Raw genomic sequence first — 72,089 nt, forward strand, 5'->3', positions numbered from 1 at the left:
TACCTCGAAGGTTGGTGTTCCTTTTCTTATTGATGAAAACATGTTTCAATGGGGGAGACGGGAATATGCCAGAGTTTGTGTAAGGCTTAATTTAGAAGGCCAACTTCCTTTAGGAGTATGGGTTGAAGGTGCATTGGGAAAATTTTATCAAAAAGTTTGTTATGAGAAGATGCCATCAATTTGTTTCAAATGTGGAAGGATAGGTCATTTGGATAAATTCTGTCAAGTGAGCAAGGTGGAACCTGTACAGATTGTAAAAGATTTCAGAGAAATGCCAGTTAGAGATCCTACAAATGTTATGAGGAAGGAAACTGTAGAAGAAACTGTGGTGAAAGAGGCCAAGGCCAACGAAGCTGATTATGGGGGTGAATATGGTCCATGGGTTCACGTGGATTATGGGAAGAAATGGGGAAAGAATTTCAATATCCAGAAAAAGTGGCCAAGACAAGAATTTTTTGTCAAGAAAAGTCTAATGTGGGAGAAGGACACAAATCAAAGATTCAGAATGTTGGTGCCCCGAAGGATGTTGAAAGCAATAGGATGAAGAAGTTTTCAGAGGATGATGTGCTGCATCCCAGCAAGAGTAATGAAGATCCTGGAGTCATTACAACTGGCAGTAAAAGTTTCAATAGCCAAAAAAATGAAGTTTGCAATATTAACAAGTTTGATGTTTTACTCAAGTTAAGAGAAGAAGGGGAAATAGTTGAATTTGAAGATGAGAATCATGTAGTAAATTCACTAAAGATTCAATTCCTGTTATTAATGTAAATAAAGATGTGCTAATTGTCAGCAATTAGGAGGATCATTCCAGCAAGGTAGAGGAAGGTTCAAGCAAGTCAAGGAAAAAAGGGACTAAGCAATTAAAGAGCTTAGGTCCCATCAGGATGAATCCGAGGATCAGGAATGGGGACAGTGAAGTCAAATCAAGGGTGGGGAACCTATTCCCCTTGGATAATTAATGTCTTCAATCGGTTTTTGGAATTGTAGAGGAGCTAAGAAGTCTAAAGCTTCTCTATATGCAAAGGATTTCATTAAAGAGTTTGGGTTATTCTTCCTTGGTTTAGTTGAAACTAAACTTATGGTGGTGGATAAAAAAGTTGTAAGTTCCATTGTAAGGGATGGTTGGGACTTTTGTCATGTTCCTTCCGAAGGCCTCTCCGTAGGTATTTTAGTCATATGGAGGAAAGATTTGGCCACTTTTAAATTAATGGAAGCTTCAGCACAAATGCTTATTTGAGATTTGGAAGTGATTAATAAGGGCATATGGAGAATTGCTACAATTTATGGGAACAAAGATGTGTACAAGAGAAGGACTTTATGGGAGAGATTGGAGCATCTTTTGATTGATGATTTCCCTATGGTTATAGGGGGAGATTTTTATTGTCTTCTGTCCAATGACGAAAAAAAAGGGGGAAGAGATTTTGTATTTAGCTTGGGTCCAAAAGAAATGAAGTATTTTATCATGAGCAATGATTTGCATAAAGTGGAGACTTCTCAACAGACTTTATTGGTAATTCGGTCTATAAGATAGTGGCTAAAATGCTTCTCAACAGACTTTTGTTGGTAATTCCTAAAATCATATCGGTGGAACAAGTGGCTTTTATGAAGGGAAGATCTCTCTCAGATCATGTTCTAGTGGCTCAAGAAATTTATCACAAATTTAGGCATTCCAAATCTTCCAAAGGAGCAAGCCTATGATTCTATGGGTTGGCAATCATTGGTTAAATTTTTTGATTATTTTAATTTTCCTATCAATTATGCTAATCTGATTGTTAAATGTGTCACGGATCCTAAGTTTTATATTTTTATTAATGGTTCATATTCTAAAAAGATTGAAGCTAAAAGTGGATTCCGTCAAGGTTGCCCTCTTTCTCCTTTTTTATTTGTTATGTGTGCTCAACATCTCTCCAATGCATTCTATCAAAATGGGAGATCCATTGGGATTGGTGTTTCTCCTAATGGGCCTAAGGTTTCCCATCTTTTGTACGCTGATGACATTATTGTCTTTTCTAATGCCAAATTGAAATTGGTTAAAATTGTTAAGAAGAATGTTATGGATTTCTGTGGTTGGACGGGTCAAAGGATGAATTTGCAAAAATCTTGCATTCTTTTTGGGTTATCTGTGAAGACTAGAATGAAGAACAAAATTTGTAAAGCTATGAAATTTAGAGAAGTGAAAGAGTTCAGTTATTTGGGAATCAAGGTGGTGCTGAGGAGAATTTCTATATCTGATTATCAATTTCTTAGTGACAAAATGATGAGTATGCTTGGTGTTTGGGGAGGTAAGCTCATCTCTCTTGCTAGAAGGATTTCTTTGGTAAAATCGGTGCTATTATCTTACCCTAGTTTTCATTCTACCAATTCTTTGGTTCCCAAACAAGTGCTGTATGAAATTGATAAACTTTGCAGAGGATTTATATGGAATAAATGTGATGGTAATGTTGGTCTTCACTATTTTAGTTGGGATCTTTTGTGCAAACCGAGAAGATGGGGAGGATTGGGCATTAGTTCTTGCTCCATTAAAGATGGGCCTTTGAGGGCTAAGCATGCTTGGAGATATATTCAAGGGAAAGAGTCCCTTCTGCATGAGGTTTTATTTCCTAAGTATGGGAGTAATCTGGAAATGGAATCTGGAAGGAAAAATGGCTCGGTTTCATGAAAATTGATTTGCAATGGGTACAAATATTTGAAGCCAATTGTCAGATGGACAGTTGGAGATGGAAAAGCAATTAATGTTTATGAAAATATTTGGGTTTTGGATAAAAGTTTTTAGTATTGGCCTACTTTGTCAAACCAATGGAAAGCAATGGTTTACTTGTGGAGAATTTCTTAAAAAATGGAGTTTGGGATACTCTAAAATTAAAAGAGTTATTTGTAGAAGAATTAATTAAACTGATTTCATCTACTATTTTACGGGAAGGTGAAGACCATTTAGAGCTTATTTATAAGCTTTTAGGGAAAACTTTATCAGCGCTTGCAGCTGAGGCTTTGGTAAATGAAAAAATAGAGAGTTCTCCTTGGACCCGGTTTGATAAAATGAAGCTTAATCCGAGAGTAAAGTTATTCTGGTGGAGGCTAATCAACAATGCAATTCCAACTTATCATTTTCTCTGTTTTAGGAGATTGCAATGATATGATAAATGTCCTAGAGGATGTGATGAAGTGGAGAACATTGATCACATCATTTTCGATTGTATGAAGATTAAAGAGGAGATGACTGTTTTAAACAAATGGGGATTTGGTATTCCAGATTTTACTTCTTTGGAAGCTTGTTTCTTATGGCTGGATTTGCAAAATTCCTGGATGAAAAATCTTTTTTGTAATTCAATATTCCATTCTTGAAGGACAAGGAATATTTATGTTCATGAAGGGAGAAAAATCAGTGCGGTAATGACTGCTTCTCTAGCAGTTTGTAACTCTACAGTTTTAAACAATCTAAGCTGTGCTAATTCAGGTTTAGAGAGTGCTAATTAACCACTTTGGTTGCTGAATTCTTGGCATTCTTCTCCACCTGATTGGATTAAAGTCAACATAGATGCTTCTCTTCACAACTCATACAAGGATGGAATAGGAGGGGTCTTTAGAGATCATTATGGGAGGTTTTTGTTGGCTTTCGGAAATCCTCTTATTCATTGGGATGCAGCGGCTGTAGAGCTTCAAGCTATCCTTGCTCCTAAAGTAGTTGTCAAAGATTGGATGCTAAACTATAAAGGACTCATCATTGAAGGAGACAACATGAATATCATCAATTTCATCAAGGTTTTGGTGAATAAAGGAGGTAATGAATCATTTGACATTTCTTTTATTAAAAGATATGATTATGTTATTTTTAACTATGTTGATAGGGGAAGCAATATGTTAGCGGATCTTTGTGCTAACTTTGCTTGCATTAGCTCTTTTATGTGGAATGATGTGAGTTTAAGTGGCATCCCTACTTCCTTCATCAATTTGTTGGAAAAGGAGTCGGATTCTTGTAGAGTGTAGTTTGTTTGTTTCTTCTTTTCAATAAAAGCTTTCTTGCTTTGCCTTAAAAAAAATTCGCTTCTTTAGAGTGCCATGATTTAAACTTGATGATTGATTATGTAGGGGTCAGGAACATATGAATTAAACTTGCAATTTAATGAAATCTTTCCATTAGATATAAAAGCCAAATCCAAATGATCATCTGGGGTCAAACAATAATTGATTTCATGGAATATTACTTGAGGATCAAACCAAACAATCTTTGTTATAGAAAAATTACGCGGTATGAGGAAGAAGAAATATGGGCCCTCTATTTATATTAAATTAAATAGGAAAATCTTATATACTAAAATCTAAAACCTTAGGCTAGATGATTATGAATCATTCCCACTATCCTGACGACTCATCACTAATTAAGTAACCAACCAGGGATAGATAATTGTTAAAGTCCAGTATAGTTAGCATGACTAACTATTTAAATTCTAAATCTTGTATATATAATTAAGTAAATATATTATAATTTAAATAATTTATAAGTCCTCTAATACTTGTCTAAATTAGGCATTATTAAGTTCTATAGATTTGTTTGAAGGAGTGGGAAAAATCCTTATAATTTTTAAGTTAGATTTTAAATGATTAAATCATAATTGTATAATACTCATTGAGATATTTTTTTTTTAAATTATGCATTAAATTAAATAAATCTTTAGCTCAAATTTAAGTAATTTGATCTTGAACATGTTTATGACATGTCCTAAATTGCACAAGTCTATATGATGTCTTTAAGGGCTTCAATTTGATAATTCAAAAATATTGGTCAGGATTTGACCTACTATTTTAATTTGTCATACCTATAAATCAATAAATCATTTAGGTTTGAACTTTTATGCCACTGATTTTACTTTAATCTAAAGTTTATTTAGCCTAAACTTTAATTTCCAAAGTATAAGTTCATTTACTCTAAAAATTAATTAGAAAACCTTGGAAGACATTGATGAACCCTAATTACTAGGGTTTGAACCTAAAATCTTAGTTGACTTAGGTTTTAAATCTCAAAAGATTTGGAGCTCCATTTTTCTATCAAGTATTGAACCCTAATTCACTTTACATTGAATTCGTACTGGCAATGCAACGTCTCTCTGCTTTGGCGATTTCAAGGTGATTTAGGGTTTTGCTCTCTCGTTTCCTCTCTTAGTTCCTTGCATCATTTATTTGGTTTTTTTTGTGGTGATTTCTTCCCTTTTGGTTTGATCGGTGTGTCTTGTGCTTTGTTTTGTGGTTTTTTTTTCCTTTACTCATTTTGGGAGATGAAATCCCCGGTGTCATCTAACAAAGCTCCTTCATTTCCAAATGGGAAATCGTGGTCTTTTAAGGATGTCTTGGCGGGTGTATCGTTGACTTCTTCTAAATTTAATTTTATGCAAACTTCTTTTAAAGGTTTTCTAGTTTTATGTTCAATAACTCCATTGTCTCACAGGTAGCTGTGCCTTTTGCTCTTACTTTGGTTGGCAAGTTCATTCTTTGTCGCCATAATTTGCATGTTATTCAAAAGTTTTTTGTTAACCTCTAGCATACCGACTCTTTTCACATTATCTTGTTAGACCACATCATATTGCAATTCAACATAGTAACGATCTCAATTATAGTTACATTTTTTCAAGGAGATCTTACTATATACAAGCTTATCAAATGAGATTACTAAATTGGACTCCAGATTTTGATGTGCGGCAGGAATCTCCTATAGCCCCTATGTGAATATAATTTCAAACATGTGTCTACATTTTTTTAATTCTTATATACTATTTGTTTTGGCTTCAATCTTTGGTAGGGTGTTGCAGACCAACCAAGCTACGACATCTATCACTATGCCGTCTGTGGCTTGCATTATATTTCAGTTGGATATTTCGAAGAAACATCCTAATGAAATTTGGATTGGTTCAAAATTGAATGGGTATTTCCAAAAAGAGGAAATTGAAAACTTAGCCATTTTTCTCTCAGTGTAAGATGTATGTTCATGGGTTAAATGAATAATTTAGGTTGCATCCCTAACTCTTAAAGGAGAAATAACAACCAAACCATCGCATGGGAATGTTGCCTCTTCGATTTATCTTGATATTTTGAAACCTAATTCGATTGTGGTTGAGGGTATTGTTTCTCATTTGCAAGTTATTATTTAGGAACCTATTTGTGACGTGGTTGAGTTGAATGTTACTAATGTGAAGGATGCTATAGATGACCCAATTCATAATGAACCACATTCCATCCATAATGATGATCCGAGTTGTGACCAGGGAGAAAATCCTCACTCTATCTCTTCTTTTAATAATGACAGTCAACATGCGAATGAGAAAATATTGGCTATTACTACTAATCAAAATATTGCTTCATCCTCATTTATTACTAATTATGATATTAACAAAAATTTGCCTTATATGGATTTTATGATGTTAAATAATAATTACTCTAATATGGTGCCTACTCAAACTATTGTTCTTGCTCAGGAGGAAGGCCAAATCTGTATGGGGGAAGGAAATGTTGGTAGTGACTTAAGAAGCAAAACTAATATGGAGGATGGTTGTATTTTTGAGGAGGGTGAAGTGCAGCTAGAGGTTAGACAAGAAGGTTTGACAGAAGATAGTAAGCTTCCCTTAAACTCTCATTATCATAGTGATACTTTTAGTGATATAGAAAATATGGATATTATGGTAAAAGCTTTTCTAAAGATGATAATGGCACTAGTCATATCAAGTTTCATAGTAGGAGAGGTAGGAAGAACAAGAACATCATTTTGCAATCGATTAGAACCACCCTTTCGCATACTTCTCATTAATTCTATTTTTATGTTTAATTCTATTTTTTGGAATGTTAGGGGCATTTGGTGTCCCTCTTCTAGGTTAAGAGTTAAGAACTTATGGCATATTTACAATGTTTCTATTATTATTTTGCTTCAACCTTTTATTTCTTCTGCTAAGTTAGTTAGTACTTCTTAGTTTTTGGGATTTAAGTATGCTATTTTAAATGTGACTAATAAGATTTGTGTTTTATGGAAGGATCCTATTAAGATTGATGCTATTGGTGATTTCACTCAAGTGATGCATTGCAATGTGGAAGTTGTAAATTTTCATTATTGTGCCTCCTTTCTTTATGCTACTTCTTCTCGGTATACTAAGAAATTATTATGGGATCAACTTTGTAACTTTCATAGTATTTGTAATTTACCTTGGCTTGTTAGTGGTGATTTAACACTATTGCTAATCCTTCTATGCGTATAGGGGGCCCTTCTTCCTCCTATCGATCTATGGAGGATTTTAGTAACATGATTATGGACTATAATTTAATTGATATTCATTTCTCTGGTAATAAATTCACTTGGAACCAGGGTCACTAATGGCAATGGTTGGATAGAGTGTTATTTCATGATTTTTGGCTTTACTCTTTTAATGCTATATCTATCGAGCGTCTTAGCAAGACTCTCCCTGACCATTCACCCTTGTTAATTAGTCTTAAGACAAGGAAAATTAACTCTTCCCCTCAATTCTGATTTCAAAACATGTGGTTGCTTCACTAGTCTTTTTTGGGATTGGTTCAGGTTAATTGGCAAGCTCCGTTATATCCCGATAACTCTATCTTTAGTATGAGGAGATTTTGGTTTAAGCTGAAAAGGCTTAAGTAAGTTTTAAATTGGTGGAATCATAATATTTTTACATATCTTTTTACTAATATTTTGGAAGCCGAGCAACAAGTGAATAATTTTGAGACTACTTATCAAGTTAATCCTTATGATGCTAACTTCAGCTTACTAAGGGATGCTAACTTCAGCTTACTAAGGGATGCTAAAGATTGACTTTTTAAATTATAAGTGCAGGAGGAGGCTTTCTAGAAATAAAAAAATATTGCTAAACATCTTGTTGAAGGAGATAATAATACCAAATATTTTCATACCTTGGTTAGGAGAAAATGGGCCCAAAATTTTATTAAGAAAATTCATCAGGAGGATGGGTCTGTTACTGAGGATAGCTTGGAGATTGCTAATTTAACAATTCAACATTTTAAACAACTTTTCAATAAGGATTTTAATCATGGTCTCATTGATAATCCTACTATTATTCCTAACCTTATATCTCAAGAGGATAATGAGTTCCTTTATAAACCTCCTTCTTTAGAGGAAGTTAAAGAGATTGTTCATGGCATGAATGGTGATTTGGTGGCTGGGCAGGATGGCTTCACCAATTAGTTCTTTAGAAGTATTTGCATATTATTAGTAAAGATCTTTATTCTGCTATTATTGATTTTTTTTTCTAGTAATTTGATTCCTAAGTTTTTTTTACTTCTACTTCTATTATGATTATTCTTATGAACAACTGTTAATAATTGGAATGATTTAGACCTATTAGTATGTGTATCTTTTTTTAAGAAATTTCATTCTAAAATTCTTATGAGTCATTTAGCTTATATTTTTCCTATAATTATATCTTCATTTCAAATCAGTTTTGTGAAAGGGCGAGCCATTACTGATAATATTTTGTTGGTCGAAGAATTCTTTCAAGATCCGGATGTTAGGGTGAGAGGTGGTAACTTGATTTTGAAACTTAATATTTCTAAGGCCTATGATAACCTTGATTGGAACATTCTTTATAAATTTTTGCATCTTTTTGGTTTTGATTTGGTTTTCATTAAGTTTGTTGAAAATTGCATTAAAGGCTCTTATTTTTCTATTATTGTTAATGGTAATAGCAATGTCTTCTTTTTTTTTTTTAAATCCTCTCACGGTTTATGATAGGGCTATCTGATTTCTCGTGCCCTCTTAATTATTGCAGTTGATTACTTTTTTAGAGGCCTTACCAACCTCTTTGAGAATTATCCTTTCCTTTATTTTAGAACTTTGGTGATCTACCTATTTCTCACTTATGTTTTGTTGATGACTTTATTATATTTACTAATTCTTTTGTTAATTGGATTAATAAACTTATGGATTTCTTTCATCAATTTGATATGGTTAGTGGTCTTTCTCTGAATAAAAAGAATTGTTGATTTAGTGCCCCTAAGAGAGTATCTAACTGCCATATTATGGATATTAAAGACTTAACTAGTTTTGAGCAAGGTCATTTACTTATTAAGTATCTTGGTGTTGCTCTTTTTAAAGGAAGAAAGACAATTTTCTTTTTTTGATTTAATTACTTCTGTGTAGAATAAGTTTAAATATTGGTATTCTAATATTCTGAGTTTTGGGGGTAGATTAATTCTTATCAAAAGTGTTCTATGTTCTTTGTCTTTTTATAATACTATCTCTAATCCTTCTAAATATATAAGGGGCTCTTATCAGATCTATCAATCTATGGTTGATTTTAATAACATGATTATGGAATGTAATTTAATTGATATTGGCTTTTCTGGTAATAAATTCACTTGGAACCATGAGTATTTATGGCAAAGGTTGGATCGGGTGTTGTTTAATGATTGCTGGCTTAACTCTTTTAATTTTATTTACATTAAGAATCATAGCATGACACTTTCTAATCATTCTCCTTTATTTTTCTTAAGATTAGGCATATTAACTCTCCTTCTCAATTTAGATTTCAAAACAAGTGGTTGCTTCATGACTCTTTTTTGGACTTCCTTTAGGAAAATTAGCATGCCCCTTTACATCTGGAGAACTCTATATTTGGCATGAGGAGACTTTGTTTTGAACTGAAAAGGCTTAAGCAAGTCTTAAACTGGTGGAATCATAATGTGTTTAAAAATCTTTTCTCTAATATCTTGATTGTTGCAGAGAATATGAACACTATTGAGACTCAATGTCAATTGACTCTTGATGAAAACTTCAGTTTACTGAGGGATGCTAAAGAGTGTCTTTATAAATTACAAGCTCAGGAGGAAGCTTTTTGAAAACAAAAAGAAGTTGCAAAACATTTTACTGAAGATGAAAATAATACCAATTATTTCCATGCTTTGGTTAAGAGAAAATGTGCCAAAAATTTTATTAATAAAATTAATCATGATGATGACTCTGTTACTGAGGATGGCTTGGAAATTGCTAATCTAACAGTTCATAATTTTTAAAAGCATCTTAATAAAGATTTTAGTCGTGCCCATATTGATAACCCTGATATTATGCCTAACCATATTACTCAAGAGGATAATGAATTTCTTTCTAAACCTCCTACTTTTGAGGAAGTTAAAGAGATTATTCATGGAATGAATGGTAATTTGGTGGCGGGGCCGAATGGCTTCACCACTAATTTTTTTCAAAAAACCTAGCATATTATTAGTAATGATCTTTATTTTTCTATTAATGAATTTTTTACTTGAAATTCTATTCCAAAGTGTTTTACTTTTACTTCTATTATGCTTATTCCCAAAAACAACTATGTTAGTAATTGGAATGACTTTAGACCTATTAGTAATTGCACTTTTTTTTAATAAATTGCTCACTAAAAACCTTAAGAGTCATTTAACTTCTCTCTTTCCCAAAATTATCTCGCCTTATCAAATGCGGTTTGTTAAAGGGCGGGGTATTGCTGATAATATTCTTTTGGCTCAAGAATTTTGCCAAGATCAGGATGTTAGGGTGAGAGGTGGCAACATGATTTTAAAACTTGATGTTGCTAAGGCTTATGATGACATTGATTGGAACTTTCTTTACAATATTATGCATTTATATGGTTTTGATTTAAATTTTATTAGTCTTATTAAAAATTGCAATGACGGTTCTCACTTTTCTATCATTGTTAATGGTAAAAGCAATGTTTTTTTTAAATATTCTCATGGACTTAGACAGGGTAATTCAATATCTCCTATCCTTTTCATTATTGATGCTGATTATTTATCTAGAGGCCATGCTAACCGCTTTGAAAATTCTACTAACCTCTATTTTCCTATTTCTTATTTATGTTTTATGAATGATTTTATTGTTTCTATGAATGCTTATGTTAATAAGATTAATAAACTTATGGACTTTTCGTCAATTTGAAATGGTTAGTGGTCTTGCTCTAACAAACATAAGTGTTAATTTATTCCTTCTAAGAAAGTGCCTAATTATATATTTTGGCTATTAAAATTTTATTTGGTTTTGTGCATGAACATTTGTCTATTAAATACCTTGGGGTGCCTCTTTTAAAAGGTAAAAAGAAGGCTTTTCTTTTTGATGATTTAATTACTAATGTGTAGGACAAACTTCTATGTTAGGATTATAATTTTTTGAGTTTTGGGGGTAGATTAATTCTCATTCATAGTGTTATGTGTTCTCTGCCAGTTTATATTTTTCAAACTCTTTTTTCTTCTCAGGTAGTTTACAATAGGATTGATAGGTTTTTTAATAAATTTTACTAAAAAGGGGCTAGTAGCAATTCTAAAATTATTTGGTTCTTTTAGAACAAGTGTTGTGGTGTCATGGAAGGAGCCTTGAGGTGTAAGAGTATGAATGATTTGGCTTATGCTTTTTCTTTTAAGTTATGGTACAATTTTCATGCTAAAGTGAGATTTTGGGCTAATTTTATGTTTACTAAGTATTATGTGGGTAAAAATCTAACTAATTATTTTAACCAAAGTGATTCTAATGTGTGATAGAGACTGTACAAAATTAAATGGGTTGTTGAGCCCTTTATCTATTGGGAGCTTGGTTGTGGTGACATTTTCTTTTGGTAAGATTGTTGGTTGGGTGGCCAATCTATTGACTCCCTAACTAGCACCTCTTCCATTGTGGCAGTTAAGGTGAATTATTTCTTTTCTAATAATTATTGGGATTATGACAAGCTTGCTAATGTTATTCCTGATTCTATTATTCAACAAATTTTGAACCTCCCCATCAATACTAACTCTGATGATTTTCTTTTATGTGGTTGTCCAAATATGGTGGCTTTATATTAAAGTATTCTTGGCATGCCTTTATATCTAAGAATGAGGTTACTAATATTTTTTATTTTCTTTGGCATAAAAGTACTCCTTTCATGGTAGCTATTTTTGTTTGAAGAATCTTTCATAAGTTCATTCCTGTGAATTATAACTTAATTAAAAGAGGTTTTACTTTACCGTCAAAATGCCAATGTTATTATCATGTCAAAAATATGCATCATGTTTTTGTTTCGAGTACTTTAGCTGTCAATACTTGGATTTATTTTGATGACCTTTTTCATTTGAATTTCTTTAATTCTAAAATTTCTATTAATTCTTAATTGTTAGTTTATCAAGTTCAAAGGCCATATAAAAAATGTTATTCCTTCTCTCATTTTATGGAATTTATAGTTGGATAGGGGTAATTGTATCTTTAGTGGTATGGTATGAACCACCATAGGATTATCCAAAATATGAAAGATAAGGTTGTTTATCTTTACTCTGTTAAGTTACTCTTTGTTAAGAATTTTAAGAATTATTATTTTGCTGCTTCTGATTTAGGGATTAAGCTAGAGGCTGGTCATCTTCCTAAAGACCATAGGCTTATTTATTGGACCAAACCCCTTTTAATTCCTATAAGCTGAATGTGGATGGTGCTAATCTTGGATCCTCTTCGGGTTATGGTGGGGTTATCAGGGACTATCATGGTAGCTTCATTATGGTTTTTGCTGGTCTTTAATAGAATTGTGATGTTAACAAAACTATCCTTTTGGCTATGTTCTATGGTTGAAGGCTTTGTATATCTCTCGATTTAACTAACATTAGTATTAAAGTTGATTCTAACTATTATTTTCAATTTTTAAAATCAGTTGAGGAGTCAGTTTGTAATTCTTCTTTTATTTTATCTAGTAAGGGATATTAAGAATTTATTGATCTTTATGAACTATTTTTTCTCTCTTGTTCATAAGGATGGTAATGCGTGTGCTAATTAGCTTGCCAATTAGGGGAATGACCTACAGTGTATGTCTGAATTTATTACTACTAACCTCCCTGCTCCATTGTGGGGTCTTTTAAGATTAGATAAAATTGGTATGCCTTTTGTAAGAAACTTATTTATGATGTTGGCTGGAGTTTTTTATCTTATCTTCTTTTCTTCTAGGGACATGCTCTCAGGTTTTCTCCTGGGTCCTATTCGTGTGCTTTCTTCTTTTACTGCTGCTCTATTCTTGTTTAGGTTGTAGCTTTGCTGCTTGGCCTGGTGTTGCGACTTCCAATTTTCTGGACCCTTGTTGCCTTGTGTTGTTTGGGTTTCTTGCTGCTTGGGAGGCGTTATCTTGCTACTCTATTTCTAGTCATTTGGTCCTATTTATAGTTGCTTTATTGTATTAGAGGTCTGTTATGAGTGTTTAGTATGGGTTTTGTGTTGCTTCTTGGTTCCAGGTTTAGCTATTTTTTGGGTAATTTTTGTGTATGGATGGTAGGAATTTCCTGTAGCAATTTGGTTGGTTCATTTACCTTCTGCTTGGTTTCCTGAAGTTTATCTCTGAGGCCTTCTTTCCTTTTTCTTTTATGTTTCTTTTTGGGTGCCAGAGTTATCTATAGTTTCTATTCTTTTATTGATAGTTTTCTTTGTTGGTGTCTGCATTTATTGGTGATTTCGGGGCTTATTTACTAGGTGATTCCTTATGTCTTTGGGTCATTGCTGATGCTAGGCATTGTGGCTCTTTTATCTGTAGCCTTTTCCTTAATGTTTTTAGGGTTCTAATTATTGTCATGAGGTTAAGCATGGATGGTTAGCTAGGTATTCTCGTTATGTTGAGATGGTTTTAGTTCATGTTTTCATTGTGTTCCATTTGGGTGGCTTGTAATCTGGGTTGCCAATCATTTTTCCTTCTCTCTTTCTTCTATTTCTCTACTTATTTTAGGTGTTTGGGCCTTTTTCCTAGTACTTACTGTCCCTATTTTGCATGGAATTCTAGCTGTTATTTTGGGAATAATGGAGCGAGGTTCTCTTTATTAATTGATGGTTTGGCTAATTTATATTATCTTATAGTTAAACAAGTGTGGTAAACCTGGTAGCATTTCTATTGTCCATACTATTTTGAATCATGGGGTTGATGGTTGCATGGGTTACTCGGCAAATAAGGTTTGGATTCTTGTTATTGTTTCATATTGGCCCTTTTTTATCTATAGTATGCATACCTATTGGAACTATCAACTTGTTAGAGGTTTCTTCTATTTGGGTTTTTTCTTTGGTGGCCTTCACCTTTTTTGCAAGATTGTCTTAGTGGAGGAGTTCGTTGTGGTGCCATTTTAGATTAAAAACTAGAGCTCATTGGTGTTTTTATTATCTTCATTCTTTTTGGGTGTGTTACTTGTGCACCATAGAATGTATCTAGGTTTTATTATACTTTTGCCTAGTAGGAAACTCAAGCTCAGGATTTTTTTGCTTTCTTTTTATTGCTCTTATGAGCATTAGTGAGCTTGAGGTCCATTTAAGGACTTTGTAATTTTTTCTTATATTAATGCGTAGGCCCCTATATGGGTTTCCCCTAAAAAAAAACACCTTGTAAAATGGGTCTCTGTGTTCGAGAAATTATTTGGTAATTCTAGGGTTTCTCTCAATGGCCTTTTTCTCCTCGTTGTGGATCATTCTTGTTTCTAATTTTACTTGGTTTTTTTCTTAATTTTTATTTTTTACATTTTGTTCTCATGGTTTTTGTTTTGATTTCTACTTCTTTCATTGGGATTCTAGGCGATGCAATGTCATCATCATCAAACCCTTGGCTCACTTTAAGTGAGGAAGGTATGTCTTGGTCTTTTAAGGAGGTTATAGTGGGTGGTTTCTCATCTCTTTGTTCTAAGCTTGATTTCTTTCATACTCCGTTAGAAGGTATATAAGCCTTGATGATTAATGATTAATTTAACTTTTATCTTGCCATTACTCTCATGGGTAAGTTCATTTTATGACGGCCAAATCTAGATGTCATTCAAAAGTTTTTTATGATCCTCAAACTTTCTGGTACATTCTCTATTGGATTGATAGACCAACTACAAGTTGTTATACAACTTTTGAACGACATAGAATATAGTCACATTTTTTCAAGAAGAGTGTATTATATTCAAGGTTGTCAAATGTTATTACTTAAATGGACTCCTAATTTTGATGTTAGAGAGGAATCACCCATAGCCTCTATTTGGAATTATTTTCCAAATTTGAGACTGTATTTCTTTAATCCCCAAATCCTTTTTTTGCTTTATCTTCTATCTTTGGTAGACCATTATAGACATGCCAAGCTATCAGGTCTATATCCAAGCTGTCATTTTCTTAGGTTATTATTGAAAAGGATATTTCCCTGAAACATCTGAGGAAATATGGATTGGTTTAAAGCTCAATCAGTATCAACAAAAAGCCAAATTTAAAAAATTGCCTAGATTTTGTAGTTATTATAAAATACATGGTCATTATAATTCTGAATGCTTTAAATTTTATCCTCATTTATGCAAGCATAAGGAAACATTTAAATATTTATAAATGGACAATATTTTCAAGAATCATTCATACATTCATATTACAAACCCTGTGTAAAAAATGCTTAAGGAGCATATCTCTCAATGGGAAACCCCCCTAACGTCCCTGAGGTTGGAGAGATTAGTGATCATGAACCTGTGACCTCATTAGTTGATAATGTTGGTGATAAAAGTATTATTGAGGTGGTCAATCCCTCAAGTCAAACCCTTGGAGGGATTGTGGATCCTCCTTTTATTATTGGCACTAATAATCTAGTCTCTAAAATATTGGTAATGTAGATGAGCAAAGGGTGGCTATCAATATTGATGAACAATTGGATTTTATGGTTGCCAAGCATAAAAATATGTTAACTTGTTTGCAATTACCTTGTTTAACTAACAAGAGTTTACTTGAACTTGGTTCTGATATAAACATTAAATTGTCCAATCATTATGCTAATTTTAATTCACCTCTATTTCTCATGATCAAGAAATTAGAGAGCATATTTTGGAAGATGGAGAACTTGCACAAGAGGATAATGTGGATGGTACTAACAATCTTGGTTCTAATGTGAAAAAGGGTTGTAAGGAATCTCAAACTCTACCTCAAAATTTTACTTCTATTAATGATCATGAACATCCAGAAGATATCAATAAATATGTTGGTATTGAGGATAGTGATTTTAATTTAGTTCAATTTAGAATGAATAAGAAAAAACAAAAATTTCATGGTTCAATCCCCTAGAACCACCCAATCATAATCTTCTCATTTAGACTCTTATGTTTAAGTCTATTATTTGGAATGTCAAGGGCATTGTTGTCCTTCTACTAGGGGTTGAGTTAAGAACTTATGTTAAATTGTTAATATTTCCATGATTATTTTGATTGAGCCTTTTATTTCTAATGTTAAATTGGATAGTACTACTATGTTTTTGGGTTTTAATCATATCGTGGCTAATATTTCTAATATGATTTGGGTTATGTGGAAGGATCCTATGGCTATTGATATTGTTGGTGATATTTCTCAGGTGCTTCATTGTAATAATTTTTTTATGTATTGTAATTGTTTTTCTTCATTTATTTTTGAGGTTTTCCCTCATTTCATTAGAAACACTTTGTGGGACCAATCATTCACTTTCATAATGGTATTAATCTCCCTCATTGGTTGGTGGTGACTTTAATAGTATTTCCTCCCTAGTTGAAAGGCTTGTGGGCTCTAATCCTATTTATTAATCTATGAAAGGTTTTAATAACATGATATTAGATTGCAACCTTATTGATATTGGTTATACTGGCAGCAATTTTACTTTAAACCATGACAATCTTTCACAAAGGTTGGATCATGTGGTTTTTAATGATAGTTGGATTAATTGTTTTACTTATACGCATGTAGAGCATCTTAGTAGAACTCTTTATGATCATTCCCCTATGCTTATTACAATTAGGTTAACGAATGACATCTCCATCATTAACTTTGGATTTTAGAACATGTGGCTTCTTAATCAGTCTTTCATGAATATGGTGCAAGAGAATTGGCAAGCTTCCCTTCATCATGATAACTCTATTTTTGGTATGAATAGATAGTGGCTTAAGCTAAAAAGATTAAAGAAAAAAAAAAATATATATATATATATATATATATATATTGGAATTGAAATGAAGTTAAAAATGTTTTCTCTAACATTATTTCTATTAAAGAAAGTGTTACCTTATTTGAGCAGATATTGCAAAACCATCCCTCTAACGCTAATTTTAATGCTCTTTAACATTCTAAAAGTTATCTGTGTAATATACATGATCAGCTATTAGAAGAAGAAAGAATCCTCTAAGCATCTTATTGATGGGAATAACAACACAAAGTATTTTCATGCTTTAGTTAAGAGGAATAGAGCTAAAAATTGGATTAATAAAATAGCTTGTATTGATGGTTCTTTTATTGAAGATGTTGGGGAAATTTCTAGCTCTTGTGTGGATTTCTTTAAAAGTATTTTTAATTATAAAATTAATCTCATTACAATTTACAATCCTAGAATTATTCTGCATATCATAAACTAGGATGATAATTTGGCTCTTAAGATTTCCCTTACTTTGAAGGATTTTAAGAAGATAACTTTTTAATTGAATTCTAATTCTGTTGTTAAACCTTATGGTTACACGAGTAAGTTTTTTGAAAAAGCCTGGGTCATTGTGATCTTTAATCTTTTTAAGGGTATTTTAGAATTCTTTGCTGGCAACTCTTTGTGTATGTTCTTCTCTTCCACCTCTATTGTTCTTATTTCTAAAATAACGGGGCTTCTAGTTGGAATGACTTTAGGCCTATTTATTTTTATATTACTTTTTATAAAGTTATTTATAAAATGCTTATGAACCACCTTTATCTTTTGCTACAGAGAATCATTGCTCCAAATTAAATTGGCTTTATAAAAGGAAGATCTATTTCAGATAACATTTTATTGGCTCAAGAAAATTTTCTTTATTTCAATGTTAAGGTGATTGTGGGTAACATTATTTTTAAATAGGAAATTGCCAAAGCATACGATAATATTAACTGGGATTTTCCTTACCACATATTGCATTTGTTTGGTTTTAATTCTATTTTTTTTAACTTTTTTAAACAATCTATTAACATTTCTTTTTTCACTCTTATTATTAATGGAAAAAAGTCTTGGTTTTTTTATGTCCTCTCATCGGTTAAGACAAGGTGATTCTATCTCTCCTTCCCTCTTTATTATTTCCATGGAGTATTTTTCTAGAGACATTATTAATCTTTATGAAAATTATCCAAACAATTTCCATAGAAATTTGGGTGGTTTTCTTGTTTCACTTTTATGTTTGGCTGATGATGTTTTTATTTTTTCTAATGCTTCACTTAATTGGGTCAATAAACTCATGAGGTTATTTATTATGTTTGAGAAGTGTAGTGATCTTTTTATCAATAAAAACAAGAGCTTCTTTATTGTGTCCAATAAGGTTTCTCATATCACATTCTTCCAATTAAAAATAGTACTTATTTTGCTCAAGGGTCATTACCTATTAAGTATTTAGGGGTTCCTCTTTACGGGGGTAGAAACAAAACTTTTCTTTTTTATTTTCTTATTTCTTCTATGCAAAACATGCTTATCTCTTAGGATTCTAACTTCCTTAGTTGTGGGGGTGGATTAATTCTTATCAAACGTATTTTATGTTCGTTACCTATTTAAACCATTCAGACCTTGCAACCTATGCTTGTTGTTTGTAATAGGATTGAGAAATTAATCAATAAGTTCTTTTAGTGTGGGTCCAATCTGAACTCTAAATTTATTTGATCCTCTTAAACCAACTATTGTGGGGTCCTTAATGAAGGGGTGTTTGGTTGTAAAAACATGTTTGATTTATCTTATGCATTTTCTATTAAATTGTTGTTCAATTTCCACTCTATACTTTCTATTTGGTCCAAGTTTATGACTAATAATTATTGTGTTGGTAAGAGCCATTCTATATGTTGTGATAATAATGGTGATTTCAGGGCATGGTATCAAGTGGAGTGTTGAACCACATATTAAATGGGGACTTGGTAGAGCTAACATCCTGTTTTGGCAAGACCAATGGCTTCGTGGGAAGTCAAATTATTTTATTCTTAATTCTTTCTCCACTGCCGCTATTAACAGGGATTCCTTTATCCATGAATACACTTGGGACTATAATAAACTTGTTGACATTCTTCATGCAGATGTTATTTTCAAAATCCTTAAGCTACCCATTAATATGTATTGTGATAATTTGTTATTATGTGATTTGTCTCATAATGGTATGTTTAATTTAAAGGATGCTTGGCATGAGTTTAGAGGTAAAAACTGTGTTAAGGAAGTTTTCTGTTTGATTTGGCATAAAAGTATTCCTATAACAATTTCTATTCTTATTTGGAGAATCATGCAAAATTATATCCATACTCACTAGAATATGAGGAAAAGAGGTTTTATTTTAATTTCTAAGTGTCAATGCCGCTTTCATGTGGAAAATTTGCATCCTATGTTTATTTTTGGCCCAATTGCCATTACAATATTGTCTTACTTTGATGAGATTTTCAATTTAAATCTATTTAGTGCTAACATGTTTATACCCACTTTTCTTGACTCTTGGTTTGAAAGTACACTAATAGCACTTGAAAGTTCATTAGGGATGTTAAGCCCTTATAAACTCGTCGCAAGGCTAACCAAGAGGGGGGTGAATTGGTATTTTAAAAGATCTTTCGATTAAAACACGATCTTAAAACAAAAACTAAGATTTACCATAGAAATTAAAGTGAAAAAAATAGATGCAGAAGTAGTAATAAAATAGAAATTTATAGTGATTCAGTCAACATGACCTACGTCCACTCCCCGGAGACGCCCTACGAGTATTGCACTAAACTCAGTGTCTCGCCTTTTGCCCCCATAGCAAGGCGGAGAAGCCTATATAAACCTCCTTTCCTCCAACCCAGGTGAGGCAGAAAAACCAACTCATTTTGCTTCCTCCAAAAGCAGGCAGAGAATCCAACTCCTTTTGGTCTCTCCTGAAGCAGGCAAAGAGCCCAACTCCTTTTTCTTCCTCTTGAAGTAGGCAGAGAAGCCAACTCCTTTTACTTCCTCCTGAAGTAGGTAGAGAACCTTGATCAGATGTTGAATCTTACCTCTCTAGAACCCCTAAGGAAGTAAGGATGATGATTGGAGAAGACGATGATGGATCCTTACTTGGAGCAACCTTTGTGAACTCCCTCACAAACTCCCCTCATAAGATCCTCTCTCTCTCTCTCTCTCTCTCTCTCTCTCTCTCTCTCTCTCTCTCTCTTCCTTACTCTCCCTCTCCTCTTAGCTCTCTTAGGTCAAAGCAGCAGCAAAAGATGAACTCTTGGGTAGAATAAGAGCTCTTAAATAGAAGAGTTTTATAAAGCTCTTATTTTATACAAACCGACTTTATCATCAAGGATGATATGAATATCATCCTAGCCGGTCAGCATAAATTTCGCTAAATCAACCCAATTGATTTGAGATGATTAGAAGATTTTTAATCATATCATCCAGGCTGATATAATATCATCCTAGACGATCAGTACAAATCCTTGAATATCATCCAGATAATCGCTCTGAACGGATATTTAAATGATGAAAAAATAGCTTGATCGTCCAGGCCGATCTTATGATCATCTTGGATGATTAGTTCAAATCTGTGAAAATCAACCTGAATATCACCCTGAATAGAAACTGATTGATGTCAATCATCCAAGTGATCGTCTCAGATGATCCTTCCATCATCGTAGATGATGTGATCGAGCAATCAAACCTTAATTATCATATTAATTTAGGCATATTTGTGCTGCATTGTCAAGTACTATGTCCAAAAATAAAGAATACCTAAATAGATCTGGCGATTGATTCTTTCTAATTTTAGCCTATTGTCCCGGCCGATACAATGATCGTCCAAGATGATGTGCTTAATGACGATTGCCTTAACTAGGATGCCCTAATTAGGGTTTCTATTTTTAGCTGATCATTTAGGACAATTTTAGGATTATCCTGGATGATGTGATCAAAATAGAGAACTCTAATCAACAGACTAAAATTTTCTCCCATATGTGTGTGTGTGCAAGGTTACTAAGCATCAAGAGCCACTCCATTTATAATAGACTCAAGAAAGGAAACATTACAAACTGACTCAAACCTAATCTATCCAATCTTGAGCTGGCTTAAGTTACACTCAATCTTGTGGATTTAAAAAGTTAGTAGGCAACGAAGTCGTAGAAAATCATGAATATTTGCTATCATCAAAATTCTAATCCATAAAATTAGATTTTCAACAATCTCCCCCTTTTTGATGATGACAAACTAAAAAATTATCTAAATAGTTTAAGAACAATTTGAAAAGAAACAGTGATAATAAATAAAATATAGTTTTAACTATTCAATAGTAGAATCAAACTACAAAACAAACAATAAACAAAAACATACTACTTCCCCTTTTGACATCACAAAAAGGAGGAGAAAAGTAAAATAGAAACAAGCTATAATAAAAAATAACATAAAATTAAAAGAACGATGGCCCCTGATCATCTGAAGGAGGTGGTGGTGGAGGTGGAGGGTGAAAGTAATGGTAAAGGGTTGAGAATTGCTCTCCAAACCAGGCCATATCGTGGTCATGCTGGTGTTGCAGGCAAAAAATGTCCTCATTATATTGCTGCTCCTGTGCAGCAATATATCCCTTAAAGTGAAGCTCCCACTGGTCAAATTGCTCCACTAGCTGATCTAGCTGAGAGTGCTGGCGGAGCAGAGTAAGTGCAGGAATAGGTGCAGGAGCAGGTGCAGTAGCCTCCTCCTCCTCCTGAGCTTCCTCATCTCCTGAGTGGAGTTGATTACTGTAAAGAGCATGAAAGGAATTGTTGGAGTAGAAAGTAGGTTGGAAGTTTGGTGGTGCAGGATATTGGAGGTTATATTTTATTTCTAAGACATAAGCAATGCTTTGTCCTAGGGCTAGATTTGGCTTCCTCCTATGTCCTAGATCACGAATGGTAGTAAGATGCTCGATTTAGTGAAAAATTAAATCAGTGACATTGAATTTTTGATGGGCCAAAATGTAAAAGATGGTGATCAAAAGAAGTGGGGGGATATGAACGCGGTCACCAGCTTTTGGAATAATAGAAGTGCGAAGGACATGTTGGACAGTCCTAGCATCTTTGAGCAAGTTTAAAGTATCTTTAATATAAAAATGAGCACTAGAATTTCAAAGAAAATGGTTGGCCGGAGCCCAACATAATCAGGATTAGAATATAGGGTATGGAGTTTATCCCCTATGGTGGAAAGTTATAAAAGTTTCACACAATCCTGATATATGATTTCGACTGGGCATTGATTCACATTGGATCCAAGAGAAGTAAAGGTATAATTTATGCGAGACTCGCAAAGAACTCAAAGAGAAGTTCTAAATTGAAAGGGATTGCATGAGTAAGAATTAAACACAAAGAAGTATGAGAAAACAAGTTAAGTACCAGATAAGATAGATGGTTTGGGTAGATGGACTAGGAGATAGTGATTTTGGTTGTCTTGTATCGTTGGTAGGCTGCTTAATCATATGCCTCCACGAATCAAGGGTCCAGAGTTTCCCTCGAGGAACTTCCAAAAAGATGACGGGATTGCTTTCCTCCTGCCATGATCAATAATAGCAAAGCAATAGGAAGAAAACGGCTGGTAGAAGAAGAGGATGTAAGAAAAAATGGCTGGAACCCTCAAAATTTAAAGAATCGGCCCGATCGTCCAGGCCAATCGTAGAATCATCCAGGCTTATTGGGTACATTAATGACGTCCAGGCCGATTGGTCAAAAAAGTGGTTGTATTATCCAGGACAATCAGATATCATCCATGATGATAAGACACAAGCGATCTTCCTGAGGAGTCAAGTTGGACAACTGTTGAAAAAGAAGATTGTCCTAGCCAATTAGGTGGATTGTCTAGGACGATGCCCAATAATTGATCATACCGGACAAATTTAAAAATGTTTAAAATATTTCCACATGTATCATCCAGGATGAACATGTGAATCATATAGGTCGATCATCAATAATTAATAATATCTCCTGAATTTTAAAGTGTTAAAATTTTATTGCCACATATATCATCTAGGATGAACAAGTGGATCGTCTGGACTGATTTTCTATAAATTGAGAAAAGAGTGAATAACATCTTCCAGGATAAAAGAGAATTATCCAGGATGGTCACAGATTATTGAAATAGAAGATGATCAGATCGTCCAGGCTGATAATGCATCGGCCAGGATGATAATAAGAAGGAGGTTTAGAACAACCAGCAGAAGGAAATTTTTGAAAGTGAATTGAACCGATCGTCCAGGACGATATGAATATCATCCGAGACAATGTTACAAAAAGTTTAAATCAGAGGATGGATGGAGATGATCAGAGAAGGCCCAAAAATATAACAACACGAGAAAGTTAAAAATGAAAAAAAAAGACAAAAAAAGAAGAGAAAACAAAACAAAAAATAAAAAGTGAATTTTATTTTTATTTTTATTTTTATTTTTGTTCTTGTGTTTTAAAAAACAAGGTATGAACATAATAAACTCTCCAAGTGATTGAATTTAGAGACTTGTAAGACCAATATGCCAATATCGATGAAATTAAAAAAAATAGTAGAATATCCGATCTTGCTAACCCTAGCTCAGACTTCTCTTAGGGCAAAATTGTCTTTTGAAAATAAGAGGCCTAACTTAGAACAAACCAATTGGATAAGAAAAAAGATCTGTTCAAAACTTGGTTCAAAAAAAAAAAATCTAATAGAATAATATACTAAAGTTATTTATTACAATCATGAAATTTGAAATCAGGCCTTTGAAAATATCAAGTGACACATGAATTCTTCTAAGATTTAAAGGTTATGAATCTTTTGATTATATATATATATATATATATATATATATTGGCGATCATTGCACATCTTTTATTTTGGAGTCATTGGCCTTTTTTTTGTTATTTTTCTAAGCTATATCCCTTTTCAAAACTCTTAAATATTTTTAGTTGTGAGTATATCTTATTATTATTAGAGAAGAAAATCTCACTCTCTAATAAAGAGAAGAATAAACCACAAAAAAGAATCAAATTCATATGATAAATGCAATGACAAGATTTCAAAGAACTTGAAAGTAATACAAATACTTTTGAACATTATATATATAAGATAGATTACTGTAGCATGATAGAAAAGATCTCAATTGTCAAGTCCAGTACTTAATTTGAGATAGACTTTTCTTTAGAAAAGAAAATTACACTACTAAAAGAGGTTAGCGGGAGGGAAACAATCAATGGTGTTTCTCACTTTAACTGATTTAGGGATGTTTAGACATTGACTATACAAATCTAAAAAACCAAAAACTAAGACAAAATATCATTTCAAAGGAAAACAAAAAACATTAGAGATGAAATAACTAAAAAATCAACAAATATAAAAAAATAATCAACAGAGTAATAAAATAGCAATCCAAAATTTATTAAGCAGCAAGTTTAAGAAATTATGAGCCGCGAGCCTCTGTTGTCCAAATATCTTATGCTCTGTTGAGGTCTTTGGTGAGAGCACACTTACAAAAATCATCAACATCCAAATTTAGGAACCCAAATAGGTTTGGATCCCTTTTTATGAATAGAAGAATGCAATGCATTTGTGTTATGCTCTAAATCACACAATTTTGGTCTTCATACCCAATGTGTACTATGGTGAATGGTGCAAGTGTGTGCAATGTGTCCTATCATGCTACATGAAAAATATCTAACTCTAGGAAAAGGATTTACTAATCTATTTGGGTTATAATGCCTCTTCTTAAGCTTTCGCTTTAGATCATATGTTGATGTATTCTAATTTCTCTCTAGTGTATTCAATTTAGCTTTAAATCTCAAGTTAGCACTTTTTAAATCTGCATTATCAATTCTCAAATTGTGCTCCCTATGCTCAGATTTATTAATGTATGTCTTAAAATCAGATTCAAGTGAGAAGTACGAAGCTTTCAATGAATCATGCACAATAACCAACTCAGAGTGCTTTTTATTCAATTCATCAAACTCATCAAGTAAAGACATATGATTGCTATCAATTTGGAGATGATCTTTAATCAAAACTTCATTCTCTTTTTATAAATTCAAAAACTCCAATTTAAAACTAGCATGCATTTTCTTAAGTTTTATATATGATGCATGAATTTTCTCATAAATTTCAACTAATTGATCATAGGTTGGTTCACATACCTCTTCTTAATCAAATTGTTGATTATCAGCCATTAAACATAAGTTTGTGGTTTCCTACTCTACTTTAGTCTCAGAGGAGTCAAATATAGAATCCGCCCATAAAGCTTTTTGATACTGCTTCTTGTCCTTCATATATTTGGGTTTCTCCTCGCCCTTCTCCTTGCTTGGGTGCTTCTTAAGTGTAGGACAATCATCTTTAACATGTCCAACCTTTTTGCATTCAAAGCAAACAACATCAGAAGAACTTTTATAATTTTTGCTATCCTTACCTCTTTTCCACTTCTAATGGTCTTTATGCTTCTTCCTTAGAAAGCTTTTGAATTGCCTTGTGATGAAGGCAACATCATCATTTTTAGATCCGGATAAATCAGTGTCCGTGTTTTTGGCCTTTAGTGCCACAATTTTCTCCATCTTTTTCTCACATGCATTAAGATTTCTTTGATTTACCCCTTGCTCATAAGCAATGAGTGATCCAAGTAAGTTATTAATTGAATAAGTATTCAAATCTTTTGATTCAGTAGTTATAATGATCTTAGCATCAAAAGAAGAAGGAAAGCATCTCAAAATTTTATTGAACCTTTCATAATTAGTTAGTTCTCTTCCTAAAGCATGCAATGATGTCACAATTTGAGTAAATCTTGTATAAATTTCAAAAATTGATTCAGAAGGTTTCATACAAAAAAGTTCATAATCATGTAGTAAAATATTTAATCAAGATTGTTTAACTTCAGTGGTTCCTTCATAAGTTATACATAATCTATCCCAAATTTCTTTACCAGTTGCACAAGTTGAAACACACATATAATCTTTAGATTTCAAAGCATAGAAAAAATAGTTTAAGCATTTAAATCTCTTTCATCAAAATTCCATTCTGTAAAAGGAATTTCAATTTTAACGCCATTAAGTTCACGAGAAGGGTGGTGTATAACTTTCTGTAACAAGCATCTGCATACGATAATCAAGCGATTGTAAAAACATAAACATGCCAGTTTTCAAAAAAACAAAAAGAATATTAGCAAATAAAGGTGGACGTGTAATAGAATATCCTTTTATTGTGTTACAATTACTAAAGTTAGCCATGAATCAAAATTTTAAAAGTTTTCAAACTTAATTTTATGAATCCCGCTCTGATATCACTTGAAAGTGCACTGATAGCATTTGAACGTTCATTAGGTATGTTAAGCCCTTATGAACTAGTCCCAAGGCTAACCAAGAGAGGGGGTGAATTGGTATTTTAAAAAATCTTTCGATCAAAACATGATCTTAAAACAAAAACTAAGATTCACCACATAAATCAAAGTACGGAAAATAAATACGGAAGAAGTAATAAAGAATATAAAAATTTATAGTGGTTCGGTCAATACGACCTATGTCCACTCTCCTGAGGTGACCTCTGAGTATTGCACTAAACGCAGTGTCTCTCCTTTTGGCCCTACAATAAGGTGGAGAAGCCTATACAAACCTCCTTTCCACCAACCCAGGTGAGGCAAAGAACCCAACTCCATTTACTTCCTCCAAAAGCAAGCAGAGAACCCAACACCTTTTGCTTCCTCCTGAAGTAGGCAGAGAACCCAACTCTTTTTGCTTCCTCCTAAAGTAGGCAGAGAACCCAACTCCTTTTGCTTCCTCCTGAAACAGGCAGAGAACCTTGATCAGATGCTAAAGCTTACCTCTCTAGAATCCTCAAGGAACTAAGGACGATGAATGGAGAAGATGAAAACGAATCCTTGCTTAGAGCAACCTTTGTGAACTCCCTTATAAAATCCTCCTCACAAGATCCTCTCTTTCTCTCTATTGCTCTCCCTCTTCTCTTGGCTCTCTCAGGTCAAAGAAGTAGCAAAAGATGAGCTCTTTGGTAGAAAAAGAGCTCTTAAATAGAGGAGTTTTAAAAGCTCTTATTTTATACAAACTAACTTTATCATCTAGGATGATATGGATAATGTCCTAGACGATCAGCATAAATTTTGCTCAATCAGCTCAATCAGTTTGGGACGATCAGAAGATTTTTAGTCATATCATCCAAGCCTTTATAATATCATCCTAGATGATCAGTATAAATCCTTAAATATCATCCAAACAATCACTTTGAATGGATGTCTGGATGATGGAAAAATAGCTTGATCATCCATGCTGATCTCACGATCATCCTAGACTATTTGTTCAAATTCGTGAAAATCATCCTGAACATTACCCTGAATAGAAGCTGGCCGATGTCAATCACCAAGTGAACATCTCAGAAAATTCTGCGATCGTCTCGGATGATGTGATCGAGTAATCAAACCTTAATTGCTTTCCATAATTACCATATTAATTTAAGTATAATTATACTGCATCGTCCAAGATGATGTCAAAAAATAAAAAACACCGAAATAGATCTGGCAACTGATTCTTTTAAATTGAACCTATCGTCCCGGCTGATACAATAATCATCCAAGACAATGTGCTTAATGACGACTACCTTAACTATGATGCCCTAATTAGGGTTTTTATTTTTAGTTGATCGTCTAGGATAATTTTAGGATAGTCCTGGATGATGTGATCAAAATAGAGAACTCTAATCAACTTATAGAAATTTTTTCCCATGTGTGTGTGTGTGTAAGGTTACTTAGCATCAGAAACCACTATATTTATAATAAACTCAAGAAAGGAAAAATTACAAACTGACTCAGACCTAATCTACCCAATTTTGAGCTGGCTTGAGTTGCACTTGATCATGTGGACCTAAAAAGTTAGTAGGCAAGACAGTCATAAAAAATCATGAATGTTTGCTATCATCAAAATTCTAATCCATGAAATCAAATTTACAACATGGTTCATTAATTCTAAATGGCATGTCAGGAATGTTATGCCTTACTTGATTATGTGGTATTTTTGGATTGCTAGAAATAATTCTCTGTCAATAATATTTGCTTGGATTTTCCTCATATTATTAAGAATATTTAGGATAAAGTGCTTAAACTTTTCCTGGCTAATCTCTTGACCTAAAAAAATTTATGAATTATTCTTTTATTTCTCAAAATTTTGGTATATATCTGCAGACTAGCTATTTTTTAGAGGATCCAAATTTGGTGTAATGGATCAAACCTCCCCTTAATACTTTTAAACTTAATATTGTTGGGTTTGTTAAAAAATCTGCTTTGGGTGTGGTGGTATTATCCAGGATGATAATGGGAATTTGATCATGGCTTTTACTGTCCCTTTTGATAAATGCTCTATAGTAACGGCTGAGCTTTCTACTATTCTAAATCATTTGAAATTATGTCTTTTGCTTGGTATTTCTAATATTTGGATTGAGGTGGATGCCACTTCTAGTATTCATTTCCTTATAAATATGACGAATAGAATTTGCAATCTTGATCTTTTTTATCTTATTAGGGAAATCAATTAGCTTTTATTTTTTTAAACTTTTTTTTTTTCTCATGTTTATAGGTAAGGAAATGCTTGTGCTCATTAGTTAGCCAATCTGGGTTGTAAGTTGGATGGCCTCACTGATTTCACTTGTATAAATTTATCTAATTTACTTAAAGGCATTATTAGGCTGGACAAAATGGGGTTACTGTATATCAGAATTTATTTTTTTAATAACCTTGGATCTTTTAGCTCTGTTTTGGGTTGGATATGGCTAGTTTGTTGCTTTTGCTAGTGTGGTTATTTCTACTATTTTGCTATCTATTGTTGAGTGGTATTATGTTATGGCTATTCCTTTTACCTTTCATTGTGGTTTTATCGGTGGTTAGCAATACTTATTTTAATTATATATTTCATTTCTACATTGTCATGTGTGTTGTTGAGATGGGCTTCAGCTGTGATTGGACTATTTGGAATCATGATTTAATCCCTAATTGTTGCTGTTCAATTCCCAAGGGGTTTTCTTTTGTTGGATGTGTCATGGTGTTGTGCGGTGTGGGTTATGACCTATCTTGGTCATTTAGCAATATCTTCTAGTCTATTTGGGTGGTCTGTTGGGAGCTTTTGGTGCTCTTATTGGCTATTATTTCTTAGATTTATCCTTTTTCATCCTTTTACTGGCTTGGTGTTTGTTCCAGGAAGTCTTCAACAAGTGTCATTATGGTTGTTTGGCCCTACTCCCTATATAACTTTTCTACTACTCATGTGCTTTACAATTTCATTTTTATGTGCCTAAGAGCGTTTGGGTGTAGAATTGAGCATCATTGGAGTTATCATCATGATCCTTGCTATGGTTGTTTCTTCTTGAGCTCAACTTTCCTTTTCTCTTTTCTAGATTACTTGCTTAAGGTTTTGGCCCGTTTTAACTACGAACTGCTTTTCTACTATGGGATTAATGGTTTGTATCCTTAGATTGCTTGTTAACTGAACTTATGTTGGTCTGTGCACCTGTTGCAACATGTTGGCTTGATTTTGTATCTTTTGACCTCCTATTTGGTGTTCTATTTGGCTGGATGTTAGAGCTACTTTTAGTCAAGTTATCCTCTTCTTGTTGTTCTTGCTGGTTGTTTTGTATCTTCAGTTTAACAGTTCTCTTGGTTTGTCTTTAGCGAATGGAAGTTGATATGGTATGTTCATCTGATGCTTTCTGTTGTTGTTGGCCTCAGCTTATGGTTATGGAGGGGCTAGTTACTTAGGTTTCTCGGTACCTTAATGTTGATTGCATGTTGTTGGTTTTTTGGGGGTGGCTGCTCTCTGGGCACTTCATGTTTTGTTGGTTTCTCTGTTGGGGTGGCTACTGATATTTGGGATTGGTGGGTTTGTTTATGTAAATTTCTTTTTACTGTTTACTTGCACCTTAATAAAGTTTATTTTGATGATATCTTATTAAGCTATGTTGGCTGGAATACCATTTCTTTAAGTATATACAACTCCCATCTGTATGGTTATGGTAATTGGTATAAAAAGTATTTTATATTTTGCTATTTTGCTAACCTGTCCTTAATCTATTATATAATATCCTTTTATGCTTTGCCTTTTTTGTTTCCTTCTTTTTTTTTTCAGGTTTATTCCTAACTCAGATCTTCTAGCTCCTGTTGTTTTGTGTGGAAGGATAATGCTCAAAGTTCATTAGCTGATCATTTCTATGTTTTGGGTGATAACCTCTTGCTGCCCTATATTATACTTAGTTTTTGTGTATTTTATCATAGTAGGGTCTTTGAGCTCGTAGGTTTTACTTTGACTTATTTTTGTAGCTCGTTTGAGAAGAATTGAGCTCGAGGACTCTTTAAGGACCTTACAATTTTATTTTGATCAACGCATAGGCCCTTATGTGGATTTCCTCTTTAAAAAAATAAAAAAAAGCAAAAAAAAAAAGAAAAAAAGAAAAAAAAAAGATTTTAAATAAACCATTCAAAAATAAAATAAAATCCTTAAAATATATAGTAAAGCTAAATAAATTTTAAATTCATAAACTAGTAAATCAAAAATAAAAGCCTCACTAGAAAACTAAAAAAATAATATTAAAAGAAATTGAATAAATAAATAAATAAAAGAAATAAAAATAAAAACAAATTTCTAAATGGCTTCAAGCTCTTGAAATCATCATCATACGTCATTTAGGACCTTTGTTGATGATTTAAAGTTGATTGCAATAGATTTGGTTTAAAATCAAAGTTAGCCTAATAACCTGAACTAATGAATTCATTTAAATAAGCTAGATTCAGTCATTCAGAGCTAGAGAGAGACTAGGAGAGAAACTCTATGATTTTGAATTCATTTTTTCAAAATCTCCTATGCCTGCCATTTGCCAGATTTTTTGCAGGATGGAGGAACGCCCGCCGGCCAACTCCGACGGCCGCATTTCAATGGCTACTCCGTCATCTAACACAATCGTCAATCCTGTTTCAGCAGCTTCATCATTTCGCATTGAATCAACTAGGTATGGTCGGTTCAATGCTCTGCTTATTTTCAGAGATCCGATGGGAGGCAATGTTGTTTCTCCTCCACCGGTGTCCGGTAAGGAGAAGGAGAAACAGGTGATTGAAGATAAAGTTTTAACTCCACTAAAAAGTGGAATTTTTAAATCAAGGGAATTTGGTTCTTCTTCTTCAAATTTGAAAATTTTGGTGAATAGGTTTGGTAATATAAACAAATCTGATTTCATTTTGGAGGAGTTTCCTTTAATCCAAAATAAGAATCTTAATCCTTTTGTTGTATGTGATGCTCCAGCAAGAAGTAATGTGGCTGAAATTCCAGGGAAAGTCTGCACATTTCTGGCTAACCAATGGGAGAAACGTCCTTACAATAAGGTGGATATGTCTAAGGAAGAAAATTTTCTTTTAAAGGATGGTTTGGCTATTAAATTGCATGAACTGAATGTGAATATCAACTCAAATAAACTTCAATTTTTTATGGAGGTGAAGGTGTTTGGTAAACTTAATCCAATTCATGTGATATCAAATGAATTGCGATGCCAAGATGCCAAGGGATGTTGTTTGGCAAGTTTCATTTGACTGTGCTTGGTTCTGGATGGGTGCTTTGTGCCTTCTTCTCACAAGAAGCTATGGAGCATGTTTTATCTATGGACCTTGGTTCGTGAATGGCCACATTGTAGGCCTTGACAAATGGAGTTCGAACTTCTCTCCAGATTCATTGAAAGGCTTGTCATCTCCGGTTTGGGTAAGAATGCCAACCTTCCACTCTATTGTTGGGATGAAATCAATGTTTCGAGAATTGCTTCGTTGATAGGAATCCCTATCCTTATAGATGGTGATATGTTTCAATGGGGGAGGAGGGAATTTGCAAGAGTATGCATTTGGGTAGAGCTTGACAAACATCTTCATATAGGTGTTTGGGTGGAAGGGATTAATGGGCGTTTCTTTCAAAAAGATGAGTATGAGAAGATTTCTCTTTTTTGTTTTAATTGTGGAAAGGTTGGTCATTTATGTTATGGGCCGGTGTAGCTTGAAGGTTTGGTTTGGAGAGGAGGATAAGGGTAAAGAAATTATACCTGAGAAGGTTCTTATTGAAAAACAGTCAATTGATAATTCTAATAAGGCTTCTTATGGGCCTTGGATGTTGGTTAACCATAAAAGGAACAATAGAAGACAAATGGAACAAGGAATGCAGTGAGAGCCAATTCTGATTCCAAATTTAATGTGCCGGTAGTGTCTCTTCCTAATAATGAAGAAAGGAAAGTTAAATATGTTGAAGAACCTATTATGAAGGTAACAAAAATGTCTAAGGGCGTTAATGACTGTAATAGTTTTCATATACTGCTGTTCAGGTTGAGTTGGATTTCAAACCTACAGGAAAAGGAGGTTCAGTTATGATAAATCCTGAAGGTGAGGTTGAGATTCAGGATGCAATTGGTCAAGATTCTAGAAGTATAAAGCTTGTGGAAAATACTCCTTTATCCTAGAATGAAAAGGCTACTAGTAGTGAAGACTCAATTGAAGATGGAAAGTTCCTTTTGCCATATAAATCGGTGCTTGATAAGAAGAAGTTGAATAAAGACTTGAATCTGTTTGGTCCTATCAAAGACAGTATTAGAGGAAGAAAGTTTGGTATTCTTGGTGAAAAGATTGGAGTCACTTCACCATTTATCCCATAATAATATTTTGATATTTGAAGACGATTTGTATGGCTAGTTTGTGGTTTGTGTGAATATGGTGGAGTTTGTGAAAAACTGTAGTTATGGAGCTGTGCAGATCCGAGTTAATTACTTGGCTGTAGAGTTTTATTTTTATTTCACTTCATTTTCATTGTTTAGTAAATCTGGCTTTTCTAGTTTTTTTTTAAGCATAATTTGATATTTGGAAAAAGGAACTATAGTAATGGGAATTAAGCTTCTTTCTATCTCTTATTTTTTACTCAATTGGGAAATCTGGGTTACTAATCAACCATTTTGGTTGTTTTATCTTTGGTATCCCCTCCACTCCAATTGGTTTAAAATGAGAAGTAGAGGGTCTTATTTGCATTATTGCATTACCCTAAATCTATAACTAATCTATATTTATATATCAATTAAATTGAAATTAAATAAATAAACATAAATCAAAATTCAAATGAAATAAGTAAAAATAATAAAATTAAATTTCAAATAAATAAATTAATATTTAATTAAATAAAAACTAAATAAATAAAATATAAATAATAAAGATTAATTAAAATTAAATAAAGATTAGAAAGATTAATTAAAAATAAATTACAATTTTTCAAATAAATTAAACGAATAAAACTTAAAAAATTAAAAGAAATTAATTATTTAAATAAAGTTTTAAATTTTAAAATTAATTAAATAAAATTGAATAAGAGTAAATATATTTAAAAATAAATAATCCTAAGCCACAAATCAAACTTTATATATATTAAATAAATAAATATAATTAAATGAATTTGCTATTGTATTGCTTGAAAATTCTATTTTGCACAAGGATACCTGCTCCCATTCTTCTATTCACCCTATTGTCACTAATAGTTGCCCTCATATGGCGGAGAATGCCATCCAGTCTGCACCCCATCCACATTAATAGGAAAGTGAGCACTCTTTTCTTACCATCTTGCATTGTGCAAAAGAAGGAAAAAATCTTTAAAGCTTTGGGCCTTGGTATAGCCACTTCTAAAAAATCTTTGAGACAAAAGAAGATGAATTCAAATGTTGGTATTGCTGTACAAAAGGCTACACTCCCTTCCACACCAATTACTTGTGGGGAAATTAGTGAGTCAGCAAAGCTAGTTGCTTCTGCCAGGGATGCCCTCCTCATGCATCCTACGTGTTCTCGCTCATGGAAAGACAAAGTCTCTATGACTCTTTTTGCAACGGAACTTCAATGCTTGGGGCAAATTTCTGATTTACCAAGTAAACGGATGAAGGAGGGTGGACAAGTTGACCCTCGTTAAGGTGTTCTTTGCATGAATGGTTAATTTTAGCTTCATTTATGCTTTTCTCTTCCTTGTTTTGTGTTTTTTAGGAGGACTTCTTTTGGTGCCTCTTCCTAGTTGGTGGTACACATTGTATACTTTTTTTATTTTATTTTTAATGAATTTTTTTTTGATTAAATAAATAAACAAACAAATGAATTGAATAAATGGAGAAATCTTAATTAAATAGCTTTACTAAACATGAAGCCTATATGCACTAGATTTATCCATTAGGAGGAGTCAAATACATTATATTTAAAAGCATTGACCTTTTTGACTAAGCTTCAAGCCTTAAATAGATTAGTTAACAAGGATATTTAAAACTTAAATCAATAAAACACTTTAAAAAATACAAGGACTCTATTTAACCACTAGATCTTGAAAAATTCAAGTAAATTTTATTTCATGCAAAGCCAAATTTTCTCAAAATATGGTAGAAAAAATTATTGCAATTATTTTTAAAATAATCTCGGGCTTAATACCATTCCGATGATCCCAAGAACACTTAATTTGGTAGAGATTTTGATTTTTTGTGATTTATTTAAATTATATAGATTTTACATTTATTTTTAAATCATTTATTAAGTAAAAACATAGGCAACCTAACATTTCCATGCACCACCTGGCTTTACACGTGTTGGGACACACATCGCTCCCTCTACCACCACTTAACCATGTTGGTAGCTTTGATCGGCTATTGGATAAGATGTAGATTGAAATAAGAAACAAAATTTAGCCCCAACATCTTGTCTATATTGAATTTGCATGTGGAGCCCAAGGGCCATCATGCTCACTGTCTATTTGATATGGGCCATCTAATCGAATAGCTAAGAGTAATTCAATATATTTAGTTCAAATTGAACTAAGTTTTAAATGCTTATAACTTTTGATCCCACCATCCAAATTTGAAAAAAAAAATGAAATAAAGATTCAAGATACCCTAATCTTTCAATGCCTATAGTTTGAAGGTTCAATGCTTTAAGAACTTAAAGAAAATGAAATTTGAAATTTAAACATAAAATGAGAATATCTCACTAACTGGGGGATGGATTTTCTCTGTCTTAAACTCTATAGATTTCTTGAGAGTCCCCTTAAACGTTTTAGAAGGCCCTAAGAACTTATTTGTACAAGATCAAAAGATAGATTTGAATTATCCTTTCTCTCTCCTTCTCTCTCTCTCATAATGGTTTGGGATTATCTTCAATTATGGAAGGTAGGGGAAACCAATAAAAAAGTTGGGGGGTTTCTATAAAGCTAGAAAATGAGTTTGATCAGGTATTTCTATAAAGAAAAGAGGTGGGTAATTATAAGAGAGATAAAAATAATGGAGGTTTTAAATCTTGTCCCCCAAGGCATAGCCAACAGTCATTTTTATTAGGTACTAACCAATAGGAGATAAGGGAAGGTTCTGGAGAGTTTCATTCCATTGTTCCAAATGTTAATTTATCTATTGGTGAACCAATATTGGATAGCAAAAGTTTCAAGGAATCTTGCTACATCAGTAGCTCATGTGGCTTGAGCTTGACATAACCTATATAGAGAAAGCTCTATAGTGTCTCAAATCCATTGATTAGGTTCAAATAGGATTGGGTTGGTTTTGGACTAAATACAAATTGTCTTAGAGAATTTGCTTCAACCCAAATTGTTGATCCAAGTCAAACCATGGATTGAGCCTATTGGGACATGTGCATGGGATCAATATAAACTTGCTACAACAATTTAGAGAATTTAATTTGATAAGGGTTAGGTTATTGCCCAGAAAAACCCCTTCTTGTGCACTTGGTTCAACCCTATTGGCTAAACCAGGTGTCCCAAAGGTTCAATTCTTTCAGGTTACACATGTTGACCTCATGGACAATCTTTATGAGTTTTGTTTAATGGCTTAGTCAAAATCAGGAATTATAAATTTTTGAAGTGTGTAAGGTGTATTTTGGTCAACAAAGTTTCAATGATGGGTCCAATTCATTCAAAATGGTGTTTTGGACATGTTGGAGGTGGTCCCATGCAATGGGGAGTCCAATTATCTCAATATGCATATTAAGGGCTTGAGGGTCCATTTGGTCAACCAATGTTGAATTGGTCAACTAGGGTTGGCCGAGGGTTAGAACTTGGTTCAAGGAATTTCAAATATGATTATAAGTTTTTTTAACGTGATCTCAAGGTGTTGTTGGGACTTTATCCATGCAATATGGTTTAAAAGGGAAAAATGGAATTTTGGTAAATGTTTATTAACTTAGTCAGTCATGGTTAACAAAGGCTTGGAGTTATTTCAATGCACTTAAAAAATATTTTGGATATATTGGAGGAGGTTGCATTTCTTGGTTTGACTAGTCCAAGTTAAAGTTTAAGAAAAATATAGATTTAGTCATTTTGGTGTTTTAGCATTTTGGTGGCACCATGGTCAACCAAGGTCCCGCAAAAGCTCAATGCTTATTAAATAAATGATTATAGTAATGATTATCAAGATCAGTGCATTTGGAGAGGCTTTTAATGTCAAAAACCATAATATGCTATGTTTAGTGGCATAGTCTATAAATATTTGAAGGTCTTGCAGCCTATGACAATGCTTTCAGTTTGAGCGGTTAGAGATCTTGGATTGCCTTTATATTGATGTGGTTGGACCTAAGGACATTTCTAGTCAATGTGGAAGCGACAAAACATGAATCCAAGGTCATTTGGTAGGGTTTTGAGGTGATCAAAATATTTCAAAAGATAGGTTATGGACTAAGGGTTTTTGGTTGGTTTCGAACATTGAATTTTGGAGTTATGGTTTTACAATTAGTTTGATCATTGGATTTGATTTGGATTTTATTTGGTTAACAGATTTAAATGATTTTTTAGTTTAAAATGCTCATATTATTGATAATAAATGTTGCATTTTTTTTATTTTTTTTTATTTTTATTATTTTTATAATAAATGTTGCATGTTAGTGATTGAATAGGTGATTAGATAATAGTCAGGGAACTATCAATTGATGGATTTGATATTTAATTTGTACTTGAGTTTTGAGTTGGTCAATGAAGGTTGATGATCAAATGAGTTTTGGTTTTTTAAATGATCAAATTACTAAAAACAATTTGGTAATAATCATGTAATTGATCAGATGATCAAATAAAAATCAATGGATAATATCAAGTGCTGATTTTAAGGGTTAATGGTCTGACCATATCAAAAAATAGTGATGAGTTTGATTTAGTGTTTGAAGTTTGGTTGAATGTTTGATATGTGAAGTTGAATGTCTAGTGTGGAGAAATTGACCTGACTTAAAAAGGAGGTTAACCAGATATGATACATTTCATTATAGACAATCCATGCCAGTCAACACATCATCACCATCCATTTTGGCCAACATACTAGATTAGAATAATTATTTATCTTCATTCTATATGAACCACTATTTATACTACACAATACATATGGTAATCACCATTGGTAAAATCTTAAATTTGGTTGGTATAATAATTATTATAAATTGTACTATACAAATAATTGTTCTTACTTGATGATTTTTTTAGTTAAAGATAATATAGATGACTCCTCAGGCCGAATGATATTATAAAGATCATCCATTACAATACCATGATTACACTGTATGAGTAGAGCACTTTTTAAATGTTTGTATGAGAAGATCTATTTTCTTATGATCATACTCTATGATGATGATTATACTATAAAATCAATCGAGCCTATTTATGAGGAAAATATGATATTTTAATTACACCACTTCTCTAAGCCTCTCTTATTATATGCTTTCAAGACCCTTAATTTCCTCTTCTTAGTTTCCCATGCGGCTGACTGGTGGTAAAAGATCTAACTCGTTCATGGGAGTTCTTCACATCATCCAGTTGATGATATGTTGCCACCTATCATAAGTATAAGGTAGACACCATCATACCATCCAAGGTCTTAAACTAAGAATTTTTTTAATTATTAAGTACTAGACCTATTTATAGGCACAACATTATATTTTTTGAAATGTTATATAAGATTTTCACAAATCTTAAAATTAATTCATAATTTACTTCACTCCAATCTTATGTCTGTAGGAGCCCCGTAGAAATCACATACCAAGATTTTTATGAGCTTTTGTACATTTATATCATATGAGTAAAACTCCACACCCTAGCTACTAAAGGTGATTATGATTGGACACAGGCAAATCACACACTTAGAAATGCTATAAGAAATATTCACCTACCGTTAATATGTATATTAATCTGAAATACATGTATAATTCAGCACATCCTTTGGTACATCATTTTTAACAAACCTCTTGACACAAGGGTTGAGCACTTTGATTAATTGTAGTTACAACTTATGAGTCCATTTCATACTACAATCAGTTATACACCAAATGATGCAGTGGCATGGATTGATCGTTCTTGGTTTAGCTATCAGTTTATTTCACTACACCATTATACATGTGCCATGCTTAAAATTTCATTGCATTTGGAGGTCATTTGATCTATCATTTAGTAAACCCAAGATTAATGTACATAATTAACCCATAAGCTTTAAAAATTCATAAAAAATTCAAATTAAATAAAAAAAATAATCTAATAATCAAATTGTTCAAAATTGGAAGCTTATTAGAGAGAAAATGAAAGCCCGATGAAAAATTCTCAAAATAAAATTTAATTTTTAAATCAACATTTAATTAAACTAAACAATTCAAAAATATTTTAAAAAATGAACTAAATTTTAAACACTTGAAATCATCCCTAAATATCATTTCGGACATTTGGGAAATATTTCAAGAGGTTTATTTGAAGCTAATTTAGTGAAAAAAATGAGAAAATAAGACTAATTAAATAATTTCATTAAATCATCAAACTTGTAAAATCCATAACTAAATTTAGAGAAATCTAAAATGAACAAACTCAAAGCCATTAAAATTGTCACTGTGTTTATTATTTGTAAAAAATTAAAAATTCCAAAATCATTGTAAATGAAAGAGTCAACATTTGTTTAATATTAATACATAAAAATGTAACAACTTTTAAAATTCATAACTAATTAGGGAAAAATCCAAATTGGACCAAATAAAAGGCATTAGGCTCATCTTTGGGTCTAGTATTTATACAAAGTATTTTAAACTTGCAAAATTCATAACTAATTTCAAACAAATCCAAATTGAACAAATGTAGAGGCATTGAGCTCATAATTAAATCTAGCATTTATGAAAAATATAAAACTTTCGTAAATCAATGAAAATTAAAAGGTCAACAAATGAGTTAAAAATTATTTTGCAATAAATGATGAAGTTGTGGATTGAAGTATTCCATTCATCAAATACTTGTGAGAAAATAAGCTACCTCATGAAAAACCGGTAGTTGATCAAATCAAGAGAAGATCCTTGTCTTATATTTTTTATTAAAAACACCTTATATATAGAGTCATTAGATCAAATGTGGTTATGGTGTTTATGCGAATCAGAGGCATTAAAGATTATAGAAGAATTACATGCCGAATTGTGTGGTGCACCTTATTTGGGTCCAAAGATGAAAATAAAAATTAAAAAAATAGGTTATTATTGGCCATCGATGATTATTGGCTATAAGAAAGTTTCATGTTGTTGTCATCAATGTCAAGTGTACAGTGTTGTTTTACATGAACCACAAAATACATTACACCCTATATTTTCTTCATGGACATTTGAAAGCTGGCGTATAGACATCATAGGTCTAATTAATTCACTATCCTCCAAAGGTTATAGTTTGATCTTAGCAACTACATATTACTTTTCAAAATTTGCAGAGGTAGTTCCTTTGAGAGAAATGAATATACATCATGTTTTAAAATATGTCAAAGACCATATAATATATAGATTTGGTATTCATTATTGAATTATATTTGATAATGGTCTATCATTAAGAAGCACTAAGATAAATAACTTTGCTAAACATCACTATATTGGTTAGAGATACTCAACAATTTATTACTCCTAGGAAAATGGTGTAATTGAGGCCTTCAATAAAATATTGGTTAAACTTTTAAATAAAATATTTGAAGATAACAAATGCCAATGGAATGAAAATTTAGGATAAGCTTTGTGGGAAAACAAAACCACATATAGAACTCCTACTCAGTCTATACCATTTGATCTAGTATTTGGAGCACATGTTATTCTCCCTTTATAGGCATAGCTTCCTTCACTAAATATATTTATAAGATATAAGATCACATAATAATAAAATGTAAAACTAAGGAAATAAGAATTCAAAGGTTTAGAAGAGAAGCATTTACAGGCTCAACAGAATCTCAAACTATATAAAGATAAAATGAATTAAACACACGATATGCTATTTTGTCCATGAATTTTCCAAGTAGAAGATTTATTTTTAGTTCTATGAATACCCATATTATCATAAAAAATGATAGACGGTAAATTTAAACAAACTTGGGAAGGTCCATTTATGATAAAGAAACCATATCAAGGGGAATCTTATTAGTTTCTTTATTGTAAAGGAGATCGCCCAATGTTGCCTAGAAATGGGTGGTATCTCAAATGCTATTATGGTGGATAGGGTTATAAGAAAAATGAAAAAAATAAGTTAAAAAATATCTTACCATTTTCTTTGTATAGTGCTTAAATATATGATTTTTTTTTTAAGAAACTAGGTCAACAAGATAGGGTTGTAACCAAAGTTTGTACTAAAGTTTATAAGTTTTGAATTCATGAGATATCATTAAATTATATTTTAAAGGAATGGTACAAATTTAATATGATGGTATCCTATAAGCTTCATTTAAGTATAAATTTATTTTTTTAGGAGTTGCTATCCCTTTCAAATTTCAATCTACCTTGTTTAAGAGTTGTTATCCTAGTCAAGTATAAATCCATTTGTTTGGGACCTATTATCCCATTAAAATTTTAATCTACCATGTCTAGGATATGCTATCTTAGTCAAGTTCAAATTAAGTTTTCTAGGATATGCTATCCCAATCAAATTTAAATCCACTTATCTAAGAGATGTTATCCGTGTAAAGTATCTAATCTATCTATTTAGGAGATTCTATCCCATTCAGATTTTAATCTACCTTGCCTAAGAAATGCTATCCTAGTCAAGTATAAATACATTTATTTGGAAGCCACTATCCCCTTCAAATTTCAATCCAACTTATCTATGAAATGCTATCCTTTTCATGTATAAATCCATTAGTTTGGGAGCTACTATCCCATCAAAACTTCAATCTACCTTATATAGGAGACACTAGCTTAATTAGATATAAATCCATTTATTTAAGAGTTTTTATACCATCCAAAGTTTAATCTACCTTGTTTAGGAGATGGCATCCTAGTCAAGTATAAATCCAATTATTTTGGAGCAGCTATCCCATAAAAATGTTAATCTACCTTTTCTAGAAGGCGCTATCCTAGTAAAGTATAAACCCATTTATTATTAAGCCATTATCCTATCAAAATTTTAATCTAACTTATCTAGGAGATGCTATCCTAGTAAGGTAAAAATCTATTTATCACGTGCATATTTACTAGGCATGTAAAGGCATTCCAAGATCACAAACCCCTCAAATGGAAAGCATTTTCATAGGTTGTAAAACATTTAAATATTTATAAACTATGCCACTAGATATAGCATATTATGGCTTTTTGACTTTCAAAAATGATCTAAACTCATTAATCATGATCATTATTACTAAAGTTATGCACTGAATAAACATTGAGGCTTTGGTGGATTTTAGTTGACCTTGGTTGACCAATGTGCCACCTAAACCATAAACCCCAAAATTAATTAAATCTTAGATTTTCCTAAAATTCAATATGGCCCAATCAAACCAAACCATGTAACCTCCTATAAAAAATCCAAAATATTTTTTGGAGTGTATTGAACCAATCTCCACGCCATGGTTAACTCTTGTTGACCAAGTAAACCTATATTGACCAAAATGCCATTTTACCCTTTTAAACCACATTACATGCATGGAGATCCCACCAAACCTTGGGATCATATCCAACGAACATAAAATCATATCTAAAATTCATTGAACCAAGTTCTAACCCATAGTCAACCTTGGTTGACCAAGTTAACCTATGATGGCCAAAGGGCCCTTTAAATCATTAAATATGCATATTTAGCTAAATGTCCTCCCCATTATATGGGACCACCTCCAACATGTCCAAAACACCATTTAAAATGAGTTTGATCCTTTATTAAACTCTAGTTAAACTTGATTGATAAAAAAACACACCTAAAATGCTTCAAAAATTTATAAGTTCTAAATTTTACAAAACCATTAAACTAAAGTCCATAATTTCAACATGAGTAACCCAAAAAAGTTAATACCCTTGGGCCCTCCTAGTTTAAGCCGATTAGGTTGAACTAAGTGCATAAAAAGGGTTTTTTTTAGCCTAAAAGCAACCCTTGTCAAATTAAATTCCAAAAGTTACTATAGCATGTGTATATTATTCCTATACACTTAACCATGGGGGATAAACCCATGTTTTGACCTAGGACGACTAATAACAGTTGACAAAATTTCCCTTATCTATATTCTTGTGCCCAAAACAATTCAAACTTAAATTGAACCCAATCCATTGATTAAATTCACTCTAGAACCTTCTACATATAAGTCATGTCATGCTCAAGCCATAAGGGCTACTAATATGGCAATATTTTTTGAAACTACCACTCTTAAATCTTTGGTTCAAAAATAACTTAATTTACACTTAAACCGTTGGCATCAAAACTCTTCATAACCTTCCCTTGGTTCCTATTGGTCAGTCCAAAATAGAAATGGGTGGTGGATGTGGCATAAGTGGCACAATCTAAACCCTCAATTGTTTTTTTCTCTCCCCCCGCCCCATTCCTTAAAGAATGGGTTGATTGAACTCATTATATCACCTTATAAGAAGCCCCCATATCCTCCAGAGCTTCCCTTGCCTTTCATAGTTCAGGAAAACACCAAACCACCAAGAGAGAGATAAGGAGAGAAAGGATTATTTAAATATTTCTTCTAATCTAGTGTAAGTCAATTCCTAGAGCCTTATAGGAAATTAAAGAGTGTCTCTCAAGAAATTCATAGAGTTTAAGATTAAGAAAATCCATCCACTAGTTAGTGAGATATTCTCATTTGAAGTTTAAATTTGAAATTGTAATTTTTCTAAAGGTCTCATACAAGGATCCTCCAAACTCCAAGCATTGAAAGATTAGGGTATCTTGAACCTCTATTTCAAATTTTGTCTATTTTAGATGGTAGTATAAAAATTTGTAAGAAATTAAAATTTAGTTAAATTTAAAATAAATAGATCAAATCAATCTAAGTTATCCAATCAGTCAATCAGATGGCCCAGATCAAATGGACCAAGCATCAGATGGCCCTGAGGCTCTAATGTGCACTGATTAAAAATGTGCATGATGATGTGGCTAAATTTGTTCCATTATTTTGATCCACGACTAATTCAATAATCCATCAAAGCGACTGACATGGTTAGGTGGCATCAGAGGGAGTGATGTGTGTCCCAACACATATCAAGCTGTGAGAAGCATAAAAATGATTAGCTCCTACTATTTTGATTGAATAAATGAATTAAAAATTCATTAAGATGTTATATAACTTCAATAAATAACAAAAAACCATATCTTCACAAAATTCAGTATTTTTTAACTCATGGGAAATGTTTTCAGCCCAAGTTTATTTTAAAAATACTTTAAAAAAACTTTTTTCATTAGATTTTGAGAAAATTGCCTTTACTTGAAATCTAATTTTCTTGAATTTCTTAGGTTCTAGTAGTCAAATTTAGCTTAATTTTGGATGGTAAATTCTTGAGCATGCAATTTACTTACCATAATTTTTTTGAGTTTAAATTTTCTATAAATTTGAATTTTAAAGTGATCTCAATTTTTAAATCATAACTTTAAAAAAGCATAATTCTTTAAACATGTAGAATTTTTCTGTCATTTTACTAAGGTTTATTTATGTATATTCATGTGTTTGTTTGCCACTAATTTCACCCTATTCTAGTGAGTATATTGTCCAAAATATATTATCAAAGGTATAGATGCATTTAACTTCAATGATTGTTTGTGAAACCTAGCATGACTTTGTTTAGCCTAAATTCAGTGGGTTTGAAGAACATGTACACTTGTACCAATGTTTTAAATTTCACTGCTTGTGGAGGTCATTTGGTCTGTCATTTAGTGAACCAAAGATTAATATACATAATTGACCTAGGAGCATAAAAAATATCTACAACAAACAACAACAAAATCAAGCCTTTATCCCACTATGTGGGGTCGGCTACATGAATCCTTTTTCAGAGATTGTATATTCTATAGCGAAGAGGGGATTTTGTATATTCTACAGTTCTTTATCAGAGCTTGGCACATTATTATCACCTATATTAGCAGAAGAAGAGGAGTCATGACCATAGGGTGAGTGCTTACCTAGACACTTAGACTGAGAATTTATTATGTCCGGCAGCACATGTTGCTCAGTTTGCTCATATTCATGACTCTCTTCGTAGGGGGTTTTCATTATACTGAGCAACATTCAGAAGAGATGTTTGAGTCTGGATTGGCAGAGGGGGTAGAGTTTGTTTCTGCTAGAGGAGTCACAAAAGAGATGCTTTTGATGTCCTTTATAACCACATGGTTGTGTTATTTCATTTTTCAATGAGATTATGGGTTCGATCCCTAACAAAGTTGTTAGAAATCTATTTGCTTAAGAAAAATGACACATCAATGTGAATCCCTCTTTTCAGACTTAGGGTTCCATTCTCCTTAAGGAAAATTGAGTTTTAATTAACTAGATTTTTCCCGAGGATCGTATCGGGGTTTATTAAGATCTGGATTTTTACTTCCTATGAGCGTAAACCCTCATAGTTAATTATCCCTCCTAGTTCATAGGAGAAAACTCTTGATTAAGGATGAATTATTTAGCACAACTTTAAAATTTTTAAGTTTTCGTCTCGTTTGTGGGAAATGGAAAGTAGACCTAGTTAAGATCCTATGATTCTGTCGCTCTGGGAATACTATAAATTTTAGTCTACCAATGCTAACAAATTATTGATTGTAGCATCCATAGAATCTGATCAGAAGCCATGAGAGACTCCTCTTAGGGATCTCAAGTAGACTAAAGTGGTTAGATGTAGGTTTTAGTTTTATTGTGATTTGGGGTTTATATCTATTAGAATGCCCATTGATATATTTAGTTTAGGGCTTATGGCTCCCTTTAGGAGTTGCTCAATAATTTCATTTAGGTTGGGGTTTACCGCTCCATTTAAGAGTTGACCATTAGTTTGGTTTAATTTGGGACTTACGGCTCTATTTAAGAGTTGCTGTTATTCGATTTTAAGATGGGGCAGACGACCCCGTTTAGCAAATACCAATATATTTGATTTAAGATGACTTTTATGGCTTCCATTGGAAGTTATGCATTATTTAGAGAAAGATTTACTGTTTCCCTTGGAAGTAGCATGTTAATTTATAAAAGATAAGACTTATTGCCTCTCTTGGAAATAGCCAATTAATTTGTAAAAGATAGGACTTACTGCTTCTCTTGAAAGTAGCCTGTTAATTTGTAAAAGATAGGACTTAATTCTTCCCTTAAAAATAGCATGTAAATTTTCAATTTAAGGATCTAACATTTCTCTTGGAAGTTTCCCAAAGAGTAGGTCTTCCAGCTTCCATTAGAAGTTGCCTACAAATTTAAATTAGAGACAGGTCTTCTGCTTTAGTTAGAAGTAGCCTAAAGTTTTGGTTTAGATATAGGTCTTACTGCTTCCCTTGGAAGTGGCCTGCAATTAAAGTTTCGGGGCTCTAATACTTCTTTTAGAAATTTATCAAATAACAGGTCTTACGGCTTCCATTGAAAGTAGCTTGTAATTTTAAATTTTGTTTGGATTTAATTTAGGATGAGTTACTTCTCTTAGAAGTTCCTTGAACAGCTTGTTGAAGTAGGTCTTACGACTTCCATTGGAAGTTGTCTAATTGTCTTAGATTTTTGTTTGAGGATCTAATACTTCTCTTGGAAGTTCCCCAAAGAGCATGTCTTAAGGCTTCATTGGAAGTTACCTATAGTTTTAGTTTTAGATAGATCTTACGACTTTCATTGAAAGTTGTCTATAATTTCAATTTATGGTGGATCAGACAGCAGTTAGTTTGCACTTTTTTACTGCCTCGACACTAGTGTTTTTCCTTCAGTACTTCACTTTTTCTTGTTTCAACAGTTTTCTTTTCTCTTCAGCACTCCTGGTTTAGTTTCAGTACTCTGGTTTTAGCATAAAAAATATCTAATAAATTTAAATTAAATTAAAAAAATACATTCTAGATATCAAATTGTTCAAAATTAGAAGATTAATAGAGGAAAAATAAAAGCCCTATAAAATCAAATCAAAATAAAATATCATTTAAAACCAAGAAAATCAACATTTAATTAAAAACTATAAAATACTAAAATAAGTTTTAATTACTTTAAATCATCCCTATAAGTCATTTTATATATTTGCAAATGATGTTAAGATGTGTGTAACTGATTTGGTACAAAAAATGAAAATCACTCTAATTAAATAATTGCATAAATCTTTAAACTTGTAAAATCTATAACTAATCATAGACAAATCAAAATTAAAAAAAACTAAATGGAATTATGTTCATTTTTTGTCTAGTATTTATAAAAAGTATAAAAACTCCAAAAATAACTATAAATAATAAACTCAATATTTTACCAAATTTAATGCATAAAAATGTACCAAATTTCCAAATTATTAACAAAGTATTAAAAATCATTACTAAACAAACTTAAAGGGATTAGACTCATCTTAGGGTCTAGTATTTATGAAAACATAAAAATGCCAAAATTTATTGTAAATTGGAACGTGAACTATTTAGTTAAACTTTTTTTTTTTTCAACTATTTAGTTAAACTTAATTCAAGTAAATAACGTTAATTTGTAAAATTCATAACAAATTGTAGAATACTCCAAATCAAATAAACTCAAAGGCATTAGACTCATCTCTTGATTTAGTATTTTTTAAAAAAATATAAAACTCTATAAATCATTATAAGTCAAAAAGTCATCAAATTGGTCAAATTTAATAAAATAAAAGCATGAAACTTGTAAAATCCATAACTAATTTTAGAAAAATTCAAATTATACAAAGTAAAATGCATTTTATTCGCCATTAGGTGTAGTATTTATAAAAATATAAAAACTCAATTATTCACTGTAAATAAAAAGTTAACTATTTGGTCAAACTTAATTAGCATAAATAACCTAAAATTATAAAATTCCTAATTATTTCTTGAAACATCTAAATTAAATAAACTTAGAGGAATTGAAATCATAATTAAATATAGTATTTAAGAACAAGACAAAATTTTCAGAAATTAATTTAAACTAAAAAGTTAATAAATGAGTTAAATATTTAATATAATAAAATATTCAATAAAATATGAAAATTCAAAAAAATAATAAAAAATTTAGTGAATCCTAAATCTAATGAATTAAATCTAATAATAACACTAAAATAAATAACCAATGCTCTAACAATGAATATTTTTATTGGACTCCCTCAAGCTATGGGGCTACATGTCCTAAGGTCTTGGTCCTCGTGCTCATTGTGATAAAGCCATGAAGGAATTGGATAAAATGTAAAATTAAAATTATAAATGTAATAAATTTTTAATAAATGAACCTAATTAATTAAACATTATTAATAAATACTTAGACATTATAGCTTTCATATATTGGTGCTTGATTCCCATCAAGAGGGCTAATGTGTATTGGATTGGATGCTTTAAGGACTAAAATATTTAATTAAAATAAAGGACTCGATGCTATCCTATACCCCAGTTTTGGAGGACTAGTATCATTACAAATATGAGCTTATAACTTACTAACCAATAGCTTCTAGAACTTAAAAGTTATTGAGTGCTATGTTCTAAAAATATAAAATTAATAATTACAACATATAAAATCCTCTTTAGAATAAAATTTAAAATATCTAAATCATTAAATACTTAAATTTAAATCACCCCATAAAGATCTTCAACAAACAATACAATTATAGATAATCCTAAAATAATAAAATGTAGGAACAATCCAAACCATACATAACACTATGCACACACTTAAATGGTTTGCTAGGAAAACCAACTCTAGCCTAGGCTAGGCTAATAATTTGATTTGGTTTGCCTAAAGTGCAATGCATCTATTCATGTTTGTGTGTTTACTTTTTATACTCTAGATGTTACATTTATATTTATATTTATATTAGAGCATAAGATATCATAGTAAAATTTTAGAGATGTTCTATATGTGTGTGTGTGTGTGTGCGCGCGCGCGCGTGTGTGTTCCAAAAGGAAATGACTTCTTCCTTTGAAGATCATTATTTTTTTGAATACTATAGAAGATTTAGCACTTAGGTGATTGAAGATTATAATAAAAAAATCATATTCAAATCTATACTTTTATAGTAGTAGAATCCCAGCTTGTTGTTGGTGGAGCTTGACCACCATTTTCTTTACAGTAGACCCTGGTTATTACATGAAATAATAAATGAATAAAAGTTATTTTATTTATATTATTATTCATGCATGATTTCATTGTGTGATCTTATAAATATTTTAAAGTCCATATTAAAATTTTCTAAATTAAAATTCCTTAATTCCTAGGATAGAGCCTATCAAGTCAAGCATTTTTATAGAGATTGATTGTGCTTAGGATTGTTAGCTGGAATAACATGAAATAAATTGAAGAGTATTCTATCAATTCTTAAGATAGAGCCTATCAATTGAAAAGTATTCTATCATAACGCTCTCATACATCTCTCTCCCTACGCATCTTTCCTATTCTATCAATTTTTAATTCCAAATCAAAATCAAAATTTATAGTCCAAATCTTGTATACTAAAATTTTGATAGCCCAAATATTTTCTTAAAGCTAAATAAATTTAGAAAATTTATTCTTTACTTTAATTAAGAGTATTCTATTAAAAAATGTAATTAATTGTAGGGTAATATTTTTATATGAAGTCTAGAACCCATAATTAAAATAAACCCTACCTTACTTTCTTTTCTAAGATAGGAAAAAAGTTGTGGTCACAGACCTATGCTTTAAATATTGGTTTAATTTCATAATCAAAAGACGAGTGAACATTATTTTTATCTGTTGGGATACATTGATTTTTTATTATATATTTAATTATGAAAATAAACAAATGAATTTACTTTCATGATTAAATAATATGTGAATTTTCTTTTTATCCCGAGATTTAAATTGAATATTCACTTTGCAGTATGATTATGAAAATAAATTTAATAGTTTTGTTTCATGATTAAAAGGAAGGTGGATTTTTCTTTTATCCTTAAGGATGAATTCAATATTTCATATACAAGTATAACATGAAATAAATTGAGTTTTTCTCTTCTCAAATTGGTAGTGAAACATTTTTCTATCCTCTTGGATGGAATAATGTCAATTTCTATAGATTTGACTAAAGAAATCCTATACCTATTTTAAAGAAAATTATGTGTGGAAAGTAAAGAAAATTTTTTCACTTATAGTATTTTTTGAGTAAAAACAATTTTGTCTGTGATGATTAGGATCATTTATACAAGCACATTTTTCATAAACAAACAAATAGAAAATAAGAAATAAACATAGACAAATACAAATAATATAAATACACAATATCAAACAAACAAATAAGCACAACTTAACATACTACTAACCTGATTTTTCTAAGCACTAATGTCAATGACACCTAGTTTTATCCGAGTGCTGTTGAATGTATCAAAAATAAGGGGTTTGGTAAAAAATATCTAAAAATTGGTTTTCCCCATCAACATGTAGAAGTTTTATATCACCCTTAGTTACATGATCCCTAATGAAATGACATATAATATTAATGTGTTAAGGGTTGGAATGTTTAATTAGTTTTTTAGAAATAAAAATTACACAAGTATTATAACATATAATGGGGATTGTACCAATAGGTAGTCCAATGTCAGTAATCTATTACTTCAACCATAGAACATAGGCAACACATCTTCCTATAATTACATACTCTACTCAATAGTGGAAAGGGCACGTAGTTTTATTTTTTACTATATCAGGAAACTAAAGAATATCCTATAAATTGGCAAGTTCCATATGTGATTTTTCCATCTACTATACACCCGACATATTCCAAATCTTTTATCACATATAAAAGGTCAAAGGTGGAGCTATTCATATGATATCAGATGCCTAATGTTTTGGGAACCTATCAAATATATTAGAATTCTCTTAATAATGGTCATATAAGATTCCTTAGGATCAGCTTGAAACCATTCACATAAATAAACATTAAATATATCATTCGATGTACTAATAATCAAATAGAGTAGTGATCCTATAACCCCTATGTAATTCTTTTTTTAATGGATTTGTCATCTATACCCTTATCTAACTTGGTGGCTAGGCTCATCTGTGTATTCAAGCTCTTAATTCTTTCCAACAACAACAATAACATCAAGCTTTTGTCCCACTATGTGGGGTCAGCTATATGAATCCTTTTTCGCCATTGTGTCTATTAAAAGTCAAATTCTCATTTAAATATAATAATGAAATATCATTTCTAATATTTTCCAACCAAGTCTTTTTAGGTCTACCTCTACCTTTCTTAACATAAGTCAAATCTAATACCTCAACTTTTCTAATCTGGTCATCAAAAGGCCTTCGTTTAATCTGACAAAACCATATAAGGCAACTCTCTCTAATATTATTTTCCACTAGAGCAACTCCAACCTTTTCACATAAATGCTCATTTTCTATCCTATCTCTATGGGTAAGGCCACTCATCCACCTAAGCATCCTTGTCTCTATAATACTTAGTGATTTCTACCTTTTTCTTAAAAACATAAAATCTGATCCTACTCTCATCCTTACTAAATGACATGTTTACCAAAAAATAGTGAAAGGTTTCTTTATTGTAGGCACGAATCAAAGTCAGGTTAAATGCAAATTGAGTGGTGGCAAAAAGAGGCATCACTTGAATGTGGATATCCTCTTGAAGTAGGATTCTAAGAGTAATTTTGGAAAATACAAACCTAAGGAAAGAATCCTCATTTTCCCTAGATAGAAAATTGTCATCTCCACTCCTAGAAGACGATCCCTTAGTGAGTCTACCCCGCTTGCTAGAACTTGCCATTGCTAAGATGAGTAGGATTAGAAGAGGTTATTAAAGTGAATGAAAATAAATTCTAAAGCACTCCTATTTAAAGAAAAATGATATTTCATAAGTATGAAAAAGGGTTCATACTATATGATTTATGGTTTATACATGACAAAATGAATTTTATATGTACGAACGAATACGTTCAAAATGAAATGACTTTTCGAAATCACATAAGTTACGAAGCATCCTTTCATGTAGGCTTTTATGTCCAGACAATCGCACAAATGAATAGGTGTTCATCTGGGATGATCAATTATTTAAGATCATTTTAAAGGCATTTAGGTTCGTTCCCCACATCGAATGACACATGGTTCGTATGTACGAACTACAAGTTCGTACATAGGATTAATTATAATAACTGAAAAAACATTAATTATGCCCGTATAACATCTACATACATATAGACGAAGTAATACAAATTATCCGGGATGATATAAATATTGTACAATATGATATGTATTAAAAAAATAAAACTTTATGCAATCAGTTCAAAATAATGATCGACATGTTATAGAATTTGTATAGGATAAAAATAATTTCATGTAGTACGAATTGAACACTTAGAAAATCATCACGATCGTTTAGAAATAGGAATTTCGATGTTTCAATAACATGATAAAAACACAAAAACAAAAAACAAAAATTAAAAAATAATAAAATAGAAAAATGGAAATAAATCACAAAATCAAAAACACAAATAATCAAAAACACGAAAGACACAAAAGATCATATCATGTTTATTGAGGATTTTTAGTTAAACATTAAGATCAATCACACCTAGCCTTGTTCTTAATGTACTAAAGGTATCAAAGGCTAGTGGTTTTGTAAAAATATCTGCAAGTTGATTTTCAATAGAAACATGGTTCAATACAATTTCTCCCTTGGATACATTATCCCTAATGAAATGATGCATTATGTCTATATGTTTGGTTCTAGAATATTGAATAGGATTTTTTGAAATGAAAATGGCACTAGTGTTATCACAATAAATTTGAATTGTGCCTATTATAAATCCTAAGTCAATCAACTATTATTTCAATTAAAGAACTTGTGCCACATAATTTCCTAAGGTAATTTATTCAGCTTCAGCAGTAGATAGGGCTACAGAATTTTGCTTTCTACTGGACCAAGAAACTAAAGAATTTCCTATAAATTGACAAGTTTCAAAATACTCTTTCTATAAACTTTACAACCTACAAAGTCCGAATCTAAATATCCAATAATTTCAAATAAAGAGCTAAACTTAGATATCAAATCCCTAAGTTATAAGTTCCCAGAAGATATCTCAAAATCCTTTTGACTGCTATCAAATATGATTCTTTTAGATCTGATTAAAAACTAGCACACAAATAAACACTAAATATAATATTGGGTCTAATAGTAATCAAGTAAAGCAAAGATCCAATTATTTCCATAAATTTCATTTGATCAATAGATTTTCCTTATCCAACTGAATTGAGAAACTCATAGGTGTACTAACAAGTTTAGCATTATCTATTTCATTTTTTTTAGGATGTCCCTAGCATACTTCGACTGACTAAGAAATATTCCTTCCTCAATTTACTTAATGCTAAAACCTAGAAAGTAACTAATATCTCCCATTAAACTCATCTCAAATTTACTATTCATTATTTTAGGAAAATCATTATAAAGAATTTTATTTGTATATCCAAAGATGATATCATCAACATAAATTTATTCAATGGGTATATCATCTCCCAATTTCTTCAAAAAGAGAGTGGTGTCCACACTTCCTTTTTCAAAAGATCTCTTAAGTAGGAAAGTGCTCAATCTCTCATACCACACCCTAGGTGCCTATTTCAATCCATATAACACCTTTTTGAATTTAAAAACATGATTTTGGTATTTTGAATTTTCAAAACTTGGAGGTTGTTCAACATAAATTTCCTCTTGAATCACCCCATTGAAAAATATACTTTTAACATCCATTTGAAATAATTTGAATCCTCTCAAATAGGCAAAAGCTAACAAAACTCTAATTGCTTCAAGTCTCTCTACAGGGGTAAAAGTCTCCTTAAAATCAAACCATTCAATTTGATTATACCCCTTAGCCTGGGGTAAAATCTAGCCTTATTTCTAACGATAACTTCTGAGTCATTCATTTTGTTTTTGAATACCCACTTAGTTCTAACTACACTTTGATCCTTTAGCATTGCAATTAATTTCCAAACATCATTTCTCACAAATTGATTTAATTCTTCTTGCATTGCCAAAATCCAAAATTCATCCAAAAGTGCTTGGTTTATATTTGTCGGCTCTATTATTGAATTAAAGGCAGAATGATTGACATCTTTGCTTAGTCCATACCTAGTCCTAACACCCTCATTAGGTTCACCTAAAATCAATTTCTTAGGGTGGTTTTTAGAAAATCTCAAATCTCTAGGCAACAGGATTTCTATCTCCAAATTTATTTTTTCAATTTTTTTGGAGTTATTTTCTATTTCATTCTCTTCCAAATTTGGCTCTTCCAAAATTCCAAATTCATCAAATACAATATGTGTGGTCTCCTCAATTACCAAAGTTCTTTTGTTAAATACTCTATAAGATTTTCCAACACTAAAGTATGCAAGAAAAATTCCTTCATCTGATTTTGGATCAAATTTTCTGAGGTAGATTTTCCATTATTATGTATGAACACTTTACATCCAAAAATATACAAATGTGACAAATTAGGCATTCTCCCCTTAAGAAGCTTATAGGGTGTTTTGTTTAATTTTGATTTAATATTCGCCCTATTAAGAATATAACATATAGTGCTAACCGCTTCAGCCCAAAAATATTTAGTTAGTGAATATTCTGCCAATATGGCTCGAGTGGATTCAATTAATGTTATGTTATTTCTTTTTACTTTCACATTCGCTAAGGGGTTCTAGGTGCAGAAATATTATGATCAATTTCTTTTTCCCTACAAAAATCCTTAAATTTTTCATTTTCAAATTCACTGCCATGATCATTTTGGATTGTTAAAATCCAACATCCTAGTTTCCTCTGAATCCAAATCATAAAATCTCTAAACTTCTCAAATGATTCACTTTTATGATATACAAATTTAAACCAAGTGAATCTAGAAAAATCATCTACAATCACAAATATAAATACCTTCCCTCCTAGACTTATAGTTCCAACTAGTCTGAAAAGATTCATATATAAAATCTCCAAAGGTTTACTAGTTCTAAGATCCTTATTAGACTGAAAAGGGGACTTCACTATTTTCCTACTTGATATGCATCATAAAGGTGATCTTTAATAAAGTCTAGTTTTGGTATACCTCTAACCAACTCCTTTTGGGTAATTTTTTTAAGGTTTTCATGCTAGAGTGATAGAGTCTCCTATACCATAACCATGATTCATCATAAATAGTTTTCAAATAAAATGTATTAAGAGTTTTAATACAATTTAAATCTAGCATATAAATATTATTTATCCTTAATCCTTGCAAAACATCATTACCATTTAGGCTCAATATACAGATAGTGGGAAAACATTTTACACTATATCCTTTATTGCATAGCTGGCTAATACTTAATAAATTATACTTTAAGCCTTCTACAAGTAGCACATTTTCAATGAAAATTTTTTACAAGTTTTCGATCATGCATGTGCCAACCGCTTTCCTATTGTTATTATCTCCTAGTGTTACCTTGCCTCTACTTCTGGCTTTCAGCAATATAAATTGCTTAGTATCTCCAGTCATATATTTTGAGAAACCACTGTCCAGGTACCAAATGCTCTCATGAGACCTTGTATGAGAGTGTTCCTGCAAAATAATCAAATGTTAGACCTGAAAGCCCAAACAAGTTTGGGTTCTCCTTCTAGCAAAATAAAACTAGATGCATGTATGCTATGACTAGGTTTATGCATCTTAGGTTTCCACACTGAATGAGTTTTCCTATTCAAAGTACAAGTGTGTGTTATATGTCCAAACATGCCTCAAGAATAACATTTTATTCTAAGAAATGGGTTTTTCAAATTTTTATTATAAATCTATCTCTTCCTGTGTTTCAAAATTTTTTATCTCAAAATAGGATTTGTAAAATCTTCAAGTGTTGGGGGTACCCTATTTTCCATGAGAGATTTCACTTTTAACTTAAAAAATGTGTTTATATCTTTCAAGATATTAATATCATAATTCAAATAGTGCTCTCTATTTTAGATTCGTCCTTAAATTTATAAAAGTCTTTTCCTAATTGAGCGTAGGATGATCTTAAAATTTCATTTTTCTTATTCAAATCATAAAAATTCATCAAGTAAGCTCATGTGATTGTTATCTATCAATGCATGATCTTTCTTAAGGATTTCATATTCTCTTTGTAATTCTTGAATTTCTAAATTTAGACTAACATGCATTTTCTTAAACTTTCTATATGCATCATGAATTCTTTTAAAAACTTCAAATATTTCATTATAGGTCAAGTCACATACCTCTTCTTGACCCGACTTATCAAGATTATTAGCCATTAAGCACAAATTGGTGACTTCCTCCTCCTTTTTTGTTTATGATGAATCGGAAGCCTATTCTGCCTAAAAAGCTCTTTGAAATCTCTTATTGCCCTTCTTTTCATTTGGTTTCTCCTATACTTTCTCCTTGCTAGGAGTGGATTTTATATTTAGGTATTCTGATTTTATGTGTCCAAATTTCCTGCATTTGTAGTAAATTACATCATTAAAAATCTTAACATTCTTATTAAATTTACCTTTGTTCCACTGTTGGCGTCTCCTCTGCTTCCTTTTAAGAAAGCTCTTGAATTATCTAGTCATCAAGATAATGTCATCCTCATCCTTAGGTTGTGATTGATCACTCTTTGATTCCTCTACTCTCAGTGATATGTTCTTCTCCTTATGTTGTTCTCCTGCATCAATCTTTCTTTGACTCACTCCTTGCTCGTAAGCAATTAGTGATCTAACAAGATTGTCAATAGAGTAAACATTTAAATCTTTAGACTTTATAATAATAGTTATTTTAGTATCATATGTAGTAGGCAAATAATGGAGAATTTTATTAATCATTTCAGCATTAGTTAGTTCCCTACCTAATGCATGTAAAGAAGTGACAATTTGAGTAAATCTTGTATACCTTTTAGAAATGGATTCATTTGATTTCATGCGAAACATTTCATAATCATGTAATAATATGTTTATTCTAAATTTCTTTACTTCATTTCTCCCTTCGTAAGTAATACAAAGTCTATCCCATATATCATTTCCACTTTTGCAAGTGGAAACCTTCATGTAGTCTTTTGACTTAAGTGTACTAAAGAAACTGTTTAAACATTTTGCATTAAGTTGTGCTAAGTCACATTCTTTTATAGTTCAATTTGCAAAGGGTATTTTAACTCTACTACCATCAACTAATCTAGTTGGTTTTGTATACCCTTCTTAAATTAATATCCACATATGATAATCTAGTGGCTGTAAAAAAGTAGACATACGTGTTTTCCAAAAATCAAAAGGAATGTTTTTAAATAAAGGAGGTTTAGTGATCGAATACCCTTCAAGTGTGTTACGATTTCCAAAAGTAGCCATACTCGTTTATCAAAAAGTAGTCTAAACTTATAGTTTTGAAACAAAGCTCTAATACCACTTATTGAATCTTAAATAAGTTGTTAAACCAAAGCTTATGTCCCAAGGCTAACCAAGAGGGGGGGTGAATTGATAATTTTAAAAATTACTCTTAGATTTTATAAATTGAAAACTTTTAATGATTCATAACAAGTTAATTAATAATATTTAAAAACAATTTTTTTTAACCACAGAATAAAAACTTGTAATAAATAAGCAGCAGAAATTTAAATGACACAAAGATTTCTAGTGGTTCAGTCAAACATGACCTACATCCACTCCCTAATGACTCCCTCTTAAGGTATTGCACTATTACCAAAGTGACTCTCCTTTTTCCCCCACAGTAAGGCGGAGAAGCCTTCACAGAACTCTCTTCCACCAATCCCCGGTGAGGTAGAGAACCGTCATCCTTTTATACCCTCCAAGTATCAATAAAGAACCATCATCCTTTCACACTCTCCAAGTGTCGGCAGAGAATCGTCATCCTTTCACACCCTCCAAGTGTCGATAGAGAGCTATCATCTTTTTACACCCTCCAAGTGTCGGCAGAGAACCATCGTCATTTCAAACTCTCTAAGTGTTGACAAAGAACCATCGGTTGTTTAAACTTTCCATGTGTCAGCAGAGAACCAAATCTTCTTCAAAGATCTTCTCACGAGCAATCTAGAAAGATAAGAGGAAGAGTAAAAAAACATAAATCATACAGATATCCTTACCTTTGAGTAACCTTGTGAACCCTTCACACTCCACTAGCAAGAAAGCTCTCTCAAACACTCTCTCACACTCTCTCCTTCAATTGTCCTTAAAAATCATGATGAAAAGATTTTTTACTTCAGTTTTTAGTGGATCTTTTATACAAAAGACATGAAAAATCATCTAGAAAACAAAATTTTTCAATTTTGAGCATACACGATCATACAATATGATCATATTTCGTATGTATGAATAGTTTAAATATTGTTGCATACGAACCTATTGTGAATCCGTACGAAATCATTTTGTACACGATCATTGTCCAGCACGAACCAAGTTAGTCCAGGAAAAACAATATGAAAATTTTCAAATTTTGTCTGAACGAAATGTCGGGACGAAATGGGACCTCACATTTTTGTACTCTGGAATACATGTACGAATCAGGTTCATACAGTACAATCCATAGTTAGAAAAAATATTTTTGAGCGAGAACGGACCCGAGAAGTTTATACTTGTGAAAGTATGTACGAACTAGGATCATCTCATACAATCCATACTTAAAAAATTTTTTGAGTGAGAAAGGACTCAAAAAGTTAGTACTCATGAAAGCATGTACGAACTGGGATAGTCCCGTGTGATCCATATTTAGAAAAAAATTTGAGCGAGAATGAACCTGAGAAGTTCATACTCCTGAAATCATGTACGAACTGGATCATCCCATACGATCCATACTTAGAGAAAAATTTCATTTCTATTTATTCGACTGCTCGTCAGGGAAATAATTGACCAATTCATCCCGTATAAATGAATATTGTACAGTACGATCAGTTTAAAAAATATAAATTTTAAACTCTCACATGGTTTGTGTGCTTAGTTACTCAATTACAATCACACTCACTTAGATTCAATAAAATGAAAAATACTGACTTCAATTATAATAAACTCTAAACTGATCTTGATTTGAAGTCTTCAATAATGCGGAGTATGATTTTTCTATAATATTAGTACACATAGGAGCAAAATAATTCTTCCAAACTATGTTAGGAGAAATAATAATAATCAAAGTAATAATATTTGAAATCATAAAAATATACAAGTTGTAAGAATATCAAACAGGCAAGAACTAAGTAGCAACTATCTCAACTGACTTTTCTATTGTACAACAAGCTCGTTGAATTCCTCCACTTCAACTATCCAACTTGAATTTTACAGATAATATCCCCATAAATTTCACCATCACTCTGAATAATAGATCCATGATATTTAAAATGTGTACTCTTAATTAATGACTTGATTGCCCAAAGTCACAGCCCCCTCACTAGGTCTATTGCTACTAAAATTACAATCCATATATTCAGTTTTAGATCTACTCAAGCGAAAACCTTTAGAGTCTAAAGTTTACCTCCATAATTAAACTTTACCCTCAAGTCCCTCTCTCCTTATTATAAAAAAAAATCATCAGTAAAAAGCATACATCAAGGTACAACCTCTTGCAAATGTCTAGTGAGAACATCCATGACTAAAGTAAAAAGATATGGGCTTAAGGTTCATCCTTGATGTAATTCAAATGAAATAGGAAAATACTTGGTCAAACCACCTTGTGTTGAACATGAGTAATAGCTCCTACATGCATAACTTTAATGATTTAAATATAAGTGTTTTTAACTCCTTTCTTTTTAGGAATTCTTCATATTACTTCTCTTGGAACTTAATACCTTCCATATAAATTTGTTTTAAAAATTTCTGTAATATAACTTGTTTTATTAAGGAAGGCTCTATATTCAATTTTTTTTAATAAAAAATCCAAGAAAGTAAGTTAACCCACCCATCATACTCATTTCAAATTTCCTACTCAAAGTGGTAGAAAACTCATTACCTAAATTATCTTTTTTAGGTCCAAAGAGTATATCATTAACATAAATTTGTTCTATGAGTATATCACCTTCAACTTTCTTTAGAAACAGGGTAGTGTCTACACTACCCTTAACAAAAGATCTATAAAACAAAGCTGATGAGCCTATCATACCTTACTTTAACCCATATAATAATTTCTTAAGCTTGTAAATATGATTGGGAAATGATGAGTTCTCAAAGTCTGGAGGTTGATCTATATAAATAACCTCTTTTATTACACTATTTTAAAAAGCACTTTTGAAATCTATTTAATATAACCTGAAACCTTTAAAATGAATGTAAGAAGATGCCTAGCTTTAACCTCTTTAAATGGACCTCCAAAGATGAGCTCTCTAGGGTGATCTACACTAGTTGGTTTTATCATTAAAATGAATGCAGGACCTTATAAGGTTTTAACCCCTATAGATCAAAGTTCGTTAGGGATGTTAAGCCTTTATGAACTTGACTTAGACTAACCAAGAGGGGGGCGTATGAATTGGTGTTTTAAATATTCTCAAACAAAAATCATGATTTTTTGAAATATTATAAAACCACAAACCAAACAATCATTCACCAGAAAATAAAGTGAAGAAATTAAATACAAAAAATGCAATAAGAAAGAACACACCAAATTTTATAGTGGTTCAATCAACTTGACCTACATCCACTCCCCGAAGCCTCTCCTCAAAGTATTTAACTAAACTCAACAACTCTCCTTTTTCTCCCATAGTAAGGAGGAGAAGCCTATACAAAACTCCTCTCCACTGACCCTAGTGAGGCAAAAAACCCAACTCATTTTGTTTCCTCCTAAACCATGTAGAGAACCTGACTCCTTTCGATTCCTCTTGAAGTAGGTAGAGAACCTCTATCTATCACTGAAGCAGTCCTCTCTAGAACCTCCAAGGAACCAGGGATGACGATTGGAGAAGATGATTTGGATCCTTGCTAGAAGCAACCTCTGTAAAACACTCACAAACTCCCTCTCACAAGATCCTCTCACTCTCCCAAGCTCTCCCACTCATCTTGGCTCTCTCAGATCAAGATAATAGCAAAAGATTACATCTTGAGTAAATAAGAGTTCATATATAGAAGGGCTTCAAATTTGCACTAAATTGTAATAAATTGACAAAGATCATCCAGGATGATTGACAAAGATCATCCTGTACGATCAGTATAATTTAGCTCAATCAACTAGGACAATCTGGGGGCGGCTAGATGATTAGAAGATTTATTTATTCTGATCATTTAGGATGATGGGACATCATCCTATATGATTAGTTCAAAAATGTCAAGTATCATCCAGACCATCACTCTTTTCAACCAAGCTTTTCATGTTGGATGATGAAAAAAATTGATCGTCTAAGATGATTCTTGGATCTTCCAATATGATTAGTTCAAATGAATACATATCTTCCAGAATATTATTCTAGTCATCCAAGAAGAAACTAAGGTTTGTTAAGATGATTGTCCAGGATGATACTGTGATCATCTAGGATGATATAATCGATCAATCAAACCTTAATTATTTTTATTAATCATCAGACTAATTTAGGCATAATTTTAATGTATCATCCAGGATGATGTCATATACATTGTAGAAAAAAAACATGCCTATAAGAGTTGGCTGTTAGCTCTTTCTTATTTAAGCATATCATCTCAAATGATCATAATATTGTCCAAGACGATTTGCTTAATTAGACTGCCTTAACTAGGATGGTCTAATTAGGATTTCTATTTTTAATTAATCATCCAGGATGATTTTAGATCATCTCAGATGATATGATCAAAAATAGAAAAATCTAAAATAGGCATATTTTTTTTCCCTGAGTGTTTGTGTGCAAGGTTGCTTAGTATCATGACCCACTTTATTACATTTGACACACAAAAAGGCAAAAAAATTTGATGTATATTTATAGAGTGACTTAATCTTAATCTATCCAACCTTGAGCTGGCTTGATTTGTAATTAACTTTATGGACCTAAAATGTTATAGGTAGGGTAATCAAAGAAAAATAGAGATGTCAAAAATGTTTGCTATCTTCAAAATTATAATCCTTGAATCCAGATTTGCAACAATCTCCCCCTTTTCCTGATGGCAAACATTTAGTAGAAAGATTAACTTAAGCAGTTAAATGAAAGATAACATGAAGGAAAATATTGCGAACTAAGCAATGCAAATTTTACTAAAATTAAATAGATGGTATAAACACTAAACAACGGTAGTAAAAAAGTATTATAATAAAATAGAACAAATAGATCATACAAACACTAAATATAAGTAATAAAAAAATAGTGCAATGAAATAACATCTACACTACCACTACTCCTCCTTTTGATATCACAAAAAGGAGGAAAACATAAAAGAAAAATAGAATAAAAAATTGAAACTAATCAATATCATAAAAAAGACAACATAACAAAATAGTCTACAAATACGAAGGGCCTTGATCATCAGAAGGAGGTGGTGGTGGTGGTTGAAATAAATTGGAAACAACAGCGAACTGCTCCCCAAACAAGGCCATATCCTGGTCGTACTACTGCTACTGGTGTGACACGTACGCATCAAATCTAGCGACATCCTCCGCTTGCTGCTTCTCCAATGCAACAATGTAGGAGTCGAATTGACCCTTCCACTGGTCGAACTACTCCACCAGTTGATCTAGCTATAAGTGCTAGAAGATCAGAGCAGGTGTAGGAATAAGTTTAGGAGCAGCTTCCTCCTCAGCTCCCTCAACCTCCTCATGTTCTAGATGGAGATGAATAATGTAAAGAATGTGGAAGGAGCTATTGGTGCAGAAGGCGGGCTGAAAATTTGGTAGGGATGGATATTGAGGATTATATTTGGTTTCCAGAACATTGACTATGATGTGTCTTAGAGCAAGGTTAGGCTTTCTTCTGTGCCCTGGATCCCTAATACTAGTTAGATGCTCAATATAAAAGAAAAGAAGATTAGCAGCATTGAACTCTTAATGGGCCATGATGTAGAAGGTGGTGATTGAAAGGAGAAGAGAGATATGGATATGATCACCAGCCTTAGGGGTTATTGAGGTGAGAAGTATATGTCGAATTCTCCTAGCATCTTTTACTAACGTTCTAGATTCCCCATCATGATAGGAAACATAAGTGTTTCTCAGAAGGTGATTGGAAGGAGCCTTGTCATAATTAGGATCTTGAGACAAGAGGAGAATCTTGTCTCAAGTAGTTAATAATTAGAGGAGTTTATGGTAGTCCTGATATGTAATTTCTACTGGTCATTGTTGGTGGAATTTTGAAAGTAGGTTTAAAAAAATATTAGTTTTCTTTGGAAATTATGAAATTACAGTTGAATTTTAATTCTAAAATCATATTATCCCATTAGAAAAAGTGTACCACCTTAGAAGGTGGAAATAAAATTTATGAATGGGATGGGATTCAAATTTAGAATTATGAATCTCATCTTGAATATTATGAACAAATATAAAAGAGAACTTCGTATGGCTCTGAAGGGCCAAAATGAGGTTCAACTAAATATCCAACTACGATATTCAAGAAGGGTGATCGTTAAGTTCATATCCAAAGCTTTATCAACAAAAGATATTTCTCCCCAAAGGAAAAAAATATTATATGAAGTTAATTATTTGAATATGCTGATAACGATCATTAATATTTTAATTTTCTCAAAGAAATCTAATTAAAATTTGAAAATATCAACTTTAAAAATCAAGTGTGTGTGGTTCTAAATCTCCTATGAGTGTAAGCCCTCATAGTTAATTACATCATAGGAGGAAATAGTCTCCTAAAAACCTCTTGATTAAAATAATGATGAAATTTTGTTAAGGATATTCTAGGAGTGATATAGAAGGAAGTGAATTTGGGAATTTCAAAAGTGAATGGATGAAAATTGAGTACTTATTAATAGATTCAAAGGAAGAATGGTAAGGGACACTTCGAGATCTACCTAGAGGTTGAGGCCCTATAATCCAAGATCTACCCCGAATCCTAACTCTAAATTTGGATAATATACCACAGTTGTTTGAACCTAATTAATGTAGTGCAAAAATTTGGACTTACCACGGCCTGGATTGGAGAGCTAGCTAACTACCTAGTCAATTTTTAATAAATGAGTCTGGTCACTATTATGAGAGAGTGATAGAGGGATTTTTATTAAAGTTTTGGAGAGATGGGGTCGATATCTAGAGATTATCGTATGTGTCCCCTTTGATTTATGCTGGGTGAAAATGCTAAATAATGATGCAATTAAAATTTTGACTCTTTTAAATATGTTTTTAATGCAACGCGTGCTAGTTGACAACTCTAAATTAAATATGCTTGAAATTTAAAAAAGCTTATAAATAATTTTTTTAGAATAATGGGCTTCCCCAGGTCTGGCACCTCATCCTCATAGGTCAGATTATCCAAACTCTACCAGCAGGCAGGAAAGTGTCTAAAATAAGGAGAGAAGAAATACATAAATATGCATGCGACCTTATAGGTGATCCTCAACTAATTTCTTAGATTTGTTATCTTTCTACATTATTTAACTCCTTAAATTTTAAACTTTTTTATTATGAGTAGAAAATTTTTCACACCCTTACGAGCCTCACATATTCAGGCTAAAGCAAAAAAAGCAGAACATAAATGCAAAAAAACTAAGAAAAGTAAGTAAACCTATAGGAAATGACATTAACACATCAGATATGAATAAATTAATTATTCATAGGAAAATTTCCTTGCTTATTATAACCCAGGGTCTGTAGAAACTAAAGTGGCCGAGTGCCACTGATAACAATCCGGATTCAAGTCCTAATAATGATGCAAGTGATTTTCAGTGGGATACACTTTGTCTTCAATTCTTCAATCTTCTTCTCCTTCAAGTTCCTTGGATCCTATTACGAATTTGATTTCAGGGAATATAATTTTGATGATAGCAAATATATATGTTACTTCTATTTCTCTACGACTGCATTGCCTACTAATATTTCAGGTCCACAAGATCAAACTGTAAAGCGAACCAGCTCAAAATTAGGTAGATTAGGCTTGAGTCAATTTTTAATATATAATAAGTGTCTTTTACCTTTTCTTGTGTTCATTATATCTTTGTGGGTCCTGATGCTAAGTAACCTTGCACACACACACACTTGGAAGAATTTTTTTGACTATTTTAGAGTTTTTTATTTTGCAATCACATCGTATAGGATGATTCACAAATCGGTCTGCATGATCAGTTAGAAATAGAAACCCTAATTAGGGCATCCTAGTTACAGAAATCATAATTAAGCACATCATTCTGGATCATATTAGCATCGGTCGGGATGATAAGCTCAAATAAAAAAAAATTAACTGCCAGATCTATTTAGGAATCTTTTATTTTTTGACATCGACCAGGACATCATCCCTGGGTACAATTATGCCTAAATAAATCTAATAATTAAGGAAAGCAATTAAGGTTTGATTGCTCGATAATATCATCCTAGATGATCGCAGGATCATCCGATATGATCAGTTAACAAACCTTAGTTCTTTCTAGATGATTAAAAATTAGCCTAGATCTATTCAGGGCAATGCTCTGAATGATATGTATTGAATTATACTAATTATCTAGAATGATCCATAGATTGGATTGGATGATAAAGTTTTTTTTTTTCATCATCCAAACATCCATTCAGGATGATGCTCTGGATGATATGAACTATTTTATGCTAATCATCCCGGATGATCATGAGATCTTCCTAGACGATCGTGACATCTTCCTAGATGATCTAGTTATTTTTCCATCATCCAAAAATCCATCCAGGGCGATGTTCTGGATGGTATTTATTAAATTGAATTAATCGTACAGGATGATGTACTATCATCCTGAATGATATTTGACGATTAGTTGCTAATTAGGGCTAATTTGGAGCCCTTATTTATAAGATCTCTTAACTTTCTCAAGAAAATATCTTTTGCTACTTTCCTGATCTGAGAGAGCAAAGAGGAGAGGGAGAGCAAGGAGGGAGAGAGAGGATCTTGTGAGGGGGAGTTTGTGAGGGATTTCATAAAGGTTGTTCCAAGAAAGGATTCAAATCATCTTCTCCAGCAGTCATCCCTGGGTCCTTAGAGGTTCGAGAGAGGTCTTCTTTAGTAACTGATCGAGGTTCTCTGCCTGCTTCTATAGGAAACACAAGGAGTTGAATTCTCTGCCTATTTTTTGAGGAAGAAAAAGGTGTTGGGTTCTCTATCTGCTTGTAGAGGAAGTAAAAGGAGTTGGGTTCTCTGCCTCATTGGGGTTAGTGGATAGGAGTTTTTATTTGGGCTTCTTCGCTTTATTATGGGGGAAAATGAGAGACACTAAGTTTAGTGCAATACTCAAAGGAGAGGCTCCAGGGAGAGGATGTAGGTCAAGTTGACAGAACCACTATAAAATATGGTGTGTTCTTTCTTATTGTACTTATGCATTTAATTTATGCTCCTTAATTTATATGGTAATTATTTGGTTATATTGGTAATTTTGTTTGGAGAAAATTTTAAATACCAATTCACCCCCACTCTTGGTTAGCCTCGGGACTACTTCATAAGGGCTTAATATACCTGTCAAACTTCCAAGTGTTATCAGAGCGAGATTTATAAAATTGAGTTTTTGAAAACTTTTAAATTTTAGTTAATGGCTAACTTTTGTAATCATAATACTATAAAATGTTATTTTATTACCTGATTACCTTTGTTTGATAATCTTCTTCTTTTTTTTTTTGGAAAACTCAAATGTCTATATTTTTATAATTAATTGACTATTGCATTTAGATGTTTATTAAAGAAGGTTACTCACCTCCATCTCATAAAACTAATGGCATTAATACTATACTTCCTTTTACTGAATGGACTCTTAAAGATAGGGATTTAGCTCAACTGAATGCAAAATACTTAAACTATTTTTTTTGTGCTTTGAAATCGGAAGATTATATGTGTGTTTCAACTTATGCTACTGGTAAAGAAATTTGGGATAGATTGTGTATTACTTATGGAGGAACCAATGAAGTTAAACAATCTAGGTTGAACACTTTATTATATGAATATGAACTTTTTTGGATGAAACTTACTGAATCGATTTCTAACATGTATACTAGGTTTACTTAAATTGTCACCTCATTACATACCTTAGGAATAGAGCTAATTAACTATGAAAGAGTAAATAAGATTTTGTGATGCTTGCCTTCTTCCTTTGATACTAAGATTATTGTAATTACTGAATCCAAAGACTTAAATACTTATTCTATTGATAACTTACTTGGATCACTCATTACTTACAAGCAAGGAGTGAACAAAAGATAACGTGATGCAAGTAAGCGAAAGAAGGGGAAAAATATGGTGCTGAAGGCCAACAACATGGATACTAATTTTTTTGGGTCTAAAAGTGATTATGTTTTCTTAATCACTAGGCAATTCAAAAGTTTTCTATGGAAGAATCATAAGCACCATCAGAAATGGAATAAAGGTAAGGGTAGCAAAAATTATAAAAGTTATTCTGATGTTGTTTATTTTGAATGTAGGATGCATGGACATGTCAAAGTTGATTGTCCTACACTTAAGGATCACCCAAGTAAGGAGAAGGGTGAGGAGAAACACAAGTTCAGAAAGGACAAGGACAAGAAGCTGTTCCAAAACGTGTTTTGGGCGAATTCTGCATCTGACTCCTCTAAGATTGAAGCTGAGGAGGAGACAACAAAATTGTACTTGATGGGTGATCATCTTAATCAGTCTGACCAAGAAGAGGTATGTGAACCAACCTATGATCAATTACTTGAAGTTTGTGAGAACTTTCATGCATCATATAGGAAACTTAAGAAATTGCATACTAGTCTGAAATTGGTATTTTTAAATTTACAAAAAGAGTATGAAATTTTATTGAAAGATCACTCCCAAATTGATAAAAATCACATGTCATTACTTGATAAATTTGATGAGTTAAATAAAAAGTATTCTGAGTTGATTGTTGAGCATGATTCATTGAAAGCATCCTACACCTCACTTGAAACTAATTTTAAAACTTATATTAATGAATCTGAATATAGGGAACACTATTTAAATATTGATAATGCTTTTTTAGAAAGTGCTAACTCGAGGTTTAAAACTAAATTGATTTCTCTTGAGAAAAATAGAAATACACCTACACCTAATCAATTTTTCAATCATGATCCAAAACAAAAATTTTTGAGACCTTGTAAGAGACAATATAACCCGAACAGATTAGTAAAACATTTTCCTAGTGTGAAATGTTTTTCATGTGGCATACTAGGGTACATTTCACATACATGCACTATTCACCATAGTACACATTGGGTGTGGAGACCCAAATTGTATGATTCACAGCATAACACACATGCATTGCATTATTCTTTGTATAGGAAGGGACCCAAACATTTTTGGGTTACTAAATCTGCCGTATGATAATTTTACAGGCATGCTCTCATCGAAGACCTCATGAGAGCATATGGAACATGGATAGTGGAGGCTCATGGCTCTTAATTGCATAATCTTGTTGCTTAATAAATTCTGATTTGCACTTTTTCTGCTCTATTATTTGTTTTTATTTTCTATTCTTTTTTTTTTAGTTTTGAATTTTTTTTATTTGTTTTTTTTTATAGTGGTTTCATCTCTGATGTTTTTTATTTGTTAGTTTTTCTCTTTGGTTATAGTGGAAATGATATTTTAAGCCTTTATTTTATTTTTAAAAATTTGTGGTCAATGTCTGACACTCTAAATCAGCTAAAGGGAGAAACACTGTTGATTGTTTCTCTCCCTCTAATCTCTTTTAATGGTGTAATTTACTTTTCTAAATTAAAGTCTATCTCAAATTAACAACTACACTTTACGATTCAGATCTTTTTGTATTTTTCTACAGTAATTTATCTTATATATAATATTCAAAGTTTTTATATTACTTTCAAATTCTTTCAAATCTTATTGTTGCATTTATCATATAAATTTGATTCTATTTTGTGATTTTTTCTTCCTTATATTAGAGATTAAGTTTTTCTTCTCTAATAGTTAGAAGATTTACTCACAATTGAGATTATTTAAGAGTTTCAAAAGGGGTCTTACTTGCAAAATGTGAAGGGCATAAAATGAGCCCCAAAAAGAAAAGAAAAATAAAAAGATGCGCAATGACTGCCATAAATTGAAAGATACACAAAGTATATAAAAAATCAAAAGATGCGTAAAGTATGTCATTTAATTGACAAGAGACATAAAATGAGCCCACAAAAGACAAGCTTCCTTCTCTTTTAAAAAATTTTAAATCTTAAAAGAATTCATTTGTCACTTGATATTTTTAAATTCTTTATTTTAAATTTCTTGATTGTGACAAATTACTTTGGTATATTATTCTATAAGATATTTTTTTTATCCAATTTATTTTTCTGAGTTAGGTCTTTTATTTTCAAAAGATGATTTTTCCCTGAGAGAAGTCCAAGCTAGAGTTAACAGGATTGGCTATTCTACCATTTTTGGTTTTTGATGATCTTAAATCATTGGTCTTATAAGTCTTTAAATTAAATCACATGGAGAATTTATCATATTCATCCATTGATTAATTAAAAAAACTTTGTTTTAATTCTTTTTTGTCATTTTTATTATATTTTTATATTTTAATTTTATCTTTTACTATTGGTTTTTATGTTTTTAGGCCTTCTCTAATCATCTCCATCCAACTCTTGAATCTCAATTTTTATTCCCACCTTCATGGATAATTATTATATCATCCTGGATGATACATTCAATCCACTCTTAACCTTTCTTCTAACGGCTGATATGATTTTTCTATTTATCATCATCCTGGATGATCTGATCGTATCCTTCTTTATTTTTTGGTGATCATCCCAGACAATCCTCTTCATCCTGGATGTTGTTCTCAATTATTGGTTATCATCCCAGATGATCCTCTTATTCATCCTAGGCTATACATGTGGCAATGCATTTAGAAATTTTAAATTCAGCTAGTACAATCAATTATTGGTGATCATCCCAGACGATACACATGTTTGTCCTAGATGAAACACATGGCAATGCTTTAAATATTTTAAATTTGGCTAGTATAATCAATTATTATGCATCATCCTAGACGAGCCACCTAATCAGCCAGCACAATCTTCTTTTTCAACGGTCATCTGAATTAACTCCTAAGAACGATCATATGTATCTTATCGTCCCGAACAATGTTTGATTGTCCTAGATGATATTATTATCTTTTTAACCAATCGTCTCGAATGCAATAATTCCATCTGATCAGCCTGGATGATTTTGCGATCATCCTTAATGATTGATCATTTTTCTTTTTAAATCAAGGCATTCAAATGTTTTTTCTCACATAACCTTCCTTGAATATTCTTGCTCTTACTTCCTTTTCAATTTTCTAGATTATGGCTAGTGGAAAAGATCTCGTATGGCTTCTAGAAGCTCCTCGAGGGCCAATCTTGACCCTCATTTCACTGAGGCGACCAACCAAGCCAACTATCAGCAATACAAGATAGTCGGGATCACTTTATCCCGATTGTCAACCCTCGCATACTTTCTTATCCTATTTTTGACTTTCTTGCGCACACTTCTCTTACCTTTATCTTTACCTTTACCATCCCATTCAATTTTGAATTATTGTTCAAATTCTTTGCTACCCTCCACATCAACTCCTTCATCGCTGCTCTTCAGTCTTATGTAAATAGATGCCCTGTAGAAATCACATATCAAGAAAGTCATGAGTTCCTACAGTTGTCCACCACTAGAGACAAGCTTCACATCTTATCTCAAGACCCCGACTATGACTAGGCTTTGGCCAATCACTTTCTGAGAAACACTAATGTTTCATATCATGTTGGAGAGTCTAGCAGCTTACTCAAAGATGCTAGGACAATCCAACATGTCATCCAAACCTCAGTTCTTTTGAAAGCTCATGTTCATTTTTACATCACTCCACTCCTTTTGATCACAACTTTCTTCATCATGGCCCACCATGAATTTAATGCTACTGATCTCATTTTTTAATATATTGAGCAATTGATGAGCATTAGAGATCCAGGACATAAAAGTAAGCCCAATGTTACCATTGGACACATCATAACCTATGTCTTGAAATCCAAATACAACCTTTAATATCCTACCCAACCAAACTTTCAGCCTGCCTTCTACTCCAACAAATCCTTCTACATTCTTCACAGTACTCATTTCCACCCAGAGCACGAGGAAGCTAAGGGAGCTGAGGAGGTGGCTCCTGCACCTATTCCTGTACTAGCTTCACTCCGCCAGCACTCATAGCTGGATCAACTGGTAGAGCGGTTTGACCATTAGGATACTCGGTTTGAGTCTTATGTTGTTGCACAGGAGCAACAACATGAGGAGGATATTGATAGCTTTGACTCATTCATAGCTCACCAGCACAACCAGGATATAGCCTGGTTTGGGGAGCAGTTTTCTACTCTTTCTAGTTTCTTTCCACCACCACCACCACCAAGTCCTTTAGAAGATCAAGGGTCATCTTTCTTTTAATTTGTTTTTGTGATATAGTTTTTTCCTTGTTGTAGTATATTTATGTTTGGTAGTTTCTATTTTGTTTCTTTTCTCTTTCCCTCCTCCTTTTTGTTATATTAAAAGGGGGAGTAGCTGTACTGTTTTATATTGCTTAGTTATACACTTTTATGTTGTACTATGTTAGTCCCTTAATTAAAAACAAAAACCCTAATTAGGGCATCTTGGTTAAGGAAGCCACAATTAAGCGCCTTTCTCTTGGATGATATTAGCATCGATCGAGACGATAGGCTTAAATCAGAAAGAATCAGCAGCCAGATCTATTTAGGCATCTTTTATTTTTGGACATCATTTCAGACAATACAGTGCAATTCTGCCTAAATTAATCTAGTGATTAATGAAAGTAATTAAGGTTTTATTGCTCGATCATATTGGCCTGGATGATTATAGGATCGTCCAGGATGGTCAATTCACAAACTTTAATTCTTTATGGATGATCAAAAATTAGCCAACCTCCATTCTGAGCGATGCTCTAAATAATATTTACTGAATTGAGCTAATCATCCGGGATGATCCTTAGATCAGCATAGACAATTAAGTTATTTTTTGATCATCCAAAAATTTATTTATGGCAATTCTCTGGATGACATGAACTATTTTGTACTAATCATCCTAGATGACCATGAGAACATCCTGGATGATCTAGTTATTTTTCCATCATCTAGACATCCATCTAGGGCGATGATATGGACGATATTCATTAAGTTGAATAAATTGTATAGGATGATGCATTATCATCCTAGATGATATTTGAGATTAGTTTTTAATTAGGGCTAATTTTGATCTCTTGTTTAAAAGATCTCTTATTTTTTCAAGAAAAAATATTTTGATGTTATCCTGACCTGAGAGAGCCAAGAGGAGAGGGAGACCAAGGGAGAGAGAGAGGATCTTATGAGGGGGAGTTTGTGAGGGATTTCATAAAGGTTACTTTGAGCAATGATCTGAATCATCTTCTATTATCATCATCCCTAGGTCCTTGGAGGTTTGAGAGAGGTCTTCTTCAACAACTAATTGAGGTTCTTTGCTTGCTGTTGGAGGAAATAAAAGGAGTTAGGTTCTCTGCTTGCTTTTGGAGGAAGCAAAAGGAGTTGGGTTCTCTGCCTCACCGAGGTTAGTGGAAAGGAGTTTTTGTATGGGCTTTTCTGCCCTGTTATGGGGGCAAAAGTAGAGATACTGAGTTTAGTACAATACTTGGCATAGAGGCTCTATGGAGTGGATGTTGGTCAAGTTGACCTAACCACTATAAAATCTGATGTGTTCTTTCTTATTGTACTTCCGTATTTAATTTCTGCACTTTAATTTCTGTGGTGATTACTTGGT

The sequence above is a fragment of the Dendrobium catenatum genome, unplaced genomic scaffold, assembly GCF_001605985.2.
Source record: "Dendrobium catenatum unplaced genomic scaffold, ASM160598v2 fragScaff_scaffold_621, whole genome shotgun sequence".
Taxonomy (NCBI): Eukaryota; Viridiplantae; Streptophyta; class Magnoliopsida; order Asparagales; family Orchidaceae; genus Dendrobium; species Dendrobium catenatum.